Below are 72,089 nucleotides of genomic sequence, written 5' to 3' on the forward strand. Positions count from 1 at the left end.
TTAGTGATCAGAATCAAAGATCACAAAACTGAATTGAGGAGATTTTTTATGGTTTGTAATCCAATTGTTTTCCAGAAAGACCACAAAGAAGTTTTGTCATATTGCCATTTCACTTTATTTGATGAAAATGATATAAACTTTTCGAAATCTTCATTTACCTAATTATCAGGAAGATGAAATGCACCTTGCCTTCTGTAGAACTAGCATCCATAATAAAACTGTATATCATTGGATAAGCAAAATGTATCTGTAGACCAGCAAATTACAATCAGAGAAGAATTGCACACCAATTCAACAACATGCAAAACTAACATGCCATCCGGTTTCGTTCGTTTATATTCTATTATGCATATCCAGCCATTCCAACAGTTGAGCTGGCACGATTGGTTTTATGAGCCACCTCAGTGGTAGTTGCTTTGGTGAAGTACATGTAGTAATACACATTGAGAATCATTGTTGCAACCACAAACACTGCTCCAGTAATGAAAACACCCTTCCGCAACATTTCACATGAGAAGTTCTGAGCATAAAGCACTGACCGATACTTAGTGTGGTACGCATTCCTCGTTGCGCCCGCAATTAGACATGCTTCAGCAACCAGAAAAGTCAACCTGCAGATGCATAAAATGTAACTAGAACATCTTGGGTATCAATAAGTTTTCTTTTGAGAAAATTATCCTAAGGTCAGATACACAAGTTAAAGAGTCAAATTACTCCTCTAACAAATTATAATAAGAAAATATCCCAATTCTCTCAACACTTCACCAAACATAGCATTTCTTTGTACCAATCTTTGGAAAAAAAAAAAAAAAAAAGCAGGGGATGAGTACCGGGTGGGGAGCACCCAGTCAGAATGCCCTCACATAAAATACGCCTACAATGGACCCTGATGAGGCACGCTATAATTTGCATAGGTTGGCTTTCAGAGACTACAGATTTATCTGATCCAGATAGGAAATGAACGGGGAAAGCAAGTAAACACCACAGCAGCATGAATGAATAGCATAGAGAGAGAGAGAGAGAGAGAGAGAGAGAGAGAGAGAGAGAGAGAGAGAGAGAGAGAGAGAGAGTGAAAGTGTTAACAAGAAAAACCAGATACTCACCAGGACGAGACAAAATAAATAATAGACCACGCTCGGTTGCCACCTGGGGCTAAAGGTCTCCCAAAACACATGCACCTTGTAACACCCATGAGTAAAGATTCACCAGAAAGAAGGAACAAGAAAGCACCCACTCCATAACCAGTTGCAACATCTGAGTTGTAAACACAGTAACTTGAATTTGTTCGAGTATCTTCTACTATATGGCCCTGTTTTAGAAAAATAAGTTCCTCAGTCGACATTTTTGACAAATAATAAGCAATACAGACTGCACTCCGATACAAATTACACTTAAAGGTTTCAAGATGCATGGTTTCTGTTCAACACAAACTTCCATCAATCACCAGAGGATGGAAGGAAGGAAATATGTTCATTTGTGTACAAACTATAAAGACAGGGAAGGCTCGGCCACAACCAATGGAAGTACAAACCAAATAAAATCTTGGCTATTGGTGTAGTTGATGCTTCGCCTTACTTTGCCTAGCTGGACCATTACCCACCCACCTTTGATAAGTGCAAAGCAGATGATGAACGCCAGGCCCCAAACAAAGTAAAAAGCCAAGTATTTAAATACGATTTCATCTTATCACTCAAGAATTATAAGCTCTCGAACTATATACATTTCACGAGTAATTGGAAATATGTTTGCACAGCAACATATTTCTAACTCTCGTCCCCATAATGCAGGAAATCCAGACACTTAACAGCATGCTCAAGCAAGAAATCAATCAACTTCCACAGAGCTAATGTGAGGATGATCACAGAAATAAAATCTCAATCCAAAAGAAGTTTTAAATTTTATAGGACCTAAAAGCCTAAGGCTACAAGTAGGAAAAACCTCTAATCTGGAAAATCCAGAAAATAATCTATATCCCAATCAGTAATGTCAAATATACATAAATTTTCGGAGGAATATCCTTGTGAGGGCTTAATAAATAAACATGTTGGCACACCAACATAATAAAAGAGGTTAAAACCAATGGGTTTACATATCAGCAATATGATATCATCCCTACTAAAAACCAATGTGGGACATAACCAACCACACCAAAAAACACGGCAATCTTCATGTTTTGAGCTGACAGGTCACCCCAAGATCAGAGAACAATGATTAAAAAGAAGTCAGAGGGCAACCCGTCAAAAAGAAATGCTACTTTTTCCCAGTGAAGAATATAGGAATTCTTAAAGAAAAATGTGACACAAAACCCTTGAGCAGATACAACAATAAACCCACACCTAAACAAGCAGATCTCTGCTATCTAGTAAACAAATCTCGGAAACGAGAAACAAAGAATAAGAAAAAACAAACCATGAACGGAAAAAAAAAAAATTCTAATATGCTGAGAAAGAGATCATACAAGAAATGAGAATAAACCTACTGCAATTAGAGCACAGAAAGAGTAAAGCTTGATAAGTAAAAGGAGAGGAAGTGGCTTACTACGCTTCTTCGTCTCTCAGCAGCAATGGCGAACCCGAAGGCCACTAAGCATAGAACAACCACCAGAAGGTGCACCAGGGTCGAACCCTTTCCTTCTCCCATCTCTTCCCCAAAGAGAGAGAAAGCAGAATATCAGAGAGAGAGAGAGAGAGAGAGAGAGAGAGGGGGAGAGAGAGAGATCTAAGCAACTCAGCAGGTAAAAAGCCACTGAGTAGTGATAAAAAGCGTGAGACAGTGAGGGAACTTTACTAAACTTTGTGGGCAGGCGACAAGAAAAGCAGTGAATGTTGTTGTGTTGAAAAAGAAGCCGAATCTTAGACCCACGCGCATGGAGGAACTGATGAGACAAGCCATAAGAAAACCTCGTCTTGGTTGGGTGGGTGAGCGCGAGTTACACCACGACAGGACCATGTGAGTGGGTGTTTCAGCTTGAAGATTGCCTAGTGTGAAATGGCTTCCCATACAGTCGTCTTGACGATGATTATCGTCAAAACTTTTTTTTTTTTTTTCTTTTCCTATTATTTGATTCGACATTAATAATTTCTATCGGTCCAATCTTTAATATTTGATCAATTTAATTTTAAAATTACTGCATTAAATTTATCGTAGTTCAAAATCTGAAATTTTGAACTATAATACATTTCTTCAAGTTAGTTAATTGCTATCCTTATTATTTTATTAACAAAATCATCATTTTTAGCTCGTGAATTTGTTTCTTTCTCCCCTTTATTTTCTTCTGTCTTCCTTCCCTCCCAATAGTCCGAAATTTCCAATTCCCTTTCTTTCTCTCTATCTATTCACTCCATTTTCCTCTATCTTTTTTTTTCACCAAGCTATTTATTTCCTTTGCTGTGAGTCACCAGTTCATCTTCGTCTAACAAAATTAAATCTCCATTAATTGTTAAAAAATCAAACTTTTGGTATGTATGGTCCTGATTGATTTCAACTATCAAAGCCATCTCGATCGTCGTTGAAAATGACACCAATGGCGGCGAGATTGCGAACGCAACATTGTTATGCTCCCCATGAAACTTTGAAATTCGCGAGGAGAATCATTGCGTACACCATTAGAGTGGGAGTATGAGAAAAGACCTGTTAAAATAGCCACACAAATGAAGCATGCATCTCTCTCTGAACCCGAGCGAGAATCCCCTGCAGGTCTTCAATTTATGTATAACAACCATTAACCAATTAGAGCTACAAAGAGTAGTTATAACTGGCACTGAATTTCAAAAAGAGTTTTTATATTGTTTTATTAGTATGTGTCACTGTGTAACTGTGTTGTAGTGCAATATTTGTCTGCAATAAGATTTTTCTGTGGAGTCTAGCAAGTAGAATTTTTCCTTGTACTGATCTAAGCTTATCATTTCAGTTTTCAACATAGACTTCTGCTCAACCAAACTGTTTGCGACAGGCTAGGAAGAATGAGGAAGAGGAATTCATCACTGGGCCACTCTCTGTTCTGATGATGAGTGTTAAAAACAACACTATGGTAAAATTTAAAATTAACATCCTTTTATATAAGTTGCTCACACTTTATTATTAAGTTTAGCTTTAAAAAATAAATTGATTTTTTGATTGTAAAGGAAGGCTTGTGTAATGGGTTAAGTACGTTGTTATTGGTAAGGGGGCTTGTGGGAAGGGTTGAGTTAGAGATAGTTCATTGAGAGAAAAATGTTAGCTGCTAGAGCAAGTCGAAAAAAGAGGTAATTTGTTGATTTTTTAGAAGCCCTTGTTGGAAGTTCTCTTGCTGAAAATGGAATTTGTTTTGTTTCCTGTACAAGACCTTTGATTTTTGAACTTATATGACTAACGAGACTTGTTTCTCAATTGAATTTTCATGCTTGCTTTGGTTGCCATGATTACAAAGGTTTGGCACTTTGCATCCTTTCATCATCCGTGGTGCTACAAAACTAAGACCCTTGTTCAATAAAACGTTCTATAAATGTTCAGAGTAGTTGGTCTAAACGAGAGAATACCTTTAGAATCTGTTTGTCAATTAGAACATGTTCCATGTAACCCAAGCTAGTTTTCTTGTCTAAATATGAAAGAGAACCAATTCCTCGACTGCACAAAAGAAGTCAATTGTGGCAATGGTAGTAGTTGGATTCTTGAATATCTAATGTCTTTTTCTTTATTTGTTAATGTCTAATAGAAAAAAGTGATTCACAAGCTTTGCCTTTAGCATAAACACATTCATTATTAGTTCGATTGTTCTACATAAAAAAGATTCCTAATAGTTACAACAATATTTTCCATTTGCTTTTTCTTATTCAATTGGTCTTTCATGGTGGTGTTGAAATAGGATGTTACAAGATCATAACTATGAGGAATTAAAAGAGTAAGAGGATGATGACCCGATTTTTGTTCTGACTAATGAATGGAGGGAGTTCTTTGTTTCATTTGTTATCTATGTTGGAAGCAATTGATGCTCATGAATGAATGAAAATACTACAAATTTGTATTGATTTACTAATTTACTACTCCAACATGAGTAACTAATATTTATATGTTCGAGCGTCTTCTGTGATTGATACACTCGAAAGTAGAATCCAGTTTGGTGTGATGAGACAATTCGGCTATTGCAATCCACTCATTTTTTAAGTAGGCAATTTGGAAGAGCTTTTACTTTAATTTCTATACAATATCATAACATTTTCTCCAAATTTTTGTGCATGACATTTTGCAAATATTTACCTGTTCTATTACTGCAATGACTATGGTTACTTTAATTAGTATATGGTTAGTGTAATTATAAAATATGAAAAAAATTAAAAATATTATTATTAAAAAATAATATTATATTATTATTTTGATGAATCTAATAGCTAATCTAATTTGGAGTTATGGATAGGGACGTTTTGGATTTATAGAAAACATATACTTTTTTATCAAATTTTGAATATGGATTACATGGAACTAATGTCAATGCTCTAATAATACAAGTGGTTTGGTGCACAAATTGTGTATCGACGTTGACATATTTTTTTTTTATTAAAAATAAATATAAGAATGAAAATCTTGAGAGAAGAAGAAGGTTCTCTATCTCACAAAAAATATTTTCATCTCAATTTGTACCGTTTCATTAAACGGATGCCTTACATGTCAGAATTGGTGCGCAAACTTGTTTATAAGAAGACTTTTCCCTAATATGTCATGTGACAAGATTTAAAAAAAAAAATATTATATGTATGTTTTAAAATTCTTAAATGTTAGACTGCATAAGATGACAATTGTTGTCTTTTGATTCATCATGACGATCATAACCATAACCATAAGTTAACAAAGTCTTGACAAAAGGATTTCTTGAAGAGAAGTGCTCCATACATAAATGGAGTATACAAAAATAAACCTATAAATTTATATAATTTTATGTGATCTGTTAAATTTATTTTACAATAAAAGTAAATTTATAATTTGACGTACTACATCAGTTTATGAGTTTACTTTTGTGTAATCTCTTTGTGACGAAAGTATTTTTTTTTTTTTTAAAAAACTTGAAAATATTCACACACTCACGTGTGGATAGTCTACTGGACTATCTTGTGAGTGGCAAAATCGTGCTAATTAAGTTAAGCCATTATTGTCAAGAGCTTAATAGCCTAATGGCATATGATCCGATTTTTCAAAAGAAAAATTTGAGTTCGAAACTTTCTACCATTTTATATATATATATATATATATAAAATTTAATCACAATTAAGACTGTTAATCTAGGCTAGATTGTTTCTCGAGTTCAGAAAAGATTTTTTTCCAATTCGTTTCCGAACTCGAGAAACAATCCAAATAACCGAGTTCACATGGATGGTTACTTGGACCGACAATCGGATTCCCATCCGTCCAATACCCAAAACCCAAAGACGAATACTGGTAAAGAATGAGGGTACTAGATAAAAACCCCATACTCGAAACCTGATTTCTATTTTTAAAATGAGTTGGGCTACTCTGCCACCCAGGGTAGCCTGCTCTCTTTGACTGCTAGTGTTTTTTTTTTTTTTTTTATTTTTCTAATCACATTTTTTTAATATATCTAAATATTTTAAAAAAATAAAAAATAAACCAATATATTTTAAATCACTTCATTAATCACTAAGTAAAAAAAAAATTGTCTAGCAGTCAACTTGAGCAGTCAAATTAAGAGGCAAAGTAGTTTTTTACTTTTAAAATAACTCCACCTTAAACATGAAACAAAGCCTTCAATATGCAGGGCTGCAAGTCTTGTGTGGGGTTGGGTGGTAGTATAATCTTCCCCTAGTTGTATTTGAGATATGTTCATCTTTCCCCTGTTTGTGCCTTTCCATCTTCACCCATTTTTTCTTTTTCATTAATGATTCCTTCTGTCTGATCCAGTTTTTGCCAATGTTGAGCATATTTACACTCGAATTTGGACAACCATGTAAGGTCCTAATTAGCTTTCCTGTCTTCATCACAAGAGAATAGTTATCCGATCTTTAGCGAGTGAAAAATGACGTTTTTTGCTTTTAAAGAAATACTTTAAATACAAATAAATCACATGACAATAAACTCACAAGGTAACATGGCTTGATGTGATACGCCATACTATAAAGTTAATTTTTTCTATACTCGTTACTATCTCAACCTAACATCTATACTGGTCTCGGTCACCATTAAACATAGAGGCAACTATTTCCTTGTTAATGGATATGAATGCTTCTTGCTGAAGTGTTAAAAATACTGACTTCTCTTGCTTATATATTAAACAGACTCCTAGTTCCTTTTACTTCTGGGATGCTCACTTATATAAATGCCCTTTAAAAGTTGTGTGTGTATGTATATGTATATATTATATATATATATATACATATCTATATATATATGTATATGTATATCCGGGTATACAAAATTGCATCTGGGTGAACAACCTGAGCCATAATACGGTAGTCATGATCGGACTATCCATGGAATATCCAAATGGTATTTACGATTTGACCATCTGTACTCCTCAAGAGTCGTCAGTGCATTATTGTCCAAGTCTCAACTTCTAGTTTAAGTCTAATAAAGTGAATAGTGTTTGTTCCTGCTACCAAGCTGCCAAAATTCATCAATTTTAGTGTTCCCTAATTCAGTGTCAGGTTCTCAATTTTCTTTCGATCTTGAGTATGCCAATGTTTGGGGTCCATCTGCTACTATTTTTTTAATTGTTTTCGATATTTTATTTCTTTTTATAGAGTATTTCAGTTGTTATACGTGACTTTATCCCATTGCTAATAAACTTGATGTCTTGTTCATTCTCTCAAATTTTGTTAAAATTGAAAAATATTCGAACTTTCATTCACATAACTTGATTTTTACAATGAGAAACGTTACATATATATAGCCATAGAAGGCTAACTTTGTATGGAAACTTTGTATGTAAGGGAATGATTTTCTAATTACAAAAATTATGGAACTAATTACAAGGATTAGACTAAGTATGGAAACATGTATCAAAGGTAAGTAGACTAATTATACAAATTAGACAGATTCCTAGAATTAAGGTGATTGATTTTCTAGAGATGAAAAATCTGAAAAATATGGCAATTGACAATATATAGCAATTGTCAATACTCTCCCTCAAGTTGGCGTATGAAGATCTGTAATACCTAACTTGCGTGCAAAATGATGAAAAAGTTTCCGTCCTAAGGCTTTGGTGAAGATATCGACAAATTGTTCAGTGGAAGAAGTGTGAAAGGCTGTAAGAAGGCCCGGGCGAATTTTATCACGAACAATGTGATAATCGATCTCAATGTATTTGGTACACTCATGGAACATGGGGTTGTGTGCAATGTAGAGAGTGGATTGGTTGTCACTATGTAAGGTGAAGGACTCGAGATGAGAAATTCCAAGATCAGTGAGAAGTTGCTTTAACCAGGTGAGTTCACAGGTAGTGACGACCATAGCTTGACATTCAGCTTCAGCGGAAGACCTTGCTACTGTAGTCTATTTCTTTGTACTCTATGAGATTGGACTGGTCCCTAACTGAATGAAATATCCGGTGGTGGAACGGCGAGTGTTGGGACATCTAGCCTAATCAAAATCATGTGTTTCACTCTTCCCTTTCCAGGTGGGAATGGTCCAACCAAGTCGACTCCCAACTGGGCGAAGGGCCATGGGGAGGTGACGGATGATGATTTTCTGGTGGGCAGTGCGGAACTGGGGATTACGCCTAGCACTGGGTGCATCTCCTAGCAAACTGTTTGGCTTCCCTAAGGGCGTTGGGCTAGTAGTACCTTGTCCTTAGGGCTTTCCTTACTAACTCCTTCTCGCTGGAATGGTTACCACAGAAGCCCTCGTGTATCTCTGCGAGTACATACTGTGCTTCCTCGGGTGATGCACCTTAGTAAGGGTGTTGCGAAGCCCTTTTTGTATAGGACACCATTGATTTTGCAAACTGCACCGCTTTCCTCTTAATCTTCCTTGCTGCCTCCTTTCTTTCATGGAGCTTCCCTGTCTGCAGATAGTCTTCTATTTCAATGGCTCATTCTGGTGTCCCGGGTCCCATTTGTGCTACCAAGATCCCAACAATTGGTACTTCTATCAGCCTCCTCTGTACTTCCCATGGTAACTATGCATCGTCCCTGGTCGATGCCACCTTTGCTAGCCTATCCTCCACTGAGTTGTCCGCCCTTGAAATTTGCATTATAAAGAAGTATTCGAATTGGTCACGTAGTGCTAGTACTTGCTCGAGGTATTTCTTAAGCTTTTCCCTTTTAGTGGCGTAGGCCCCTGTGACCTGGTTCACCACTATTTGGGAATCTGTTTTAACCGCTACCTGATTGGTGCCTAGTGCCTTGGTGGCGGATAATCCTGCAATGAAGGCTTCATACTCCACCTCATTATTGGTGGTCTTGAAGGTGAGCATCGCCATACAATAATGCTTTTGTTTTGCTTCTATGATGATATGTACCCCTATGCCGCCCCCTGCTCGGCATACTGACCTATCGACAAACACTGTCCAGGGTCGGCCTGTAGGGGGAGCCATGATTTCTACGGGGAACCCGCTGAACTCAGCCACGAAATCTGCGAGGGCTTGGCCATTAACTACGTTTCAGGGTGCATAGCTGATTTCGAACTCGCTGAGTTTTATTGACCATGTGACCAGACACCCAAAGGAGTCTGGTTTTTGCAGTACCCTTCCGAGAGGATTTTCTTTCAGAACTTTTATGGGGTTGGCCTGGAAGTACGGTTGTAGTCTTCTAGCGGCTACTACTAGTGCGAATGCCAACATCTCCATTCGCGGGTATCTAACTTCGGCGCCTCATAGAGCACGGCTTGTGTAGTAAACGTACAAAATATCCCATTGATTGGGCTGTTTCAATAGGGGCAGGCTGGCCAAATACTTTTTCAGTCCTTTAAAGGCTTGGTCACACTCTTCATTCCAAGGGTGCTCCTGCTTTAGAACTCAAAAAAGGGGAGGCATTTATCCGTGGACCGCGATACGAACCTGTTTAAGGTTGTTATTTTTCCTGCTTGGCGCTGAGTATCGTTGATGATTCGGGGTGGCACCATTTCCAAAATTGCTTCTATCTTCTCAATGTTGGCTTCTATTTCTCTTTGCAAGACTATGAATACCAGGAACTTGCTCGAGTTTACTCCGAACACGCATTTGGCCGAGTTCAATTTCATCTTGTATTTTCACAACACCACGAAGGACTCCTTAAGATCTGTTAAGTGCTGGGTGGCTTCTTTACTTTTCACTAGTAGCTCATCTATGTACACCTCCATAGTTTTCCCAATCTGGTGCTTGAACATCCAGTTAACAACCTTTGGTATGTTTCCCCGACATTCTTCAGTCCAAAAGGCATTACCCGATAACAGTAGAGTCCTCTGTCGGTTATGAACGTCGTCTTCTCCTCATCCACCTTGTTCATCCTGATTTGATTGTACCCAAAGTAGGCATCCATAAAGCTCAAAAATTGGTGTCCAGTTATGGCTTCCACGATGATGTCAATTCGGGAGAGTGGAAAACTATCCTTGGGACAAGTTTTATTAAGGTCGGTGAAGTCCATGCACATCCTCCATTTGACATTGGTTTTTTTTTACTAGTACCATGTTGGAGAGCCATTCCGGGTAGTGTGCCTCCCGTATGAAGCCCGATGCTAAAAGTCTATCTATTTCCTCTGCTATGATCGTGCATTTCTCTGTGCTAAATGACCTCCTCTTCTACCACACTTTCTTAGCCTCTGGATTAACGCAAAGGTTGTGCTCTATGATTGAATTATCGATCCCAGGCATATATTCGTGGCTCCCGGCAAATAAATCACTATGTTCAATCAATAACTACTTCAAGGCCTCTTGATACTTTGGTGGGAGGTTCGTACCAACCTTTGTTGTGGCATTTGGGCAGTTTGAGTGCTGTTGCATTATCCCTAAAGGTTCGTTCGCTTCGGCTTGCAACAAATCCTTTTCATTCCTAGCTTCCATGTTCGGTTCTTCGTTTACGAGTGGTGGTGGCGGCGAGGGTGGCAGTGGCGGGCCTCCCCTCGAGCTACTTACCACACATACTGCTGGCACCCCTGTCTTCAATTCTTGGACGTAACACTCTCGAGCCAATATATGCTCAGCCCAGATTTCGTTGACTCTTGCCTCTATTGGGAACTTCACTTTAAGGTGGTATGTGGAGGTAACTGCCTTTAGGTTATTGAAGGTCGGGCGTCGTACTACGTCGTTGTAAGATGATGGGGCCTTGACTACTAAGAAATCTGTCATGGTAGTTGTAGATGTTAAAGTTTGGCTAGGACTAGGTGACTAAGTTGATAAGTTTATATAGGATTAGGTAACTTAAATGATAGAGTTTATCCTATCATTAAGTTGGTAATTTTGGATGAATGTAAATTATTTATTGACTTATCTATAACAATATTAAGTTTATCTAGGAGGTATTAGAGGTTGTTTAGATAAGTCATAAGTGGGAAAATCGAGTCCTAAGGAATCTGCACTTATCCAGAAAAGAGGTTAATCTGAAATCTGTTACTGCAGTGAAGAGTTATCGCGAAATGTCAGCATTCCGTCAGGATACGACTTCGCGACCGTCAGTAGAGTTCTACTGCAGATCAAATTCCTACCAGACTCATTCCGTCAGCAAAGTCCTATTGCAGATCAAAATCCTATCAGATTTGTTCCGTTAGTAGAATCCTACTGCAATTGAAATTGATTTTCAGATTGATTATTTAAGGGATCCTATTGGTTAGGATCTGAAGGGATTCAGATCTAGATATTTTCTAAAGCACTTTACAGTGTATATTTTGGTGAGAAAATTCCTTAGAGAATTTTCATACTGTTTCTCTCAGAGAGTGGTACTTGAGTGTGAGAAAATGAGAATTGTTTTGTATTTTATCTCTCTTTTTGAGTGCGTGCATACTCCGTGTCGGAGTTGAGGTGATCGAGTTCAGCCACTGGAGTTCCAGGAGAAAAGTCAATGTTTAAAAATCGTCAGAATTCTGGCTGCTACTGCGGTAGAAGACAAATGGGTCATTTGTCTGGTCAAGTAAGAGTGTCAATTAACGAAAGTTTTGTAATTGAGCTTTACTTGTAATTGATTTTCAAATAATAAAATTGACTTTTCTGGGTTTGGCTGTCTCGTAAGATTTTACCTTTAAAGAGTTCATTAAAAGATTTCCCTTCGATACCAATCTTAGTGTTATGCATTTTATTTATTTTATTTTATTGTTTAATTATTAAATTAATTGCATGTTTGACGACTAACTAATTTGTTAAGTGAATTGGTAGATATTTCCGCTGCGTTACAGGGGTACTTAGGTAATTTAAATTGACATCAGAGCATGGTTCTCTCATCCGAGTGTGATCTGTGTTCTTGTAGATCATATCGTCGTCATTATATATCCCGTCACACATTGATGAGGAAAACTATGATTATTGGAAGTTTTCCTAGAGTTTTTAGATGAAAATGTTTGCGACATTAAGCGATAGGACTACTTGCATGTTCTTGCATTCCTTGCATATCACTAGTCTAGGACATGCCTTTTTGTTTAGTTTTTGCTTTATGCTTTTGTTTTTCAGGGTAAAATACATTATTTTTTTGGTTTGTTTCTTTTTTTTGGGAAATGCATGCTTGATATGTCAAAATTTTGAGCACATGTGTTCCCACAAAATAAATTTTTGAACTTATGCATCTCTCTACTTTGTGCAGTTCATTTTGTGCATACTAACCCTTTGGGTCATCTTGACAAAGTTCATTTACAAAGCACTATGAGAAACTTATGTATATGTACCTTATAATTAAGTTCCATATTTATTATTGAGATAATCACCATAAAGAGTCTATGCCTTGAATTCACTAATACTAGTTGAATCTAGTACAATAATAAAGAGATCTTCCATTGCCAAACACAAATAGTTGATCCATATAGAAAAAAGTCTGTGTTATATCATTGCGGAAAAAGACAAACACCATGCATGGATCTATCCCTTGAGTCCTTACAAAAATAATCGTGGCTCAAATCATTGTAGAAAAAGATGAGCAACAAAAATGGACATGAAATGGGTTGTGCAAACTAGTGTTTGGAGGAGATGCTCATGTATCTAGGCCCTAGCATAAAGTTTGACTTTTGAAGTAAGTGACAAACATTTAGGAGCATCTATAAGAAGAAAATACTCATGAATAATATTATAAAAAATATATTGAAAAGAAAAAGAAATAAAGAGTTACTTTTCTATATAAGTTTGCTCACTTACACACTCATATGAACTTTGACATTGATGATCTTATGAGGTGTGAACATCCATAGTGATTGTTGCAAATAAGAGAGTGTACTCTATTAAATTTTTTTTGTGAGTGACACTATATTTTGAACTAAGATGCATCTAGGCATGTTACTTGCCTCATTGCTTATATATATAAAAATAAATTTTTTTATTAAAACTTATTCTTATTATTTATTTATTTTGGTTTATATAAAATAAATATGAAAATATAAAATATATTGAGGTATGAGTCAATGCTGGGATTATTCATGTCGGTTTTAAACTAATGTCCACCAAGTGTTTGTTTTTATGTCTCAACCAAGTTAATTAATTCATTTTGTCATGATTTTACTTGCATCATACTCATATATCATGTGCGTTTAATCCATGAAAAGTTAAGACACATGGGAGTTGTTCTTCATGTCTTCCTTAGTGTATTAATCTCGACTCATATAAGTGATATTTATTATCTTATGAGTCTTGTCATATTAGTAACAAAAAGGAGGAGATTTAATTGTATTGTTGATGGGGAGTTGAACGAGCTGAGGGGGAGTTGAATGAATAAGTAAAGAAAGTGTATTGCTGAAAAAAAAAGGGAGAGATTGAGGGGGAGCAACTATATACTTGAAGGGGAGCAGAAAAATATTGAGGGGGAGAACTAAGTATTGAACATGGTTATTGATGATAACTAGAATACTATTTTAGTAGGTTTATATTACGTCTAACCTTTGATTTTGTTGAGATTAATTTCAAAGAGTGTTCTATGTTATTTCTTCTCATTACTGTATTAAGATTTTCTTCACGAGATCTTGATCTGCTGGTTGTGTTTGTTTCAGGTACACTTTACATTCATCAAATTAGTTTTGTCACCAATCCGCCAAAGGGGAGATTGTAGATGCAAGATATTCCTCAAGTTGACTTTGTCACCAATCTGCCAAAAGGAAAGATTGTAGATGTTAAAGTTTGATTAGGATTAGGTGACTAAGTTGATAAGTTTATATAGAATTATGTGACTAAAATGATAGAGTTTATCTTATCATTAAGTTGGTAATTTTGGATAAATGTAAATTATTTATTGACTTCATCTATAACAATATTAAGTTTATCTAGAAGGTACTAGAGCTTGTTTAGATAAGTCATAAGTAGAAAAATTGAGTCCCAAGAAATCTGCACTTATCCAGAAAAGAGGTTGATCTAAAATCTGTTACTGCAGTGAAGAGTTATCATGAAATGTCAGAATTCCGTCAGAAGACGACCTCACGACCGTCATCAAAGTTCTACTGCAGATCAAATTCCTACTAGACTCATTCTGTCAGCAGAGTCCTATTGCAGATCAAACTCCTATCAGATTTGTTCCGTCATCAGAATTCTATTGCAATTGGAATTGATTTTTAGATCGTTTGTTTAAGGGATTCTATTGGTTAGGATCTGTAGGGATTCAGATCTACATATTTTCTAGAGCACTTTACAGTGTATATTTTGGTGAAAAAATTTCTTAGAGAATTTTCATATTGTTTCTCTCAGAGAGTGGTACTTGAGTGTGAGAGAATTTTCTCTTGTTTTATCTCTCTTTTTTAGTGCGTGCATACTCCGTGTCGAAGTTGAGGTGATCGAGTTCAGCCACTGGAGTTCTAGGAGAAAAGTCAATGTTTGAAGATCGTCAGAGGTTCTGGCTGCTACTGTAGTATAAGACAAATAGGTCATTTGTCTGGTCAAGTAAGAGTCTCAATTGACAAAGGTTTTGTAATTGAGTTTTACTTGTAATTGAGTTTCAAATAATAAAATTGATTTTTCTGGGTTTGGCTGCCTCGTAGGGTTTTACCTTTAAAGAGTTCATTAAATGATTTCCCTTCGATACCAATCTTGGTGTTACGCACTTCGTTTATTTTATGTATTTGATTGTTTATCAAATTAATTGCATGTTTGACGACTAACCAATTTGTTGAGTGAATTGGTAGATATTCCCGCTGCGTTACAGGGGTACTTAGGTAATTTCAGTAGTGACTGTGTGGGCGCCTTGCCCTGCTGTTACCAGGAGCGCGATGGCGCCGATAGGTTGGACAGCCTCTCCTGAGAATCCCTTTAGTGGAGACGGTGATGGTCATAACTTGTCGGCACTTATCCCCATTCTAGTGAATGCGTCCCAGAAAAAGATGTTGATAGAGCTCCCATTGTCGATTAGGACACGTCTGGTCGTGTAGTTGGCTATCTTCAGTGTAACAACCAAGGAATCGTCGTGGAGGTACATAACTCCCTTGTAGTCCTCATCCTCGAATGAGATGGTCAGGGTTGCTTTTGCCCTGGGGTACTTATGTGGCCTATCTGCCATGTATAGCTCGTGAATACTTGCCCGGCGGGCGTGGGCTTCCTGCCAGATGCCGTGGCGCCGCCCCATCAAATCCACTTGCTATTGTGCGGATTTCACCTTGGAGGCCTGTTCTTCGTCTCTCTTAGGTCACAGAGAATTATTTCTTCTCCACTCCTTTTGGTTCTGGCACTTGGGGCTTGTAACATACAAGTTTTGGATTTAGGGTATATAAGTAAATTTCCTAGTTAATTTTTTTTTTCTTTTATTATTATTATAGTTTTATCATATTGTATATTGGTTATTTTAATAATTTCTATTATAATTTTCCTTTGTTTGAAATCACTAGGGTTTTGTATTTTTTTTTATTCTAATAACTATTACTAGATTTTATCAGATTTTACGAATTTTTGTTTGAATTCAATTCTTAGTTCCCCTTATCTCCACCGAATCTCATCTCTTGAATATAGCCTCCGAATTAAACACTTTAAACCTCCCAAACCCGTAAGTTTAATCCCTATTTTTTTTCAAATTTGTAACCCTAACCTCATACTCATTCTCATCTCTTAATTGGTAAATCCGAGTCCTAATAGGAGACCAACTCACATCAGAAAAATCCTACCATATATCCTCTCTATTGTCTATAAAATCCCACAAAAAAATCTCTGTTTTAAACACACGAAAGTACGAGAAAACTCACTTGTGCATAAGCCTTTTACTCTGTCTAGCAGCCACCGTAACTTCCATCCTATCAACCAGCCGCCACCACAGCAGACCGCCCTCTCCTCAGCCACAGAAACTGCCGACCAGCACAGCCCCGTCGAGTCCACTCCCTTCCGATAAGCCCACCACCGTCAACCACTAGTTTCTCTCCTTAGCTTTTCGGTTTTACGGTTCTCTCTCTCACTCTCGGTTGCTTTTCAGCTCAACAGATCCTCACTCTCTCTGCGTCGCACCACCATACTTAGAGGAGTCTCCTATTGCGCCGCCGTGACCCCCGCTAGCCACCCAGACCACCATCGCAGTGACCTTCTCCCTTTCTCGGTGAATTCCTCTATTATCACACGGCCTGTTTCTTTTTGTTTTGTTTCCATGGGTTTTAAATCTCTGATTGTTTGTTTCATAATAGGCCTTTGGGGCCTAAGCCCATTCGGCCAGTGCTTTTCCTGAGACAAAGTATGCTGGGCTTATTTTCAAATGGATTTATGTTTTAAAAGTAATATGGGCCAGGTTACACTTTTACAGAAACTATTCTAGTTATTTTTAAATGGACTGTTTTCTCAGTTAAGACTAGGTTGATGATTTTAAACCCAAGTTTTTAATTAAATAAATATATTAGTCAAATGCTCATCTTATAAGAAAGTGTTGAAAGAATTTGAAATATGTTTTAAAGTATATTATCGAGTCTAATATTTTGTTAATATTCCTTTGTCTATTTAGTAGAATTTTAATAACTTATTATGTTAAGAATATTAAACAATATTAATATTTATTAGTTTTCTTATAAAATTTAATAATTTTGTTAAGAAAGGAAACCTATTTTAAGAATTGAGGTTTTTATTACTTATTTTAATAGAATTGATCATATCTCAAAGTATTATACTAAGTTATATTTTGAAAATGAGAATATGCTATTAGTATTGTAAATAATTTAAGATATCAGTATTCATTGATTTTTGTGATAAACAGAATATTTATTTGATTATGTTCTACGACGTGAATTTAATTTAATAGGATATTAGTACATATTGTTCCCAAACAGATTTAGTGATAGTTGCTATTGCGTATAGGTGTCGAGTTACAAAGTGATATTCAAGAAGAAGCGCAACGAGGTAAGTAATTTGATCACAAATTAGGATCATCACAGTTCAGCTTATAAATAAGTATTATGCAAGCCAGTTCATTTCCAGCTAATTATTTATGCACCACTCATGTCATATGCAAACATGTCATCCAGCATAGCATACAATTTTGTCATTCTACATCATGTTTAAATTCAGAAATTATGATTATGTATGCAATGTCATGCATCTCATGTGTATAAGACACGTAAGCCATCTTAAATTCAAGTGCAAAATAAGATCAGATCAGTTAATAATATAGCTATTCAGATTCATGGTACCGATGCAATTCAGGTTCAGGATGGATGTGCAAACCACGGGCTCAAGCGTGGTCCACCATAGTATGCCAGAATGTTATTAGCGGCTCCCCTTACGGCCGCGGGACGTGGGGCCAGTGCACAACCTCGCACACAGGGTTAAGTGTGTTTGGCCAGTCAGATAAATCAGTTAAATCAGATAAATCAGTCAGATTAGTTAATTAATTCAGTTAAATTAGTCTTGCATAGCATAAACATCAGTATGAATAGTCATGAATTTAAACTCTCAATATGAAAATTTTTATGAAAACCTTATCTTTATTATGTTTATGTTGTGATGGATTTCTTGCTGAGTTTTCGACTCATTTTAGTTTATTTTTATATTTTTAACCACCTATATGAGAATGATGAATACAAGCTGGTAGACCAGGATTATAAGGAGCAGTTAATTTTAGTTTTAGACTTTTTCTAAAATAAAATTTACTTTTATGACATGAATTTATTCAGTTTATTCATTTAATAGTTTTGGAAGATATTTTTATTAGACCCTTTTTCTACAAAATAAATTTCTAATTTCATTTATGAAATATGAGATTTCTTTGCCGGGTTTATTTTATGAAAAATACGTGACATTCCTAGCCTACGAGAAAGGGGTGTTACAGGGCTTCTGCCTTGTCTCGCGATTCTCCTCCCTTTGTGGCTTGATGTAGTTAGCCAGCATCCTTTCTAGTTCCCCACTTCTAGTCATTTCTTCAATTCGCTTCTTTAGGATGATGCAATCCTTGGTCCAATGGGAGTAGCTTTGGTGGTAGGTGTAATGGTGTTGGCCTTTGCCATGCGAGAATTCTTTCTTGAGTTTTTCCTATTTTCCTGTACATTGTGGTTGTTGTGCACCGGTCGATGCCCATGGTCTTGGTGCCTGGTGTATCGGTCTCGCTTGTCATCTTGGTGGCTTCGTCCATTCGTTTTTCTGTCTTTGTGTTTACAACTGTTTTGGTTCCTGTTATTTGATCTTGTCTCCTGCTTTCGTGGTTCTAGCAGAGCATGCAAGGTATCCTCCAATTAATGACGTCATTTGCTTGTGCATGAATTCCCTTAATGTAGATGGAGTTCGTTTGGCCAGCTCAGCCATGAAAGGGCTTCGGGGCCAGATTCCTCCCAATATCACGGTTAAGGTAATTTTTTCATTCTAATCATCAGTGGTGAGCCTCTCTTTATAAAAGTGTGTTAGGTAAATCTTCAGCTTTTCCCCTTCCTTTTGTTTTATGGTTAGCAGGTAAGCTGCTGGCTTGCGGCGCCTCCTGCTTGCCATAAACTGCATGAGAAATTGCTTATCAAGCTCTTCAAAACTGCTAATTGATTCGGGGCGAAGGGTCCCGAACCAACCCCGTGCTATCCCTTTCAACGTCAATAGGAAGGCGCGGTAAGCCACCTCCCCGGGGAAGCTATGGAGGGTCATGTACGTTTTAAAGTTCTCGAGGTGATCAATAGGATCTTTAGATCCATCGTACAGATTGATCTGTGACACTTTGAATTTAGACGGTAGAGGGACTGCCATGACCTCCTCACTGTAAGGGAGATCCGTACGTGTGAGGAGTTGCTTCACAGAAGAGGAGCCACACATCCTCTTCGCCATCTCCTTGTACTTGTCTACCAAACTGCACAGCTCATCATGCATCTTTTTCTTCTCTATTTCTTCACTATTAACCCCCCGGCACTGTGTGCATCTCCTTTAGGCGTCGTTTTAATTTCTCATTCTCCTTCTACAATTGTTCAACAACCGCTACTACTGGTTTCAGTCTTTCCTTCGTTTCTACTAACTTTACTTCTGCCTCTGTCATACTCGGTCCTAGATCTCGGTCAACTTGTGATCGCGTGATGATTGGTATGTAAAAATCACGTTGAAGTCTGTAGGGATCTCACAGATGGCACCACTGTAAAGCACGTGTTTCACACCACTAACCGTACGGATACCCCTGTAGTAATGAAAAGACGACTCTAGTCGCTCTGTGTAAACTCTGATGCTTAAGTCATTAACAATATAAGGATAAGTGTAAATAAAAATGAATATGAAAATGTTTGTTACCTCTAGCAAGTTATTTATAGAAGGATGATGCATGATGACGACTAACTCTGATCACCAGTCTCATGTACCTATCCTTCGTGATCCCTTATCAATTGGAGAAGATACCTCCTGTTTCATAGGAGTTATCTTCCTCATAGATAATTGTGTCTAACTGTGGGTCTTATCTCTAGCTCTTCGGAGTTATCTTGTCTCATGATTGTGGTTACGAGCCCCTTGTCCGTGGACCTTAGCATCCAGTTAGCCTTCTTAGCATTAGTGATGGATGGGCTTAGCCTCGGAGATGGGCTCGAAGCCTAGGGGTCCAAATGTCCCCTCCAATAGGTTTACCTTTTATTTACGTATATCTTCATTCTGTTTAAGTTTGTCTTCTAATAATAAAGGAAAATACTAGTCTTCCCGCAGGGGCTTCAGTTGGGATTTTTTTATTTTATTTTTATTTTTTTAATTCGTGATTAAGTAAGTATTTTTTTAATGATATTGTAAATTTTTTTATTTTTAAAAGTATTTAAATGTGTTAAAAAAATGAATGTAAGAAAATAAAAATAAACATATACAATACATTAGCAGAAGCTCCCGCCGGTAACTGTAAAGCCACCCAATAATGAGTTCGTATCTCCTCAATTTAGCAATATTTTGGTTCCCTAATTTGTAACCACTCACGAGTCATTGGGCCGAATCAAGAATTTTTTCTTAGAGTACCAACCAACGTAAATATAAGAGCACGCATATTTATGTATTTTTTTTTATATGAGTATGCGCGCATTGTTAAAGATATATTCAAAAGCTTTGAGGAAAAAAAGTATTATTGAACTCATTCAAAGTTGATCAAATTAATAAAAAAATCCAACAATGTTCTACAGATCCATCACAATGCACAAGTGAGACAAAAATTAAGAGAACAAAAATTAAAATTCTATAAAAAAATGTTGAGATTGAATGTTATAAAGCTTATATAATATAGACTAGGAATAGCCATATTAGCGACTAGAGATTTGTTGTATTCACTCTGAGAGCATCTCCATTGGATTCTCCATAATTTTTCCTATAATTTAACTAAAAAGTACATTTCCTAAACTTTTTTCCTAAATTTTACTCATCTTTCAAAAACCTTCTACATCTCATTTCCCATCTCTATCTCTATTCTATTAAATAATATTTCTCTATTCTTTCTTTATTACTTTTTTCTCACTTCCATTTACAATCTTAACTACTAACTCTTTTGTCTTATTATCTTCTTTTCAAATATCATATTCTCCAAAATACTTATACGATTTTAACTACCGAATATAGTATTATTTTTCAAACCGAAATCCGTATTATAAAAATAGTAATTCTTTTTTAATATGTGCATTCTCTAACAGTAATATTTTGAACTCCTACCTCCAACGGTAACATCTTCAACTCCTGCTTTCAACGGTAATACTTTTTATCTTTTCTCTAACGGTAACTTTTTTTGTCTTCTCTCAAACGGTAACATTTTTTGTCATACATGCAACGGTAACTTTTTTCCTCTATAAATACGCATTCTGCTTGCATTTACATTCTCACAAACTCAAGTCTCATTTGATTTAAAGAACCGAAATTCAACAGTCTCCGCTGATATCTCACTCCCTTCATCAAATGGCTCGTACATTCTTTCGTAAATTGCTCATATACTTATCATCTGAAGATGAGTTAGATGTTGTTCTTAATGACGAGACCGATGGACAGTCATCGAGGCATCGTGCCAATCGCCAACGCCATAAGTTTATTCGGTGTGATCATATTCAAGGGCACGAGCGTCTATTTTGTAATTATTTTGCTAAAAACCCAGTATATCCCTCGAATCTATTTCTAAGGAGATTTCGAATGAGTCGTCCCCTATTTCTCCGTATTCTAAATGAGGTAGAGTCGTACGAGTTGTACTTTGTCCAAAGAAGAGATAGTGCCGGAAGACTCGGTTTATCTTCTAGGCAAAAGATAACCGCAGCACTTAGAATGTTGGCATTTGGGGGTTACTGGAGATTTTATGGATGAATACATACATATTGGTGAAAGCATCGCAATGGAGAGCCTTAAAAAATTCTTTGAGACAATAGTAAGTATTTTTTCAGATAAATATTTGCGGTCTCCAAATGCCAATGATATTGCTCGATTGCTTGCAGTTGGTGAACAACGGGGATTCCCAGGAATGCTGGGAAGCATTGATTGCATGCATTGGAAGTGGAAAAATTGTCTCGCAGCTTCGAAAGATATGTACTCCGGCCATATTTGTGAACCAACTATTATTTTAGAAGCAGTTGCTTCATATGATCTCTAGATATGACATGCATGTTTTGGTATGCCTGGTTCAAATAATGACGTTAATGTGCTAGAGAGATCTTCTATTTTCAAATGACTTGCCCAAGGGCGTGCTCCTCTAGTCAATTACACAATCAATGGCAACCACTACGAGATGGGGTATTACCTTGCGGATGGTATTTATCCCAAATGACGAACTTTTGTCAAGACAATTTCATCATCACAAGGGAATAAGAAAAATTTTTTTGTGAAAGCACAAGAATCCGCAAGAAAAGATGTCGAGCGTACATTCGGGGTACATCAACAATGATTTGCAATCATTCGTGGACCTTTCCGAATGTGGAAAGTTAAGGAACTAACAATATAATAAAGGCATGTGTTATTCTACATAATATGATCATTGAAGACGAGCGTGATGATAGTGAGAAATCGAACATTGAGTATGATCAACTTGATGATGACGTCCCCTAATTCTCGCGCAATCATACAACTGAGCTTACGAACTTCATCCAACGTCATCATAATATTAGAGACACCTCGGCACATTATCAGCTCCAAGCAGATCTAACTGAACATGAGTGACTATTATATTCCCAACAGTCGACATGTCGAATAATTGATTGGTATTTCCTTTATGTCAGTAGTGACTATATTTCAGTTAATTAAGTTTCAATTTGTATTTTCTTTATGTTAGTAGTGATTATATTTGAGGTAATCTGTAATAGTTTTTGAAATTGCAATAAACAATTTCCTTGTTTCAAAATATCAATTTACACAATCTAAATTAAAAATTAAATATAAAGAAATAAATTCTCTTAATATTGTCATCCATCATTGTCTGAAACAAAAAATAAATAAAGAAATAAACTTTTTTACATAAAAAAATCAATCCAAATGTCCTGCATCATTGCGTCTCGCCATGATGTCCCTCTGCAGTTGCTCGAAATATAACCGTTGCAGTCCTGGCATGGCACTCACGTCCATCATCATAATGCGCTGATCTGCTTCCTTCTTAGCGAGCTCTACTTTCTTCGCCTCCAACCTCAGTCTTTCGTCCTCTTGACGGATTTTATTTAACTCTTTTTCCTTCTCATTTTCCATCTTCTCGGCCTCCAACCTCAGTCTTTCATCCTCGAGACGGATGAAATTTAGCTCTTTTTCCTTGTCATACTTCATCTTTTCGGCCTTGAGACGAAAATACTCTTTTTCCTAAGCACGTGACTCCTCCAAAAGCGTATACTTCAGCTTGCTGAGCCCAACAATTTCCTGTGTTGACGAGGCTTGGGCTTTTCGTTTTCCTATCTCAGCTTTCCTTCCCATTGGTCGGTCCAATTCGACCACTTCATTATCTACCACATTATCCGTCTTTAGATCAAAAGCTGAATCCACCGTAGCGCCCGAAGATCGAGTCGAGGTTGGGGACGGAGACATCGTCTTCCTTCGCTTTGGATTTGGATTTGTGGAACGCCAAATCCATTTAAGTTGGTCCTTTAACAGGTGCCAACAATGCTCGAACTGGAAGGAGCATTTCTCTAGCGATGCGTACATAACTTTTGCCTTGTCAAACTTGCATGTAAACAAAAAAGTTTATGTAACCACAAACTCTACCAAATTTTTCTCAAAACCAAAAACCCCTAAAATCTGAGTGATTTTTTTCTTGAAATTCTCGGCATTTCAACAGTCAACACAACCAACAGTCAACACAGCAATGAGAGAAACAGAGTAATTAAAAAAAAAACAGAAATTAATTTTCCATAACTTTCTCGGCAGCCAAACAACTCGAGAGAGCCAAAATAATACAGAGAAATCAATGGCAATGCATGTCATAAAAATGAGAATCGGTTTCCTCAATAAAGCCCAAAACCTCAATCTAAACGAGAGTGACTACCGACAAAATTGCAAATCAAACAGTAGAAGATTCCATGGTATTTCTTGGCAGCCAAACAGCGAAGAGAGCCAAAATAATACAGAGAAATCAATGGCAATGCAAGAATAAAAATGAGAAGCGGTTTCCTCTAACAAAGCCCAAAATCATAAACTGAATCCGAGTGACAAAAATCAAAACAAAATACAAATCAGTGAAAGTGAGCTATAACTTTCTCGGCAGCTAAACAGCGAAGACATCGCCTTGCCAAAGACAGAGTTGCTCTCCATCGGTATGTTTACCTTGATCATGGCGTTGGGAGGAAGAAAAATGGGAAGAGAGAAACATAGAAGGAGAGAGATATTCCAAGAAAATGTTGGAAAATGAGGGAAGAGAGAAACGGTTTTGATTTTGAAGAAACCGAAGTAAAAAACTTACAAAAATTACCGATGGAGGTACGTACTGCGTTCGTTGGTGTTGCGAGGGAGGGGCCAACCGATAGAGAGGGTTTTCGGGGGACGAAGAAGAACCAAGTGCAGATGCGGATGTACAGTAGTTTCCCATATATGGAAAACGACTGTACAGACCATATAAACAAACCGCAAAATGGGGATTGAGATGGAGAGAGTTTTTCTCCAAAACTCTAAAATAATCCCTAAATTATGGGGATGTGGGAGAGATGCAGAACCGGATGGGAATGCTCTGATTGTTAACTTAATGGTAACCTAGATGTAACTAACAAAACCAGCCAAAATAAGTTAGTGTAAGACTTGAAAGGAAAAGTGTGAAACAAATTGGAGAAATGATATTGTAAATTTACCAATTGTGTTATTTTTTTTATTTTAAATCTTGAAAATGTATCTACTTGCATCGGTACCAAAGAAAAAGAATAAAAAATATTGTAAAAAGAGAGCAAAAAACAATTGTTGAGAAAAATATTTTATTAATGAAAAATATAGATGTAAATATGGAAAATTTTTTGAGAAAATTAAAGAAACGGATCTTAGAAATCTGAAAAAAACAAATGATACTAAAGACAAAGAAAGGGAGCAAAAAACTTGTAAACAAATAAAAATATTTCAAATTGAGATTAATGTGCTAAAAGCTATTATGTTTTGGGGAGCCAACTAATCTTATTTTGTGGGCACCAACATCCTTATTCATTGCCGCCAAATGTTTGTTCAACAATACAGGTTTTCTCAACATGCTTCTCCTTTATGCACCACATCTCAGCCCAAACCACATAATCTCCAACCTCTAATATTGCTGCTCCAGCTGATTCACCTGCATCACTCCATTATACATTTTGAAAAGGGAAAATACTCAACACACAAAAGAATTACACAAAAATAATCTCAGAAACTGATATAACTTGATATGATTCGTTAAATTTTAAAGTTATCTTTATTGTAAAATAGATCTAACAGATCAGATAAAGCTTATGCAAAGAATTATACTCATTGTTACTTTTTGGTCTAGAAAATGACATGTATAGTCTTAGAATGTGCAAACCCCATACACTTCCTTTGGAAAAAGTAATTTGAAACCTACATAAAAAAACCCACTTTTAATGGTGGGCTCCACTGTAGAAAGAATGCGTAGGAGTTGCATATACTAGAACTATATCTAACATTACTGTAATATCTAATGCAACATTATTAGCCCTGCACTTCAATAATCTAAACAAGCTAGAGAGCAAAATTAGCTAACTTTCACCAATTTCACAATGAATGAACAATATTATTACACTTAGAAGAAATATAAAATGTAACTACAGCATCAAAAAACTGAAGGAGGAAAAACCCAAAAGGAAAAAGGTCAAAAAAAAAAAAGGAAAAGATTTGAACACCCAGCATGATGCTGCCAATTCCTACTCTACAATTTTCTTGAGGAATGCTGATGCAGCTGCTGACAGGTGGTTCAAGCAGAAGCTTGTTCAGATGCATCAGCAGCAGCAGCAGCAGCTCTCTTCTTGGCAAAGTACTCTTCGGCACGTGCTAAGTTCTTGGCAACTGATGGCTTTACCCATTTCTTTCGGCCAGGAAGCACAGTGAGGGAACAGCCAGCAGCCTCAAGTTTCTCCTTAGCTGCCACTGAAAAGGCACGGGCCTTTATGTTCAGCTTCATTCTTACTTCCCCATCACCTAGAACCTGAAACCAAGAGGAAACAAATGCAGAATCCCCATTAATTCTCATCTATGATTAGAGTGAATCTCGCATCACAGTAAGCCACGATTTGTAGTTTCTTTGCCAGCACAAATGATGCAATAGTGATGTTGTTGTCTTTGAGTACAGGACAGTGATTCTTGAAATTGTGCAACTGAATTTGCCAACATACTTGATGCGAAACTAGGCAGGAGGCATGACAGAGACTGTAGATGTATAAATATTTAAACTGTATAAGCCCAGTGTACTTGGTTACGTGTATTGATATTAATATATTTTTACTTATAAAAGAAATATTAATAGTTCAGCTGATGAGAGTCGGGGCTCTTTGAGCACACAGCTAGTATCCAGCACATCTACTCTCACCACTCATTAACTACCAGCCCACTCAAATCTACCAGTTAATTATCAAAACAAACACCTCAAAGATGGCCACCAAAAGGGTTGCGGAAGAACTCAGACCTTTGGGTCAATGCATCATGAGGCATTCTGAACCAAAGTCCATGAACCACTCAGACCATTCCTGAGAGTACAGAATCACAGCTTAGAGCCTAACTCTTCATATACATAGTCAAGGAGCTTAAGTGAGTTCATTCAAGGGTCTAACTATCCCACAGTGATGCTATATGGTTAAAATTGAGGGTCGTTCAAGAATCTAACCACACCATATATGGGGTAACAACTACCTCAATTACTACCTAAATCTGGGAGCTAAAGTGCTATGGTACCATTTAACCCCCCCCCCCCCCCCCCCCCCCCCCCCAATTCCCCCCAAAAAAAAAAAAAAAACCCGAACTAATACATTCTCCGTAATACCAGCTTGATAAATCATAAATGTATACAGGTCCTCGTAACTACCAGGGCCTGACAGAGGGACTCTCACATGCTAGGAAAAAATAATCAAATCCAGTCATGCCAGCTGAAAAAGGTGTCAAATCAACTGATAAGGGTTAATCAAGAGAAAGAAAAGTTGTTTCCGTTTAAAATCCCAATCTCAGGGATAAACGATAGTTATACATTAACAGGTAAAATGTGGGGTACAAAGAACAGATAAATTACGGGGCTTCCCTAGAGAGAGTGAGACCTACCATAGGAGGCCTCATAATCTTTTTGTCTCTTGAAGTTAGTAAATTTCATTTTCCTATGAATGAAACATGAAAGGGTGGTTTAAGTAATGTCCTATATTATTGTTGATCAGTTGGATAGCCAAATGGCCTACACCTCATTTGTCAGATCCTAATGCTACAGATTGCAAATTATTGTCTATCAATCCAGAAGATTTTAAGTCTTGAGAACTCGTAGATACAAAGGAACGTTCTACATCTGGTAAAAAAGAAATTACATATGGTAGAGGACAACTTGAAGTGCACCAATACATGAAATGCTATCCTAGTCCCCTTTCTGAATCAACAGAGCCCTATCCCAACCAGTTGGTACTCTATGGATTGCAGTACAATCTATAAAGGTGCAGTAATATCATTTTAAAAGTTCCTCTCAACATAGCATTGATACTTCATAAAAGTGAGTCTGTTTTTTGGAGGGCAGCAGCCTGGAGTATAGTATGATTGAGAATAGTTGTCACATAGGAAAATCTATTCTCTTGCTTGAGTTTTTCAAAATTATACAACAAAGGAAAAACCCACACAATTTTTCATAAATTTTGGGAAGGCCAGTCAGAACAAAAGAGGGTAGAAGTTTGGGGTGGGCTCTAACTCAAACGAAGTAGGAATCTATAATGCCAAACTTGGACTCTGAACAGGGTTGGTGTCAGTTTTGGTCTCCAACTCCAACTCCAAGTAGGATCTAACTCTGGCTTTGCTCCCCATGCTTGGCATCAGAGCAGAGTGGGAGTTGGCGAAAGGAGATCAATATAATACCAATCCCAGAATAATAAAAATGATAAATTCTATTAAAACAAAAAAAGTAAAAATATGGAAACCAAACATCAGAAGCCGGAATTTTTACTCATTTGCTTGTACATAGAGAAAAGGTACTCTCATGGGTTCCACCAACACAAGGTAAAGTTAAACTTAATTTTGATGGTGCTTTATTCCATTCTTCTGGTACTGTGGGTCATGGAGTGATAGTGTGCAATGAAAAGAGTGAGGTTTTGCTAGCATGTGTCGAAAGGAGGTTGGTATGTTTGAAGTTGATGACGTTGAACCTGCACTCCGAGGTCTACAGATGGTTTTACATCTGGGTTTTTCAGCTTTGATTCTGGAAGGGATTCTTTGGGGGTTTTTGATGCTATCCGCTCTCGGGGATCTGATTTATCTAGTCAGAATTCTTTGATTCTGCAAACACAACTTCTCCTTTGTTGGCTAATGGATCATGAAGTTTCTCATGTAGGCCGTGAAGGAAATGAGGTGGCTCACTTGTTGGCAAGACATGCAAGAATGATAGATGATACTGTACAATGGTATCAATGTCCAGATTTTATGCTTTCTAGAGTCTTGTTAGATGCTGCGTAAGCTGTGTCTTTTGTACACTTTCTTTGGTTATGAATGAAGTATTTTCCATTATATAAATATATATATATATATATATATATATATATCAGAAGCCAGAATCAGAGTGATACTTGATTACCAGAAAAAGGAAAATATAAACTGATTAAATTGAAATGAAAGAACTCCAAAGATTGGGCTTGAACAAATGGAAGAGAGATTTGCCACAGGAATGAGGCAAGGGAGAGAAGTCAACCATGGGAGCCATATAAGTAGCCATTAAACCGAGCCAAAACAGTGGTGTTGAGGATAGAGTGCAAGGAAGTGAGAGAGAGAGGGCATGAGTCTGCTGCATGAGAAATAAGTGTGGCTAACGAATAAGGGATTTAGGCAATGAATTAAAACAAGAGATTGTGAGAGAAAAAGAACAATGATTAAAAAGGTCAAATGGCACTGTTTTGACTTTTGAGGGTGAGTAAAAAGGCGTGTAGTAATGGGGTGAGGGGGTCTCGAAACCTCAAACTCAGTAATATAAGAACTTACAGATCGATCAGATGTGCTGAACATCATATATATTAAAAAAATGGTTCTTTTGATTAAAACATGGAATGAATTGATTTTTAAAAATAAAAATGGAGTCAACGTCACATTTTTTTTTTTAGCCTTGATTGGACGAATCGGATTCTAATATTTTTAAAATTCTCAACTGAAACTTGATCTCCAAAAATTATGGTTATGATCAAAGTGGAGTCAAAGGTGAAAGATTTAAAGTCAGAGTTCGGGATTTTTCGACAACCTTAGTAGAATTTCACTCAATGGGAAAGGCAAACTATATACAAAACTTTTTGAGTGTTGGAGAGGTCTTCGGGGTAACATCCATATTGCTGCTGTGCGCAAAATTATTCCTCTTTGTATTATGTGGTGTCTTTAGATGGATAGAAACAGTCGATGCTTTGAAGATCGGGAGCGTTCCTTGGATGAGCTTAGGAGATTTTTTTTCAACACACTTTTTTTCTTGGGCTTTTGTTATCGATTATAATGGGGTTAGTTTTCATGATTTGCTTGTATCTATTACTAGTTCCTAGTTGTTGTTAGGTGTATTCTTTGTATGTTTTCTGTGTACTTGGGCTATGCCTACTTTTCTTTCAATTAAATGTTTACCTTACGTATTAAAAGAAGAAACTATATACAAAAAATATGAGTATAATTTGTACCTTTAGAGGGAGTTTCCTTTCTCTTCCTGATGGATTAATTAAACCCTTCTTCTTCAATGTCTCCAAAGATACCTCTTCTCCTTCTTGAAACCCAGCGGCTTCTATGTCCTTTAAGTTAACCGGGACATACTTAGGTAAACCAGCATGCATACCTTGTAAAAAAAACGAGAAAAAAGAGAAATACATCAATGAGACGTTATACTTATGCAATCATGCTCACCCACACACATGGAATTGTATTTGTAAACCCAAAAAAAAAAAAAGTTATCACCCCACTCCTAAGGATAAGAAAAGAAAAGGGATGGTAGCTTCACAAAGATTTCAATGACAGTTGACCAAAGAACAAAGTCTCACTGCCTTCTTAGAGAAAGATGGCATCACACCAGATAGAAGCAAACTTATCTCGGTAAATTTTGTTCTCAATTCAGCATACCTCTCTTAGTGGCATTCCAGTGGTTTTATAGTATTCTAAAAAGAGAACTGGTAGAACTAAACATTCTGACCAGACCAGAGACCTGTAATCCTAATAAAATAAGAGACAAACAAATGAACTGAAAAAGACTCCTAATTCTAGAGATAACATGCTGTACTTATAAAACAATTAAAGATAAAACAACATAAACTGACAATGCATCTTAAAAGATTCCATTTTCAAGTAAAATCACTATCCATTTTGCATTATCAATGCTATTACTTATTTTTACGGCCAAAATTCATATTTTGTGGCTGGACCAAAGGAATCTCAGTATATGTAAAGTAATGTGAAGGCACATTACATGATTGTCACATTGCGTAGGAAGGTCTTTCTTCTATGGTTCTGCATATATTCTCAGTACAGTTACTAAGGGGTGAAGGCATATTGCATGTACAATGGGAAGTTAATTAAGAATAAAGCAGCATAATATGGTGGAAAACAACACCCTGTTTAATGAATCGTATTACTGCTTTGAACGTCACTAAGTTGAAATGAAAGCTTAAGGCACAAAGTTCCCTGGGAGAGGGTACTTGTGAACTGACATTTCAGAAACAACATGGTAGACTATTTTTTCAATCTCTATAGCCGGGTTAGAACTCAACTTATCACCAAACAAAGAAATTAAATGTATCCCTTTCGGCCATAGCATTAATCGGAACCCACCAACGAAAATAACCACCAGGCCTGTACCCATGTTAATGAGACTAGGCACAATGTGTAATACAGAAAGATAGCCCATGAATCTTTGTACTTGGCAATCTCTATTCTCCAACTATATCGGTTCCTCAAAGCAGCAAAGTTTTCTCTCAGTAAAACACAAATTACTCACCAAGACAACACGAGGAGAGACAAAATATGTAATCCACAAGACACTTCTAGTTCACCCGTACAAAGCTCTGATTGTAACTTCAAAGAAGGATCAGAAATAAAAGGATAACGAAATAAAAGGCTTCTCCCCTTACGGATTAGCCTAATCTTTCTCTTTCAAAGAACTAAATCAAGGGTAGAAGTTGAATTGTAAGCCTGCCATTCATGAGAAGTGCTCAATATTCCAATCGGTTTTACCAAAGCCCAATACAATACAACAATTCCCCCATCCACGCCAAGTTTGCCAACACAGCATGGAGTTTGCTGTAACTCCAAAATGCCGTAGTACTAGACACCGAAGGACCCATTTTTTATTTATTTTCAAAACTTACAATGTAACATAATTCTACCTAATTTTACGCACACAAATATACCACATTTAAAACACTAACACGATCCCAACGTTGATTTCAATCAAAACACGCAAATTCAACCATAAAAACCAGCAGAAGCAGCCATTATACCTCCCGCAATTCCCTTCAACTTGGGAATTCTCCGATAAAGCGGCATTTGGCCGCCCTCAAACCCCTTCCTTACTCCGGGCCCGGACCTCGATTTCTGACCCCTCATACCGAACCCGCAGCTGTTTCCTTGCCCTGCCGCTATACCTCTTCCCTTTCTCTTCGCTTTCTTCCTCGACCCCGGCTGCGGGCCCAGATTGTCAAGCCGGAACCGAACGCTGGACAGAGGAGCCTGTGCAACAAAAGCATCTGCCTGGTTGAGCACAATTAACGGTCGCCTTTCTCTGCTCCTGAGGTTTAGCTTGAGCGATTGGAACCGACATGGACTTGGCCTCAACTTCGTAAAACTTCCCTACAACAGACAGCAGAACGATTATAGCGGAGGAATAAACAATGGAAATAGCTTCAGAGACAGACAGAAAGAAAGAAAACCTTGAAAGAGGAGGGAGGCAGTGTTGTTGATAGAGAGAGGAGAGCTGCCATGGAATAAGGTGTGTGATGCTCAGTCCCAGTGCAAAGGCACGGTTTAAACGGATATGGGTAAGGGTAAGAGGAAGGGAAGGCTCCTCTACAGTCGATACGTATACCTTCTTCGTATCTTCCAATGAAATCAAGCCACGTTGTGAGGTAAACTTCTTCACATAAAAAGAAAAATAAAAAAGCAGAAATAAGCCAACGTCGTCGTTCTGCGCCCTAGCTACATCTTTGGTTTCCAACTTGGCTCCGTTTGATTTCATGGTTTACTCGTCTCATTTGATTAAATGGTTGGTTTGGACAGTGAGATGAAATGAGATGAAATGATTTTAGATGAGTTGAGTAAAATATTGTTATAATATTATTTTTTAATATTATTATTATTTTAAGATATGAAAAAGTTGAATTATTTATTATATTTTATATGAGAATTTGAGAAAGTTATAATGATGAGATAACATGAGATGGGTTGAGAATGTTTATGTATTCAAATAGGGCCAAATATTAACATCTAAACACCATTCAAATATCAACATTTTTCAATTTCAAATTTTTAATTTTTCAATTTTTTCATCTAATCATTACAACTTTATCAAATTTTAAAAAAAATGTAAAAAATAATTCAACTTTTTCAAGTCTCAAAATAAAAATAATATTAAAAAATAATATTATAATAATATTTTAATTTTATAATATTTTTATTTAACATTTTCTCTTTCGTTTCTCAAAACTCCATAAAGCATCTTAATTCAAATATTTCACTATTATTAAAAAATTATCTCACTATCATTTACATATTTTTCATCTCATCTCATATCATGTGTGTAATCAAATGAGATATTTTATGTTATAAGCATATTTAACCGTAGTCCAACATATATACAATAATACATTAATTTAGGCATTCTATTTTTAATATTATTCTTTTTATGCACGTTGAACGTATTTAAAAAATATAGGCAGAAAACATTTACAAATTATACCTGAGTTGTAAAAAAGTTTGGGTGGGTTGCTGAATCATGAAGATATTATTAAAGTTGATAGTTGTGTAAATTTGAAGTTTATACGATCATTTTGTTAAGAGATGAATACAACCATTTTATTGTAGTAAAGATTTGGGTTAAAATAAATTTGTTTACAGTCCATTGAACATGATTTGTAACAATTTTTTTTTTATAACCCAGTAAAAATGTAGATAAAAATATGAAAAAATAAAAATTGGCAATATATACCATTTCATCATAGTAGGATAAAAGTGTGACATAAATGTGGTATTTAGAGTTTTCCTCTCATATAGAGTATGATAAATTCATTGAGTTCACCGAACTTGACTCAAATGCATTGGTTTAGGTAAAGTTTGTGTCAACATTTTGAATATCGTACCTGATGCCGAACCGATCAAGGTATTGGAATGAAATATTTCAGTATCGGTACTGTTTTAGGATAGTCGATATATAAATAAATTATATATAAATATATATATATTATATTCTAAAATAATAGTCTATATATGAACAAATTATATATAAATACATATATATAAATTATAAATAGCCTATTCTGAATTGAGAGTAAAAAAATAAGTTTGTAATTTGAAAAAATGAAAAAAATAATTAAAGGCCAAAATATCGGCCGGTACAGGCCAAAATACATGCCGAAATATAAACCGGTACGGTCGGTATTTGGGTTGATATGAAATGTAAATGATACCTGTACCAGACCAGTGGCCGGTACAACAAATACCGACCATACCGACCGGTACGGTACGAGATTAAAAACAATGATTTGTGTAACAATCCGGCTCAATATTTTTAAGGTTGAGAAATAGATAATCTTATTGGGCCAAAATTAGATTTAGTTGGCCAGGTCGAATTAGTTGATGGACTATTATTTATTGACGTTTGTATAATGTGAAATTCAAATTAAACCATATAATAAATTTTATTTATTTAATTATATTTTAAATAGTATCAAAAATATTTTATTGTTAATATATTATTGTTATCTAATTTTATGCTTTTGACAAGTGATTCGTTTTTAATCCTATTATTATTATTATTATTATTATTATTATTATTAAAAGGATGAAGATGGTGGAATACTTTAAAATTCCTACATTCTCCATCTCTCTCGAACGAGCCTTCAAAGCATGGACATTATGCAGTGATTTGTAATCGTTAGCATTTTTACATATCTCTTTATGCAATTCTCTCGTCACAGCAAGCAGTCTTCTCCAAGATTTGTATTCTCGACCATCACCATAACCAAGCTACTAGCATCCTCACAATCCCCCCCCCCCCCCCCCCGCCCCGGCGGGCGTCACATGAAGCAACAACCTCCAAGCCACGCAGCTAGCAGCTGCCATGAATGTATGCCCAGCAAGCATGCATCAAGCCACTGCAAGGGATGCCCAGCGTATAATGAGTTCGCAGCAACCATGGAGAACCACCCCTAATCGTCTGTTAAGAACCTACTTGTTTAAAACGAAGGAGCGCTGGTGTAATGAGGAAGATGATGAAATATGGATGAAAGCTGCTACACAATGAATGTCAGAATGCACACAACATGTTTAAAGAAATGGCTAGAAGAATTTTGTATTGCCACGAGGCTCCCAAAACTCCCTACAGAAATCACTATTACAATATTGTCCATCATGCTGTCTCTTCCTCACTGATTCTCCTTTATTCTTTCATTTTCTTCTGACATGTAACTAACTCATACATTTGTTAAATTGACCATGAAAGACTAGAATAGAAACTGACAGACTCAATTCTTGAAACTGAAATAACATGACAGACTTTTTATGCAGGTGCAACCAAAACGCAACGTTTGGCCTTAAGGCCAAACGCAGTGTATTACATTATTAAAGCTTGTCCTAGACTTAAACTTAAACACACACACACACACACACACACACACACACAAAGCTTCAGATTGCAACGCACCATTTGACTTGACTTTCCTTTCTAAGCACAACGTTGTTCCCAGTTTAGCTTTTACACTTCACTGACTTCAAACACGAGCACTTCACTTCTTCACTTCAACCTTTTCTCTCACAGTCGCTTCTTCTCTTCTCTGTTAGGGTTTATCATTGCCAGCTTCATAACAAGATTCCGTCCATCAAAGCACCTTGCCCACAAGGTGTGGGTATAAGGCTTGAAGACTCCTTAGAATTTCCCAGCTATTTCCCTCCATAGGTACTCCAACCCATTTCTTGAAAACTTCTGTAATGGCTCGGTCTCCCTGTCGCTTCATATGCAGATCAAGGACCTGCTCTGGCTCCAGTTTCACTTCTCCCATGTGATCAGTGGGTGGTAAGGAAGGGAAGACTTCAACTTGAGGTCCCAACTTTCTCTTCAGACAAGAGACATGGAAGGTTGGGTGGATCCTTGAAGAATTTGGGACCTTCAACTGGTAAGCCACTGACCCTACTCTTTTCTCTACTTGGAAAGGCCCATAATACCGAGGGGCTAATTTTAGGTTGTGTCTCATTGTAATGCTTGTTTGTTTATAGGGCTGTAATTTAAGATAAACCCAATCATCTACTTCAAATGTTCTTTATGTTCTCTTTTTATCTGCAAATTGTTTCATGCGATTTTGTGCTTCACTAAGGCTTTTTTAATAACTGAATTATTTAATCTTGGCTTCTCAAAAGTTGGTCTGCTGTGACATTACTGATAGTTCCAAGAACATAGGACAGTAAAGTCAGGGGAAGGTGTCCATACACAGCTTCAAAAGGGGTAATTTTTGTTGATGTGTGATAGGTGGTGTTATATCACCACTCCGTCATAGGTAGCCAAACTGGCCAACACTTAGGCTTTACCCCTGCATAGCATCATAGGTAGCATTCTAGACCCTTGTTAAGTGCCTCGGTCTCACCATCGGTTTGGAGATGGTAGGCTGAGCTGTAGTCAAGAGAGGAACCTTGGGAGTGAAATAAAGCCTGCCAAAAAGAGCTCAAGAAAATAGGGGCCCTATCCGACACCACGGACCTAGGAGACCCGTGCAGTTTAAAGATATTCTTCATAAACTCTTTTGCTACTATTTGAACTGTGTAGGGATGGGCCAAAGCTGTAAAATAGCCATACTTAGAAAAACGGTCCACTACTACAAAAATAACACTGAATTCTTTAGAATTAGGCAAGTCATCCTGCTGGACAAGTTGTTTCATATTTAATCGCTTGACAGGTCTCACATTCTCTAACCAGCTGTTTGATGTCTCTTTTCTTCCCTTTCCAATAAAAATCATGTTTAGCACTGCGATATGTTTTTAACTACCTGGAGTGACTAGCCTAGGGTTTGTTGTGAATGTACTGCATAACTTTTAGCTTAAAAATCTGAATCCGGGGCCAAAACCAACCCTCATTTCTTAACAGTCAACCCTTGTTGTAAGGAAAACCCTTTAGGAATGTTTTGATTTTGGTGCAGATTTTTAAGTAACTCAGCCAACTCCGTAGACTCTAGGTAACTTTTCTTCAACTCCTCAATCCAAAGAGGCGTAGGAAATGAAATCATAGCTGAGCAAACAACCTCTTGTAATTCCCCTTCCCTTCTTGAAAGGGCATCCGCGACCTTGTTTTTCTTACCTTTCTTGTATTCAATAAAAAAGGCATAACCTATCAGCTTTGTAATCCCTTTTTGTTGTGTCTTAGTCCTCACACGTTGTTCTAACAAGAACTTAAGGGCTTGCTGGTCGATTTTTATGATAAAAGGCTGGCCAAGAAGTTATGGCCTCCACTTTTGCACTGCCGTTACAAGAGCTAATAATTCTTTCTCATACGTCAAGAGTAGCAAGACCTTGCCCTTAAGGGCCTAACTTAGGAAGTAAATAGGCTGCCTAAACTGCATTAACACTGCTTCTATCCCCTTTCTGCTTGCATCACACTCAATCACAAATGGCTTGCTGAAATCAGGAAGTTTTAGGACCGATGGGTGAGAAACAGTTTGCTTTAAGGCTATAAAAGCCTTGCTGGCCTCAAGGTTCCAAGAAAAATTGTTTTTCTTGAGTAGTGAGGTGAGTGGAGCAGCGATGAGACCATAATTCTGAATGAATTTCCGGTAATATCCTATGAGCCCTAGGAAACCTCATAAGGCCTTCACATTCTTAGGCTCGGGTTACTTTAACATAAAACAATCTTAGAAGGATTCGCCATTACCCCCCTTATCATTAATAATGTGGCCTAAATAGTCAACTTCATCAACCGCTAACTGACACTTGGACTTTTTTGCATACAGGCAGTGCTGTTTCAGCGTGTTTAAAACCTCTCTCAGGTGACCCACATGCTCCTCTAGAGACTTACTATATACTAGGATGTCGTCAAATAATACAAGTACAAATTTCCTCAAAAAAGGTTTAAAAACATCATTCATGAGCCATTGAAATGTGGTTGGAGTGTTGTGAGGCCAAAAGGCATCACAAAAAATTTGTAATGTCCCTCATGAGTACAGAATGCTATTTTAGGGACATCATTAGGCACTACTCTCACTTGGTGATAGCCCAATCGTAAATCGAGCTTAGAAAATATCACCGATCCAAAGAGCTCATCCAACAGCTCGTCTATAACTGGAATTGGAAACTTTGCCTTCACTATTTCCTTATTCAATTCCATTTGCATTGAATAAACCGGTTTAGTGCCCCCCATCGGATTTTTCCATTCGTTATAAGTCTCACCCAAGTATCAGCCATGGAAAGAATTTCCTCCTCCCACGACATTTGATCTTTCTCCTAAAGACTTGGTGAATTTTTTTGTACTACAAAGATACTCCTCTTGCATATTTGCTAACCCCATTTGCTACATTTAAATTTATAGGCCTTAACATACGGATTGGGATGTGAACCTTATCTTTCAAGTTGCTGAGAAAGCAACTCAGCTTGTGAGAGTCTGAGAGAGGTCTTAGGCGATTGGAAAATGTCTCGAACTGGCTCATGTAAACAGCCAGAGTACCAAACTTTTTCAACCTCGCCAATGCCTCCATTGGATCGTCATATGCCGTAGGACCAAAGCGAATGAGTAACGACCTGGAAAACATCTCCCAATCCCAGAATAATCAACCAGTTTCAGCTTTTTGGAACCATACAAGGGCCTCTCCCTCCATGTGGTAAGAAGCCATCAACAAACGATGAGGGAGTGGGGTTTGGTGGAAATCAAAATAGTGGTTAACTTTAAAAAGCCAAGCAGCTGGATTGGATCCTTGGAAATGAGTAAATTCCAATTTGACACCCCTAGAATTGAATCTTTTTGGGTCTTGTTTTTCAAATTCCAGTTGGAATTGGTTGTGTGGGGGTGGAGGAGGTGGAGGATTGTTTTGTTGGTTGAAGAAGCTACGTAGCATGTCCTTAATTTCCTGAACATCAGTCTTAACCTCATTGAGCTTTTGTTTAGTTTGGTCTGTTTGAGCTTTTAGGGCATCAATTTGTTGCTACTGTTGGTTTTTGATTGAGTGTTTTCAGCCATGGTGGTCTATGGTATGGTGGTCTTGAAATGAAGGATAGTGTGAGATGAAATCTGGTTGGGTAGGATTTATTTTCTGAGTAGAAGGCGTGGTTTGGTGACTGTTTGGCTGGGATTTTGTGGGTGTTTGGGTTTGATTTAGGTGGCTGTTTGGATGGAATTTTGTGGGTGTTTGGGTTGGATTTTGGTGGTTGTTTGAATGGAATTTTTGGTAGGATCGTTTGGCTACTGGTACCACTTGTTAAAAACCTACTTGTTTATAACAAAGGAGTGTTGGTGTAATGAGGAAGATGATGAAATGTGGATGAAAGTTGCTACATGATGAAGGTCAGAATGCACACAACAAGTTTGAAGAAATGGCTAGAAGAATTCTGTATTGCCACGGGAGTACTTCGAGGGCTTCCAAATCTCCGTATAGAAATCACTACTACAATATTCTCCATCATGCTTTCTCTTCCTCACCGATTCTCTTTATTCTTTCATTTTCTTCTGGCATGTAACTAACTCTTACATTTGCTAAACTGACCATGAAAGACTAGAATAAAAATTGACAGACTCAATTCTTGAAACAGAAATAACATGACAAACTTCTTATGCAGGTGCAACCAAAATGAAACGTTTGACTTTAAGGCCATACGCTGCGTATTACATTATTAAAGCCCGTCCCAAACTTAAACTTGAACACACGCACACACACACACACATTGCTTTAGATCGCAAAGCACTGTTTGACTTGACTTTCCTTTCTACAAGCAAAACGTCGTTCCCGGTTCAGCTTCTACACTTCACTTCAACCTTTTCTCTCACAGTCGCTTCTTCTCTTCTCTGTTAGGGTTTATCATCGCTGGCTTCATAATATCGTCTCCTTCCTCGGCCACAGATAATGCCGATCACCACCTTCACGATGGCAACACCACGTCCAAACCGAGAGCTTTTGTTTTTCAATATGAAAATCGAGCTCATGCTGCCTTTAAAAACACCACTGTGAGCCACTAGTTCACGCTGAAACCACTGTAGTTGCTTCAACTGTCTAGACCATGCACAACGGTGCATGACCATATGGCCTTCCATGCACGCCACTGTGAAGAGAGTTCCACCACCACCACCACCCATGAAAGCAACCACTGACGTTCATTAGAGGAACTCATCACGTCGAAGACAACCGAAAAGGGGCCATACATGTGAATCCGAGACATCCACCCCCATCTCGTTGGAAACCACCCAAGCAACCACAAAAAACCACCTTTGGGTTCACTCCGTTAGCCATGTGCCACCGCGGTAAGCTTTTGACCATCGTTCACTATTCCCCGCTCCTCTTTTGCTTCTCAGTTTGACAGCACCCAACGTCTCTCTCTCTCTCTCTCTCACTCTCTCAATGCTCTACTGCCTAGCTCGCCGCCGTTGCGCGTCTTCCTACCTTGGTAAGCCTCTGCCTTAGACTTCCCTTTTCTCCCTCATGTGCGTGTTACTCTTAAGAGAAAAGAAGCCTATATATTACGTAACCCTAGTGTTTTACATAAGGTTAGACCTTTTTATACTAACTACATTTATATCCTAGTGTAATATGCTATTCAGACGTGCTCTTTACATGCTATTCAAGAGATTCAAATATTTTACATTGAGCTTAGTTTTAATTGAATAAATGTGTTAGTCTATAACTTTATGTTTTACAAAAAATATTTATGAAATTAATCTATATTATGAAATATTAATTTTTATAATTTGATTTCAGTACTAAATAATAAAGAATTTAAATTTAGCTTGAACGCTTTAAATCTGATTTAAGTTTGAAATTAAACTTTGGTGTTTATTTTAATAGATTTTGATATACTAATACTATTAAATTTTTTAATTGAGAAAAAAGAAATATGTTAACAATATTTAAAATATATTAATATTTATTAGATATTTTGTGAAAGTGAATAATTATATCAGTCATAAGAAAATTTAGCCCGTTATATGAATTGAGATTTCAGGACTTGTTTTAATGGATTTGTATAAAATAGTTTAAATACTTTACTAAATTATAATTCGAAAGTAAAAATATATTATTAGTATTTAAATAATTTTAAGATATAAGCATTCATTGATTTTCGTATTAAACAAAATATTTATTTGATTATTTTCTATAGTATGAGTTTAATTAAGTGAGATATTAGGACATGTTTTCCTAGATAGATGTAGTGACATTTAATACTTCGTATAGGTGACGAGCTACTGAGTGAGATTTAGGAAGTAGTGTAGTTATGTAAGTAGCTTGATCATAAATTAGTATTAGCACATAGTTAGATTATTATTACTAATATCAATTTTTGATAGCCTCTTTTATATATCACGTATGTTATGATTTATGTAAGCATATCATTAATCATAGTCCACGATCATGTTAGATTCTGGATCACATTTAATTCAACATTTTATAGTTATGCACTTATTATGTATGTTATGTATCTCACGATGTATAAGACACGTAAAATTTTTATGATTCAGTTACATAAGCTTTCTTATGATCAAGTGTAAGATAAAATAAGTTTTATAAGATGACCATATAGATGCATGGTACTAATACGATTCTATGGGTGAACGTACAAGCCACGGACCTAAATGTGGTCCACCGTAGTATGATAGAATACTATTAGCGGTTCTCCTTGTGGCCATAAGATGTGGGGCCAGTGTACAACCTCGCATACATGGTTATGTGTGTTGGCTAGTAAGATAAGTATGATAAGTCAAATAATTTAAGATAAGTGATGCATGACATGAGCATATGTATAAATGATCACGAATTTAAATTATCAACATGAAATTTTTTATAAAAAATCATACGTTTTTTATGTTTATGTTGTGATTTGTTTCTTACTAAATCTATAACTCATTTTAGTTTTATTTTATATTTTTAACCACTTAGGTGAGGATGATTAACACGAGCAGGCAAACTAGGCTTAGATGGAGCAGTCGACTTTTGGTTTCAAGCATTAATTAATTATTTAGATTGATTTATTAAGTTATGAAATCTTTTGCCTGACTTTATTTATGTAAGCATGCGACATCCCTAACCCTAGGGAATGGGGTATTACAACTAAAATACCACTTTTTGGCTCCTGACTACTAATCAAAATTTAAACCTTACATTAGATTAATCATCTGTCTCTCTCTATAATTATAAATTATTATTATTATTATTATTTTATCTATTTTTTAATGCATAATGTTATTTTCATAATTTCCAACAACCTATACAAGAGTGACTATCTTAAATTTAAACCCTATATTAAGGCTTTTCATATGAAATTGGACATCGATAGTCTTGTAAATTGATGATATTTATTCTTCATAAATAATTGATCGTGTCCCCCGTATAAAATCATGGATATTTCTGCTAAACATATTTGACAACTCAACTACTTCACTAAGTCAATAAAATTTAATTTTTTACAAAAGTCTTAGTTTTTTAAGAGAAAAGTCAGTGAGAGGAGTCATTTTTATTTACGAAAATGAAGATTTTTGAAAAAAAATAAAAATTCATTGAAGTCGATTGAGTTGAAGGTATATTTCTTTAGTAAGAAAAGAAGTGTTACAACTACAAAAATATTTCATAAAAATAAACCCACAAACTAATATTGCTTCATATGATACGTTATATCTATTTTACAATAAAAATAGGTTTACAGTCTAACATACTATATCAAGCCACTTTAATTTGTATATTTATTTTTGTGATATCTCTTTGTGACTAAATGATTTCTCTATCATTTTCCTACAGAGTACTACTACAGTTATAAAATGATTACACAAAAGTAATCTCACAAACTGATATGGTTTCATATAGTTCATTAGATTTACTTTACAATAAAAGTAAATTTATAATCTGATGAACTACATCAATTTGTGATATTACTTTTGTATAATCTATTTGTAGCTAGAGTATTTCTTTTCCTTAAAATCGTATATATTATATAAAAGTAGGTGATATATAGGCCCTAGCTAGGCTCAACTCAACTCCGAGTTCAAAATAATAAAATGTGTTCTAAAGCTGAGGTTTGGCCTTGGCCTTAACCTGAAAAGGAGGCTTAAAGCTGAGTTGAGGGCCAAGGCAACATATTGATATTACCATATAGGTAGAACCTCATCAATTCTTTAGAACAATCAGCTATCAGGCAGGTGTGACTACCTCCAAATTTCTTTAAAAAAAAAAAAAAAAAAAACTAGCATCTTTACTGACCACTCAAACCATGACTAAATAGCTGTTTTAGGGAGTCTCGCATATTTTAAGTCGACACAAAAACTCAAATGTATCGTGGTGCCTATCCATATGTAGATGGAATCTGAATATCAACTTCAGTGGAAGAAATGGAAAAGATATGAGGTTTTAGATTTTCAATCCTGAGAAAGAGGGGAGGTTTAGATAGTGAGTTAAGATGACATTAGTTGAGATAAAAGTTGAAAATTAAATAAAAATATTGTTGTAATATTATTTTTTAACATTATTATTGTTTTGGGATTTAAAAAAGTTGAATTGTTTATTGTATTCTATGTGAAAATTTGTAAAAGTTATGAAAATTTGCAAAAGTTATAATGATTAGATGAGATGAAATAAAATAAAATGCTTTTTGTATCCAAACCTTATAGTCTCATTTGGTAATACGGATGAGATGAGATAAAAGTTGAAATTTGAATAAATATTATTATAATATAAATTTTTAATATTATTTTTATTTTAAGATTCGAAAAAATTGAATTGTTTATTATAGTTTATGTGAGAGTTTAGAAAAATTGTAATGATTATATGAGATGAGATGAGATGATTTTATTTATGTAATCAAACCAAGCTTAAACAAATGTCTGGACTCTACCCAAACCCTTGTGGACATTGGCCTAGTGCCGAACTGCGTAAATCTGTGTGTTCATCTCTTCTTATTTTTATCTGCATTTAAATATTGTTCATGCCATGGATGTAAGCATAGACACCATACAACCACACTGAAACACTGTCGAAGGCTCCAAAAAACATCGATTGAGGCCCAGCCCACCTTAATGCATCCAAGAATGAATCTTTCTTCCCTTTCGAGCTGCACCATTTTTCGGGCGTTAATAGTGGCGTCGTCAGTGGGATCGAGATTATTTTTTGCACTGGAAGCAGAAGAAGGACGATTTCTCGGCGTGCTAAATAATCTCCGAAAGAGCAGATGAAACTCTTCTAGATAGGTATCTTCAGCCTTTCCATTTTTATTTTTATGAAAAGCACTACTGCAGAAAAAGGGCGAGTGAATCTTTCCCCGTCCAGGCAATTAAGTGCACAGTGCAAGGTGGACAATGTCAATGCACGTTCAAACTTTGCATGGCACGTATAGGAGCTTCGTGCCACTCTGCTGCGAGGCCCGTTGACCCGCCAGCGACCACCACATAGATTCTGTCCGACGCTAGTGGCCCCCACCCGTGGGCTGTTCCACACGTCTAAGCCGTGCACGAAGGCGCATGGAAGCATGTGCCCAAATGAGCCACAGTCCCGCCGTTGCGTAGCCAGGGGGTTGCGCCGACAGTCACCAAACAAACCATCAGAGCCATTGAAACAATCTGCGGCAACCTGGCCATGGTAGGGACCTCGTCGCACGGCCACGTGCATGAGAATGCATTTTGTCGAAGTATCATCGGCCCTGTCACACCGTGGCACGGTGGGGGTGCTGGCGGCCACCCTTTGGTCTGCTGGCATGCTTTGCCCCGCCTGAATGCCACCTTCACGACCCACGACCGCACGGTGGGTAATGGTGGCTTGAAGCCACGCCCCAGTGCACGGACTCCACGACATCCTCTCTCTCTCAGCCAACGAACAGCTGAGGTCCACCACACATCAGCCATGCTTAGCATGCAGGACTACATCGCCACTACACGTCGGCCATGCTTAGTGGGTAGAACTACACGACCACTAAATATTGGCCATGCATCGTAAATAGGACTCCACGACCTCCCCTCCATGGTCTCGTTGCTCAGTCTTCTTGGCCTACCAATCTCCTCAGCTAGAGATTTAACCGCCTGCTCCTCATCTGCACAGGTTGCAAAGAAGAAAAGAAGAAGACGTAGAAGAAAAAAGAACTGAAAATAAAAATAAGGAGCGAGGAAGAGAAGAAATGGTAAACAACAGTGAGTAACTTCGGTCAAGCAAAGGACAAAAAAGGTCAAGAAAAAAAAGCAGTCATAGCGGCAAAATATTTCGCTTTGTCTCCTTCAAAACCTATGTGAATTTTGTTTTCACTAACATGATCCCTGCAGAGGCTAAATACTCAGCAACTTTCCTCCCCGCGAGGCGAAATGGATGAATATAGTGTGTAAGACTGCTCTATCCCTCTCGCGAAGGAGTGTGGGTCAGCTTTTGTCTACCTGAAGACAAAGTCTCTACCAACAGAATCTCTATCAACGAAATCTCCATCAACAGTTTACCGCCCTGCGAGGCAAAATGGATGAATGTAATGTCTAAGGCTGCTTTATCCCTTTCGCAGAGGAGTGCAGGTTAGCCTTTAGCTACCCAAAGACAGAGTCTCCACCAATGGAATCTCCATTAACGAAATCTCCATCAGAAACTTACCGCAAAGCGAGGCGAAATGGATGAGTGTAATGCCTAAGGCTGCTCTATCAATCTCGCGAAGGAGTGTGGGTTAGCCTTCAGCTACCTGAAGACAGAATCTCCACAACAAAATCTCCATTAACGAAATCTCCATCGGCAACTTACCTCCCCATGAGGCGAAAGGGATGAGTGTAATGCCTAAGGCTACTCTATCCCTCTCGTGGAGGAATGTGGGTCAGCCTTTAGCTACCCGAAGACGGAATCTCCACCAACTGAATCTCCACCAATGAAATATCCATCATCAAAATCTCCACCAACGGAATCTCTATCAATGAAATCTCTATCAACTAAATCTCCACTAACGAAATCTCCAGCAACAGAATGTCATCTCTAGCAGTAGATTGCCAAATGGATAGCGCCTTAGACCTTTACCACACCCTAGCAAGACAGTTCAAGTTTGTGAATTTTGGGCTTATGATTGAGAAATATTTGCATTAACAGGTTTGACTTTTACAGCATCTCCTACTTACCTTCCCGTGAGGGTCAACAGGTGGGTCCAGCCTTGAGGTGGCCCGGCCTGCCTCACGGTGAAGTGCGAATTTAGTCTTTCGACTGCCCGACTTTACTTTTGAGACAACATCTCCACCAGCGAACGCCGAGTGTTCACACTCGTGCCATAACTGCTGCCAACAAGTTATTTTTGGAAACGAGCCTTCGACATTAATATGCCTCTGAGCTCCACAACCGTCTGAAGTGGACCTTAAGGGTCGACGGGCTGCTTGACCACTTCGCACGGGTTACGACAAACATACTCTAACATTAATAGAAATTCGTATAAAAAAAGGAAAGTTCGCCAACATCATCGAAAACAAAGATGCCGAAAGAACAAACCCCTTTTGACAAGGCTTAGGTGAGTCCAGTCTTATAAACTGCTCGCCCCTTCCTACCATTTTTATAAAAGTCAACAAGTGAGAGAGGTCAAGGACCACCCGGCCTCCCAGGCGTCCAAATAGGCAGGCAAGTCGCTTGACTGCTCGGCTAAGTTTTGTATGCATCTTATGCGGTCGAGCCTACCTCCCGCTTACCTCGCCAAGATGGGCTTTGCACTCTCGTTGCATGCGGTCGAGCCTACCTCTCGCTTGCCGCGCCAGGATGGGCTTTGCGCTCGTTTGTGTGGTTGAGCCTACCTCCCTAATGGAAACCAAGGTGGGCCTACTCTTAAAGATCATTTGCAAATTCCAGATGGGCCAATTACAAGATCAAGGGTGAAGAAGATCAAGGAAGCAATGCACGGATTGGTGCAATCCACTTGGGATGAAGCTAGCAAGAGCCCAACACTCAAGATGGACTTGAAAGAAGGAGAACCGGTTTTGATCCACTTGATTCAAGCTGTGGAAGACATGACTTAGAGATATGGCCTATTGTTATTGGAGACTTCCAATTTGGTTAAATGATTTATTTTATTAGTTTAGAATAAGTGGGCTTGAAGATGTCTGGCCCACACGTCTTATTTTTAATGAACTATGATTTTCGAGAAGGCCTTGTATTTTGGCCAAGGACTTATTTGGAAAGTTACTTTTTAGGAATTAGGGTTTCAATAGGTACTGTAGCGTTACTGTAGCCGTACTGTAGCTGCGGGTACTATAGCACGACACTGTTCATCAGGGCATTTTGGGTAAAAATGGGCTTTATTTTGGCTAGGGTTTTAATTAGGTTTAGTTTAAATACTCATTGTAGCCTCATTTGAAAGTTAGACAATATTGAATTTTATTTGTGAGTTGAGTTTTCTCCTCTTGTTCTTGATTGAACTCTTGAACTTATCAAAGGTAAATCACAAGCTTTGTAGTGTTCCTCTTTTGTAATCTAGGTTCTTGATACGAGTTCTTCAATGGGTCTAGATTTTGATATAATCTAGGTTCTTGAAATGAGTGCTCATCGGGTCTAGGTTTTCTATCCATTGACTTGAATTTGGCTTTCTTGGAGAGTTTTCAAATTGATTGTAGGTTCAAGGGATTTCATTCCCGCAGGTTCATATCACTCCCATTTACCTCGCCAGGACAGGCTTGGTGCTTGCATTCTGTGTGGTTGAGCCTACCTCTCGCTTATCTCACTAGAATGGTGTGGTCGAGCCTACCTCTCGCTTACGTCGCCATAGTTGACAACCTTTCGTATGCACTCCAAGCAGTCGGGCCTACCTTCCACTTATTTCGCAAAGATGTGTACACACCTTAAGCATCTTACGCGGTTGAGCCCATCTCCCGCCTAATCTCGTGCTCGAAAATCTTTTCTGCTTAACGCCAGAGGAATAGATGAACAGGGTCAGCTCCTAGAATTTATTTCTCTACAGATAGAGACGGATCAGTTCGATTGCATATCTTACCTTTAAAACATTCTCAAGGTTGTCTTTGGAAAAAATTGCCCTTAAGAATCGTAGGCAATTGTGTGGGGATAAAATACACCAGGCCCAAAATGATTCTCAAGACCCAGCCCATCAAGGGCTAGCACTAAAAGACAGAGGAAGAGAGAGGGAAAGGGGACAAGAAGGGACAAGGGATGAGGGTGTCAGGATGCATGGAGGTGTCAGGAGAAAGGGAGAGGGGGTTAGACACGCAAAGCAGACATCCTTCACAACGATCGAGGTGCACGCATGAAGCGAGTTAGATAAAAAGGGTAGGGTGCCTCCGGTTTCAGGGACTTTTGGACTTCTTCTTCAACCTGAGAGCTTTAGAGAGAACCTCTTCTTCAGCAAGTAGATCTACAGCTCCTATAGTACAGTGAGAAATGAGAGGCTATGAGAGGTTGTAAACAAGTTTATTATAGTGGAATCTCTCCTCTCCAAACCCCCTAGGATGTAGACCTAGTGCCGAACCACGTAAATTTGTGTGTTCATCTACTTATTTTCTCTGCTTAAATACTGTTGATCGCCATGGATATGCGCACTGACACCGTACAGCTACACCAGACCACTGCTGGGGGCTTCAAACAATACTGATTGAGGCTCATCCCACCTCAACGTGTCTGGGAATGGATCTTTATTTTCTTCCAGGCTGCGCCGTTTTTGGGCGTTAACACATTACATATTAATTTTTTACCAAATGATAAACTAGACACACACTGACCGGGGTTGGCAATTCTGGCATAATACATGTCTTCTACGGCCAATTTTGGCGAAATCGTCACTGGTTTCAAAACATCTATTCCAATATCGTATTTTATGATTTTTGGCCACCTCTCGGAGTGGCAGCCACCATCCCAAGAGACGGTTGGAGAGGTGATCGGAAGCCATCTCGAAATTAATTAGCATTATTAATTTTCGAGTTAACGCTTTGTTTTTGGTGTCAATTTCTGATCAAAGGTGTTGTTCCAGTACTTTCAGTGCTTAAACATCTCACTTGCCAATAATGTTTTGTTCATAAACTTGCTCATTTCCTTCTTGGTCGGGAGGCTCCGATTAATCAAGTGATCAGCCATTTTTGTGAATGCCATGCTATCAAAATTACTCCCAGCATCAATTCATGTACACAAAAAGGAAAACGAAATGATCTATATATATACTAGCTAGTACCATTCATATATACTATTATAATATACATAATTAAACAATTAAAAATCTACTTCCGTTCAGTTCTATATTTCAGGAAGTTTAATTAAATAATATTTCATGTATTAGATCTACTTAATGAGAGAGATCTGACCACGCGCACACACCCATGAGTGTTGGTCTATGTATACAATTAAATAATTAATTTCCATTACAAAAAAAGAATATTTATGATGAATTATTTACGAAGAAAGTGACTATTTGTGATGAGAATAGATTTATTTTAGTAAAAAATAACTAGTAACAAATAAGCAGTTCACTTGTAAGCTACTCAATTTTTTGGGGTCCTCCTCGTGTTCAATTTTGGCTTCCGCTTTCCCCCATCAAGCATAAGTTTGCATTAGGAGGCTCCACAATTCTCCGCTCCAATGCATTATTTTGCAAATTCATTTATTAAAGTATTTTAACTTTTATGTGCCAAAAATCGGAGAGTAAACATTTATAGATATAACTTTTTCTTGCCTTTTCGTTTTGTACATTTGAAGTTCTACTAGTGCGTAAGCTAGCTCATGTGGAGTGCACTTATGGTATGGAATTATTAATGCAAATTGGGTAGTTTATGGCTCTAATATTAGGTTAATTCTAGTCCTCAAAGATTATGCACAACCATGGTAGCATTAATATACATATGAGTTCTTTTACTCAACAGATCTACAGCACACGACCTATTGAGAAACAAAATAAAAAGAGAAAAAATAAAAGTAAGTGCGTGGTATAAGATTGCTTAATAAAATGTCTCTTAATATATACATTCTTCAAAGACCATGAGAGTCCAAATTTACAAAGCAAAAAGGGATTACTTTACCATTATATCTCAAGGAAATTACAGACATTTGTACTGATCTCCAAATAACATGAATTTTGTAATTATATACGTCGTCCACCTAATTAAATTACTACTAATTTGAGCAGTTACACATCTATTTAAATATATAAAACCCAAGTTTTTTTAATTGATGACTTGGCATTCAGCCCGCACTATTTGGCTTAATTGCAAAGCCAAGTTTCATTTGTACACCTTCTAGCAAACCATTAATGCAAAGTGAAGCGGTGGTTTGCAAAGTTGCAAACCGTGCAATGATACAAATTAGAACATGACGTCAATGCCTCATCGTCACTACTGTTGTCCCTCAAAAGCTGCTTAAAGAACCCATCCTTCTTGGAATCATCATCATCATCATCTTTCTTTGTCGACTTCCTGAAAAGCAACATATCTAGAATCTTTGAACCCATCTCATTCTCGCCTCTAGTCTGCGAAAGGCTGGAGATTAGAGAGAAAGATTGTCGAGGCTATGGATTGTATCGGGGATGGAACTTGCCTGAACGATGCGCACATGAAGGCTGCTAAAGTACTCGAACATTGACAAGTGAGGAACCCCATAGCCAGCATTATGCTTCTATCCAATGGTCATGATGAACAGTCACGAAGACAGAGGTATGCATGGGCATATGAAGGCTTACTTGGGTGACGAAGGCAGCCTATGATAGCGACGATGCAAGATGGGGAGAAGGGGATTAAGTGATTTGCGAGAGAAAATTCTTAAGGGAGTCATAAAATCAATGTGGCACTGGGAGAGAATAACTTTGGAAGAAACTGAAAAGGAAACCGTTGGGGGTGGGGCGGAAACAGAAGAAAACTTATCTAAATGGAAAAAGAGATTCATACTGCCCCATAGTGGAAAAGGAAAAATGTTGCAGTTCTCGGCGTTCATGATGCAGTTCCCATGGTCAACGAGGAGATTCCAGCATCATTTCTGCTTCCCTCTCAATGGCCCCAACCCCACAGAGAGGAGCTCCTTCTCGCCATGGAGAAGTCCGATTTCGATGAAAAGGTACCTTTCAACTAACCCCTTTTTACATAGATTCCATCTAAAGCTTGATTTCCAACAAAAGTTTTAATTTTTCGATCTCTTTTTGAGGTTATAGTCAAACATTACCTTCTGGGTTTTGAAAGATTTAACAGAGATTGCATTCTCATGTAATAGTTCGAAATTTCTGACGTCATTCTCATTGTAAGGGATTAGAGGATTTGGTCTAATTACATTGGTATCATACGCTGGAGAAAATGCTAATTATGATTTGGATTTGAAATTAATTTTGTATGTTACCTAAACCACCATATGCACACAATCAAGTGTAAAAAGGCTTTAATTTGAAGACCTGATCATTAAGAGTTTTGCTTTGCGTGTGTGAGAGGCTTTGTAAACTTATAATTTGGTGAGTTTTGTTCACTGATCCTGTATTTAACACTTGATCTAGCTAGATATGTTTTTCTGAATTAAATACATGAGACTTTATTGGCTTATTTTTTACATGTGAGCCTCTATAATCCTCATGCCCGATTCAAAATATCATACTGTGTAGTTTAGCTAAAAGTTTAGAACTCTGGATGTTTCATCAGATTGCTATAGCTGATTTCATGGTCTTAAACTAATGTCGTATGCAAGTTATTTAATGTCGTAACTTAGTTGAACAAGGGGAAGATTGAAATTGGCAATGTCTATGAATTGTTTCCTCCAATTTCTTCTGTGTTCCTTAAACATTTTTATATTGATGGGTGAAATCTACCCCGACTCTTGCTCATTATGATTATTAATATCATACACAATGTAAAATTAATCTGCTAGATTAAAATGATGATCTGAACAAACATTATGAACTGTTGTGGTGAGGATGATTAGTTGGACTTGAGTAGTGTTAAAGGTTCATATACGGTTGTATCTGTAATTTTCTCCTACTGCATAATGTTAGAAACTGTTAAGAACAGAAAGTGAAGATGAGAGGAAACTGATTTGAGAAGAAACTGATTCTCATTGATTAACTTTGGATCATACAAAGGTCATATATATACATTGCAAAAAGTAGAAAAAGCTACTGTAAAACTAACTTTTAATTATCTACACAATTACAAGTATCAATTTAGAACTTTTATGGACAGCATGGTAGAGGCAGCTTTATGCATCGTGTCCCTCATGCTTCTTTGTCTGCAGCCATGCATTTCCTTAGCTGAGGTTCTTCTTTTCAGTGCACCATCTCTTGTCTCCTTTTTCTTGTTGCTGTTTTCTTTTTCTTTTCATGTACTGCAGCTGTTATCTTTTTCTTTCCAGCATGCTTTATCAGCTTTTTGTATCTCTTGAGTTCTGCAGTGTATTTCAGGTATGCTCTGGCTGCTGTCCTTGTGTAGAATTAGATTGCATTTCATTTTGTTAGATTGTATTCCGTAAGACTCCCCCTCAAGATGGGCATAGATATTAACAATTCCCATCTTGGACAATAAGAACTGAAATGTAGAAGTTGGTAAGGCCTTAGTGAAAATATCCGCCAACTAAAATTTTGAGGACACATGCATTGGTGTAATAATAATAGCCAATACTTTTTCTCGAACAAAATGGCAATATAGTTCTATATGCTTGGCCCTTTCATGAAAAATTGGATTCTTTGTAATATGGATGGCTGCCTGAATATCACATAAGAGGGAAGCAGATTGTGCTTGATCAACATAAAATTCCTTTAGCAAACCGAGAGGCCACATGATCTCACAACTTGTAGATGCTAGTGCCCTATATTCTGCCTCAGCTGAAGATCTAGAAATTGTTTCTTGCTTCTTAGATTTCCAGCTTATTAGTGAGTCTCCAATGAATATACAGAACCCTGTGACAGATCTTCTTGTCTCTAGGCAGGCAGCCCAATCATAATCACTATAGGCCCTTAGATGTAAAGCTAATTTGGATGACAAGAAAATGCCTTGACCTATGGATCCTTTGAGGTACTTGAGAATCCTATAGGCTGAGTGCAAATGAGATTGTGAGGGTCTGTCCATGAACTGACTTAGAACACTTACAGCATAGGTGATGTCGGGTCTGGTGATGGTTAAGTAAATTAACCTTCCAATGAGTCTTCTATAAGCTGTAGGATCTTGAAGGATTTCTTATGTGGTGTGGCTTAATTTATGGTTCAGTTCAATAGGTTAGGAAACTGTCTTTGTGCCAAGTAGACCTGAATCTTCTAATATCTCGAGGGTATACTTCCTTTGACAAAGGTTAATTCCAAGTGAGGACCTAGCAACTTCCAATCCTAGGAAATACTTGAGGGATCCTAGGTGCTTAATTTTGAACTTGTTGTGAAGGTAAGATTTGAGTGAATCAACTTCTTCTTGAGAGTTACTTCCAACTATGACGTCATCCACATAGACTAAGAGTGCTATAAATCCATTGGGACTGACCTTAGTGAACAAAGAGTAATCAGATTTTGATTGATGAAATCCAATGGCAGTGAGTGAATTTGAAAACTTTGAGAACCATTGCCTAGATGCTTGCTTAAGTCCATAGAGAGACTTTTTTAATTTGCATATCAAGTTCTCCCCCTGCTTACCCTTGATGTGATAGCCTGGAGGTAATTGCATGTAGAAAAGCATTGTGAACATCCATTTGAGTGAGGGACCAGTTTTTAATGTCTGCTATGGCAAGGAAAACTCGAACTGTGGTGAGCTTTGCAATTGGATTGAAGGTCTCTTGGAAGTCAAAGCCTTCTTTTTTAGTGTAGCCTTTGGCCACAAGTCTAGCTTTGTGCCTTTAAAAAGATCCACCTGATTTTAGCTTGGTTTTATAAACATATCTACAGCCAATTGCAGTCTTGTTGGGGGTAAGGTGGTGATAGTCCATATATTGTTTTCTTCTAGAGCATGGAGTTCAGCTTTCATGGCATCTTGCCAATGCTTAAACCTGACAGCTTCATTATAGGACTGAGGTTCATGGAGTAATGAAAGTGAAACAGAGAATGACTGGCGAGAGGGAGAGAGATTTTTGTAAGTTATGTAATCATGAAGGGGATGGATTGTGGAGGATGGAAGGAAGGGTTGAGATGCTGTAAGCTGGCAATGATATTGATGAAGATAAGCAGGTTGGTTCCTATTTCTGGTGGACCTTTGAAGAGGGAAAGGGTTAGGATGAGAGGGGAGTAGATGAAGGAAGTGTGAGAGCAGTAGGTGAGGGAAGGGCGGAGGGGTCAGCTAGTGAAGAAGGTTCATCATGAGCTGGTGAAGAAGGTTCTTCACCAATGTGTGATTGAGTGACAGTTTGAGAAGTTTGGAGAAAGGAGAAGATGTCATCTGGTGGTGCAGGAGGAAGGACCAGGTTATTTGGGAAGGAGGATAGGTCATTGTCTGAAGGAGAACCAGATTTGAATGGGAAAATGGATTCATGAAAAATCACATTTCGAGAGATGAAGGTAGAGTGAGATTCAATGTCATACAACTTATAACCTTTGATATTAGCAGGATATCATAAGAAAATGCAAGGTTTAGCTCTATGTTCAAATTTGGTTCTGTTGTGTTTGAGAGTACTAGTATAAGATAGACAACTAAAGACCCTAAGGTGAGAATATGAGGGTGGTGATGAGAAAAGCATCTCATATGGGGATTTATTGGAGAGGAGAGGTGTAGGGATTCTGTTAATGATATAGGATGTTGTTAAGATAGCATCTCCCCAAAATTGGATTGGCAATGATGCTTGAAAGAGAAGGGCTCGGGCAACATTCAAGAGATGTTGGTGTTTTCTCTCAACAGCACCATTTTGTTGAGGGGTATACACACATGATGTTTGATGAATGATGCCACATTTTTTGCAGAAATCAGTCATAGCAAATTCAAGTCCATTGTCAGTTCTGATTTGCTTAATGTTTTTGTTGAATTGGGTTTGTATGAGATGGAAGAAAGATTGTAGGAATGATCTTGTGTCTGATTTCAGTCTCATTAGGAAAACCCAAGTAACTCTAGAATAATCATCCACAATGGTTAAAAAATAATGACATCCTTGAAGGAAGCATGGGAGTATGGACCCCATATATCACAATGGATTAAATCAAAAGGAAATGAGCTACTGGAAACACTTGAAGGGAATGAAAGTTGTTTCTGTTTAGCCAAATGACAAACTGTACAATGAGATTTATCTTTGGACTTTACATTAGGTACATTAGAATGAATTAAATTCATTCTATGAGAGGATAAATGTCCTAATCTGCAGTGCCATAAGTCAAAATCTTGATGTACAGCAGCTTGGTTGACTCGAGTTAGACTAGATGGGCTTGAGGATGGAATATTGGTGTTGTCTGGAGGTGAAGACAGCAGGTAATAAAGACCAGCATGGACTTTAGCAAGTCCAATCGTCATCCATGAAGAGAGGATCTGAATGAAACAAAGATTGTTTAAGAAAAATAGACAAGTATCTGGCCTTTGAGTAAGCTTACTGACTGAGATGAGATTGAAAGAAAATGAGAGAACACACAAGACATCAGTGAGAAGGAGAGAGTCTGAAAGTTTAACAATGCCTATGTGTGTGACTTGAGCTTTTGCACCATTTGGAAGTTGCACAAAAGCTTGAATGCAGTAGAAAGATTTAAAAAATGAAGTGGAGCACACCATGTGATCAGTGGCTCCTATATCCATGATCTATGGTGTGTTATGAAAGGTATCATGCTGATCTTGTGAAAAAACAGTAAGTTTATCATGACTTGTGCCATTGAAAAGAGATAACCAAAGATGCTAGGACTGGAAGAATAGTGATGATTACCTGCTAGATTGGAGTGGGACGTTGCTGGAGGGGCAGGTTCTGAGATAATTGGTGAAGGATGCACAGGTGGTGGTAGGAGTGGTTTATTGTGTCCTGAGGTTAGCTGAGGGAATTGAGCATTAAAAAGATCCACGAGGTGTTGTGCTTGTGCTTGAGAAAGGTTTAGCTGAGAGGTACTTGGTGAAGGAGATGCATGGCTTGCAGCAACAGTTTGATCAAGAGCAACCTAGTTTGCAGAGTGAGTAGCAGGTTTTCCAAAACTATTTCCAAACTTAGATTTGGTAAATTTGAAAGTGGGTAGAAATCCTATTAGTTTGTATCATTTCTCCTTTGTGTGTCCCATTTTCCCACAATATCTACAAACCAAATCTGTTTTCTCCTTTTTCTTTGAGAAATTTTGACAAGCAAGCAAGGCAGAAGGTTCTGAGGTAGGAACAACTATGTTTCTTGCTTGCCTTTGCCTCTCTTCTTGTAAAATAAGTGAAAAGGTCTTATCTAGAGAAGGCAAGGGGCTCAACAAGATAATTTGCCCTCTAACAGCATCATAGCTATCATTTAAATCCATTAAAAATTTGAAAACATAGTCCCTTTGCTGAACTTCACCAACATTCTTTAAAGCATCACATGTACATAAACCACAAGTGCAACAGGGAAGTGGTCTATAGCTATGCAGCTCTTCCCAAATGGCATTAAGTTGGGTAAAGTAGTCACTTACAAAAATATGCCCTTGAATATGCCACTAAGTTTGTGTTGAAGGTGATATATCCTAGCTTCATTAGGTTGTGCAAAACGCTCTTTGAGTTTATCCTATACTTGTTTAGCTGAAGTGATGAAGAACACATTAGAGGCTATGTCCTTGGAAACTGAATTTAAAATCCAAGCAAGTAGGATATTGTTGCATCGTAACCAAGATACATAAGAAGCATCTACAAGGTCAGGAGTGGGGATGGTGCCATCCAAGAATCCTGACTTATTCTTGATTGAAATGGAAAGAAGAAAAGATCTGCTCCAAGAAATGTAGTTGGAGCCAGTCAAGGGTGGTGAAACAATGACAGTGTTTGCATTGTCACTGTGATGCAAGAAAAAGGGCTATTTGGATCTTCTGCAGGAGAAGAAGAAGAGGAAGATGAAGAGGCCATAGGTTCAATGAAAGATGATTAAAAATGAGAAGGTATTGCAGGAAATTACTCCTGCTCTGATACCATGTTAGAAATTGTTAAGAACAAAAAGTGAAGATGAGAGGAAACTGATTTGAGAAGAAACTGATTCTCATTGATTAACATTGGATCATACAAAGGTCATATATATACATTACAAAAAGCAGAAAAAGCTACTGTAAAACTAACTTTTAATTATCTACACAATTACAAGTATCAATTCAGAACTTTTATGGATAGCATGGTAGAGGCAGCTTTATGCATCGTGTCCCTCATGCTTCTTTGTCTGCAGCCATGCATTTCCTTAGCTGAGGTTCTTCTTTTCAATGCACCATCTCTTGTCTCCTTTTTCCTGCTGCTGTTTTATTTTTCTTTGCATGTACTGCAGCTGTTATCTTTTTCTTTCCAGCATGCTTTATCAGCTTTTTGTATCTCGAGTGCTGCAATGTATTTCATGTATGTTTTAGTTGCTGTCCTTGTGTAGAATTAGATTGCATTTCATTTTGGTAGATTGTATTCCGCAAGGCATAATGCAATAACTACGATATGTTTCGAAGAAAGCATATACCATTCCAGTTTTAGTCCATTTTTAGAAGATTGTAAAAGATGCCCTCCATTTAAATTGTTAGGAATGAGACTTCTCTATATGAAGTATTTTCCCAAAAAAAAATTTAAAGAAAGTTTCTGTAACGTTGAAATAGTCTTTAGATTCTATTTGACTTCATAGATGTTGATAAAGTGGTAAAGTCTTGCACTTACAGAGTGGTAAGTGACAAGCCATTTTTGCTAGATTTATGATTGCCTTCCCTTGAATTGTTTAGTTTCCATTAGGATGGCATTTATACCCATCATACTCAGCATTTATAGTTGTGAAATTTGTTATTTTCTATGTAAAAATCCATTTTTCATTCCCATAACAGTGCTAGCTATACAAACACAATTTCAGAAATGGTACAATGTGGTGCTTTTGCTCTGTTTCTTGTATGCAGTTTGTGAATGATAACCCTAACCATTGTAGTTGGATATGATCCTTTATATCTGGATATTAATTGGGTCATGATTAAACACATTCTGCACCTTTTAGTTTTAATCCATTTTTTCCCTTTTGATATTTACTACTTATTTGCTATTGATATGCATTAGCTTTTGTTGGTTAGGCAAGTGTGAGTTTGAGAGTCTGGTGAGCAAATTATACTCTATGACCTATAATATAATTTGTTTTTTTAGTAAAATTGATGTGGACTCATATTTAACATCATTTATCATTTGTTAAGGTGTTCAATCATTTCTCATTTGTTGAACTGTAGACTGTTATGTTATACTTTACTATAAATATAATTATTAGAATGTTTTATATATAGATATTTATTAACGATATTAACTAGGGTTGTTCATCCGGGTTGCAACCTGGGAACCTGGGTCTACCCGGACCGGGACCCAGGTTTCAAATCCGGGCCGGAACCCTGGCCGAATTGGTCCGGGTCAGACTTGGGTCGAAACCCGGGTAAATCCGGGTTTGTCAAAACCCGAATTCCGGGTTCCGGGTTCCAGGTTGAACCCGGTTTTTTTTTTTTTTTTTACACAAAAGCTTTTTTATTATTAATTGGACTTCAAATATTCTCTCCATTTAGAATTTCAAATCATATTCTCAATACAACATAAGCCTATAATATAACATGAGCCTATAAACAATTAATTAAACTTTTTAACTAAATGCATGTAAAAATAAAAAAAAAATCAATATTCATCATGTAAATGCATGCGACATACAAGATGCAATCAATTATATATTACATTGTTTGAACTAATTTGCTAAGATATTATAAAACACATACATTACTTTAATTAAACTCTAATACACAACAAGAAATTTTTCCAACATTACTTTTCAGTGCCACAACATAGGCAGTACCATTTTGGCAAACAGTTGCAGGTTTTGCTAGGGGCTTTTTGGCAGGTGCATCAAATCCATAAAGTGCTCGCCTTCTAAAAACACATCTAGTCCCAACATATATGGGTCCTTGTAAACTATCTAAGCCTTTCATGTTGATCTGCTTTCGGTGGAGAAGTTAGACTTTGCAATAACAAAGAAGTGCATAAAAATATATAGTTAAACAAATAAGTATTGGGCTTGCTATAATGATGAATTTATAAGCAGCAGCATCTATCCATTCGTCACTTCCACGTCGAAGGCTGTTTAAAAACGGCTAAATTAATCTTTATATCATATCATACTTGTACAGATTTTCAGCCTTTATAAACTGGTCTTTAGAGTTAAGAGGACCTAGACCAACCCAATTGTTGGAGTTTTCCCATATCACACCCGCTTTCGGCTTCGGAGTTGTGTCTTAGGCCCCATACTCTTGTCAGTTGTCAAGAGCTTCCATCTGAAACCAACAGCTAAAAAAATGGGTAGTAGCCCTTCTCATTTTGTTCTATGGTTTCAGAAAGTGCATGGGCTGGGCTTAAGCTTTGTGTGTAAGATGTAGAAACCAATCCATAACGGATCATGCTACAGATGGAATTATCTGTGCTTCCAAAAACATCTCGTCCCATGTTGGAATCTGACATGAATTCACTTACAGATTATACTAAGCAGTATTATAGATGCAGAGATGAGACGTTCAAAGAAAATAAAATAAAAAAAGGACAATCAGCATATATATGAACTTTTGCATGATTTTTCCAAGATTCAAAAATAGGATGATCAACAAACTCAAAACTGTGATTCTATAAAGAGTTTATTTTACCAGAAATTAAATGGCAAACGCACCCCAAACCAGCCTCTGAAATCTGCTTTTAAAGCATCCTTACCTCAATACAACCAGATTCATGGATTATTCTTTAGTTTTTACCTTAATATATCATGTAGTTTCTAAACCCCATTTCTCTGTTTACATGATTCCGTTGAAGTCTTGGTTCAATGCATATACAAAACATCTGCAAAGATCATGACCAAACAAAAGTAGGGATTCTTTCAGTCTTCTTGTCCATTAGAAGAAGGAAAACAACAAGAAGCAGCAGCAAATAAACAAAAGTAATCGCATATAAATATAATTCTTTGTTCCTTCCTTTCAGTGGAGAAGTCAGACGTTTTGCTGTTTGTTATTATTCCTAGCTATCATGCAAATGGTTGTTTACATTCACACATCAAGCCAGTTAGAACAAGCAAACCCAACAAATAAAATCAAGTTGGGTATTCCCCTAACAATTAAAACCATTATCAACACCCATTAACTCAGATTATCAACACCTATTAACTCTGATTAAGCAGAGGCTTAGAGCTCACAAGCCACGGAAATCAACATCCATTAACTCCGGTTATCAACAAATACAAAATCCATAAAAACCTAAACCATTATCAATCAAGTGATTACCCCATCCATTCTTCACGCACAGAATCATAGTTACAGGGAGAGAGAGAGAGAGTACCCAAATAAGTGAACAATGCCTTAGAGGGAAAGGTCGATGGAGACAAGGATGCAGCGACCGAGATGCGGAGAGGACGAACGGCGGACAGTTATGGGCTCACGGCTCACGTTGATGGAGGTAGGGGCTTTAGGGTTTCTGTGTTTTCGCAGCGTGAGAGAGAGTGAGAGAGACAGGGGGGGGGAGGGGGGAGAAATACCGGTTTATATTAAAAAAATAAAGACCTGGGTACCGGATTTCAAACCCGTACTCGGACTGGGTTGGTCCGGGTTTTCAAACTTGGGTTCCGGCCCAGGTTTCATCCGGGCCGTAACCCGGAACCCGAATCCAGTTTTCCGGGTTCCGGACCGGGCCAGGAAAAAATCTGGCCCGGATGAACAGTCCTAATATTAACTTTATTTTAGAAAACTACTGTAGACATTGATCTCAACATCAACTCAAATACATAGGAAGCTGATCATAAATCTCATGCTACATCATCCAAGAGGAGAAAAATCTAGAAAAAATATTAATTGAACAACCATATATATATATATATATTACATTTTTAATATTGTAAATTGACCATAAAATATTTATCGGTAAAGTGAACTCTTTTATAAATGCATGTTCCATTTCATATATTGATATACATTTTATTAGTAGTTGTTGAACTATTTAGTTATAAAATTCAGCATAAATAACGTTTTGTGTATTGCGCAGGTTATAGGCATGTGATGTATTAATTAATCTGACTGTTAAGATAATATATGATAATTATAGAGCATTAACGTGACTCAATCTCAATTGTCGTACCTTAACGGATCGTACATAGTGAAGGAAAATGATTTATATAATTATAAAGTGTAAGTTTTGTACACTTATTTTGAAAAGATTAAAAAAAAATATGGGGATTATAACATGAAAAAACCAACTTTTTTTAGTGGATCCTACTATTTTCTAATCACTGCATAAGACTTGCATATTCTAAAACTGTATCTAATATTACTCATTTAAGAATTAATGACATGAGTTAATGATCTCTACAAGTCTAATAGCTAGGTTGGTATATATTGATAATTTATGGTGAACATGAATATTGTTAATCACCTCGTGATATTTGTAGTCGTGGAGTGCGTAAGGGCGACACAATCTTTTTGAAAAAAATGAGTAAATATAGAAGAGTTAGTTTACATACACATTCCCTAAATGGGAACTGCTCATGCAAGTTTATACAATTATGTTTAAAAAATTAAAAATTATAATAAAATCTTTTTTAAAATGATATTTTTTCTTATTTTATCCTTATTCATCAATGAGAGTGGACCTGTAGTCCTCCACTCAGGATTGCAAATAGAATTTCTTAATATAAAATCCATATAAAAAAAACTAATTTTTTAATAGTAAAATTTATTTATTTTTTAAATAATTACACGATATTTACTCATTCTACGATTGTATTTAGTATTACTCCATTGACATTCATTAAAATGGTCCCAACCTTTTGTTTTTAGAGAAATAAATAAAAGAGAGAAAGTTTGTACGGAGAGATCAAGTCCAAAGTAGTACTCAAACCTACTGGCCTCCAATATACTCTTTTGCAATCAAAATGGTATTTAATTATGAACTTCTCATGATACAAATATTATTCTAACAAATAAAAAATTAGAAAAATGATATTTATAGTACTAGCTAAGATTTGCAAGTTTCGCACACTTTCTTTAAAAATATGGATTAATTTGGGATTCACATGAAAAAATTAATTTTTTAATATTAAACCTCACTTTTTTTTTTCAAAAAGAGTGCACGAAGCTTGTACATCTTAAAATTATATATAATATTATTAAAAAAACTAATAGCATGCTTACTTATTTAATAACATGATCAGAAAGTGCTCTTTTTATTTGATTGAATTGGAGGACCATTAATGTTTTTTAATAATGCTAAGTACAGTTTTAAGGTGTATAAATTCCGTACACCCATTTTGAAAAAAAAAGGATCCACATTAAAAAATTAATAAGTAATGCTAGATACAATCATGAGTTGTATAAGTACCACACACTTCTTTTGAAAAAGAGTAGAGTCTACCATTAAAAAATTATTTTTTTCAAATGAATCCCATATTGACATCTTTTTTTTCAAAAGAAATACGTAGCATTTTCGCACTCTATGACTACAAATATTATTTCTCTATTTCATATAGCAAAATATGCATAGTAAGTTATATCTAATTAGTCCGAGGTGCACATTGTGTGGGAATAATTAAAGTAGAATAATTAAGATGTGATGAGTCAATATATATCATTACAATAAGATGAATAGTCATTTTTCTTTATTAAAAAAACAATAATATGGCGGATGAGTAAACGGGCCACATTCAAAGAAGTTAATCGTAATGTATTATTACATTCGAAACCAACTTGGACATGTACAGAATCCTGGAAGGCAAGCCATGGACGTTTGATAATGCTTTGTTTTTGCTATTGCCTTACGATGGGACCAAGAGCCTAGCAAAGTTTAGTTTCAACAGTGAAGTTTTCTGAATGCAAATACACGACCTACCATTAGGGTGTATGATTGAGGATTAGGGATATCAAATAGGAGGTTCAGCGGGTCATGTCATAGAAGAGGATGTTGAGGATGATGGCATTGGATGGGGGAGTTGCCTTCGAGTTAAGGTGGAGTTGTTGATTTGTAAAGCCATAGCTAGAGGTCGTTTTATAAGTTACAAGGGAACAAAGCATTGGGTTCATTTCCGTTACGAGAAGCTCCCAAAGATTAGTTTCCAATGTGGATGGTTCCTTCACGATGATCAGGGTTGTCAGTCAAACTGGGAAGGTAAAGGGAATGAAGTAGCTTTGGGGATACAATTCGGGACTTGGTTGCATGCAGAAGGAAACAAGAAAAGGGGGTCATCTCCATCCAAATATGGTAGAGGTGAGAGGGGGAAAGAAGCGGGAAATGAGAGTGGCTTGATGGAGGTGGAAACCTCTGCTAGTAACTTAGCAGAAGGGCTCCCTGAGAATGAGGCAGAAATAGGCCATCAGGGCACCACCCCTACTAGGGTGCATAACCCTAGATTAGTACAAAGCAATGGCACCTCAGCTATGGGGGGAAGGATCTATTGCAGCAGAATTAGAGGGACTTGACGTGGTGAAGGGAACTTCTACTTTGCCTGAAATGGGGGAGACACAATAGAGTCATCGATATGTTTGGGACAGAACTTATTGAGAAACCTAACATAGCTGAGGGTTTTAAGAGATTTTTCTCATCTGTTTTCCAATCCTCCCAGCCAAAACTAGATTGTATTGAGCAGAGTCTGCAGGGGATTGAACCTAGACTGACAGTTGAATTGCAACAACATTTGGATAAGGTTTTTACAGAAAAAGAGGTGGAGGAGGCCCTTATGCAAATGTCCCCGTATAAGTCCCCTGGTCCTGATGGATTCAGTGCGGGTTTCTACCAGGATCATTGGAAGTCAATAGGGTCTGAAATAACTCTGGTTGTTCTAGAGTTTCTTAAAGTGGGAAAGATGCCAAAGGACCTCAACCACACCCACCTGGTTCTAATCCCTAAGGTTAATAATCCAATTTCAATGAATGATTATAGACCTATCTCCTTGTGCAATGTAGCTTACATACTGATGTCCAAGGTATTGGCCAATAAAATGAAAAGGGTGTTGGACATGGTGATATCTTGGAACCAGAGTGCATTCATTCCCAATAAGCTAATCACGAATAACATTGTGGTGGCTTATGAGCTACTCCATTCTATGAAATTAAAACAGAAGGGCAAGGAAGGCACTATGGCTATCAAGTTAGACATGTCAAAAGCTTATGATAGAGTGGAGTGGAGTTTCTTGGAAAATCTTATGCTTAAGATGGGTTTTGAAAAGAAATGGACTGACCTTGTGATGAAGTGTGGAAGGTCGGTATCTTATGCTGTCCTTACTAATGGTGAAGCTGGTGAGGTCTTTTTACGACCCAGAGGTTTGCGCCAAAGAGACCCTTTGTCTCCATACATGTTCCTTATTTGTGCTGAAGGCGTTAGTTCTCTGCTTCATAATGCTGAATCCAAGGGTTTGATCAAGGGTATTGCTGTCTCAAGGGGAAGTTTGAGGATAAACCACCTCCTTTTTGTTGATGACTGTGTAATTTTCTGTAGAGCCAAATTAGTTGAGTGGTATCAAATCCTAGATCTTCTTGCTTTATATGAGAGTGCTTCTAGACAAACTCTGAACAAAGAGAAAACCAGTCTTTTCTTTAGTTCCAATACAAAATGGAGGCAAATGAATTCATTTTGCAGCAGGTGAATGGGGCAAGGTGTAATGATTATAATCGAAATCTAGGCCTCCCAACTGTAGTTGGAAGGTCAAAGTATAACACTTTCAAGACTTTAAAGGAGAGGATATGGAAAAGAATCAATAGTTGGAAGACTAGGCTTCGTTTGGAAGCTAAACTCCTCTCAACTCCTCTCAACTCATCATTACAACTTTTTCAAATTTCAACACAAAATATAATAAACAATTCAACTTTTTCAAATCCCAAAATAATAATAATATTAAAAAATAATATTCTAATAATATTTTATCATCTCAACTCAACTCAACTCAACTCAGTTTAACATCCAAACACAACCTAAATTCTTATCCTCTGCAGGGAAAGAGATCCTCATCAAGAGTGTACTTCAGGCAATCCCAGTTTATACTATGAGTGTATTCAAACTGCCTAAGACTTCTCCTAAAAGAAATTGAAGCCCTTTTGTCTAGATTCTGGTGGTGCCGTAGTGGAGAAGGGAGAGGAATTCACTGGAAATTGTGGAGGGCAATGGGGGTAGTCAAGAACCAGGGAGGCCTGGGGTTTAGGGACCTCAGCAGTTTCAACAAGGCTCTTCTAGCAAAGCAATGCTGGAGGATGATCAAAGAACCAAACTCTCTGGTCTCCTTGGTGTTCAAACATAAATACTTATGCCCTGTACCTAAACACTTAAAACATTTAATATCTCTATTTCGTGAAGGTTGGGATTCTACCTTGGGTTTGTTGCTAGTTCTCTCATCTTTTCTCTTAGGTGGTTCAGTCTTTCTCTTTACTTCAACTGGATCATTCCTATCCCACTTTGATTTCCAAGTAGTGCTAGAAACCGAAGTGTACTTTGCTGTCCTTTTTCACTTTAACTGACTCTCCACCTTCATAGCCATGTGCACCATGTCCTCTATCTCCACATAATACTGCAATTCAATTACATTGGTTATGTCCCTATTCAAACCACTCAAAAATCTAGCCATGGTGGCCTCCCGGTCCTCCTCTACATTAGCCCGAATTATTGCCATCTCCATCTCTTTATGGTAATCCTCCACACTCCTAGACTCATGTGTAAGATTTTGTAATTTCTGGTAAAGGTCTCTATAGTAATGGCTAGGTACAAATCTCTGTCTCATGAGACCTTTTCTCCCCATGTCTCTATAGGCCTCTCATAATTCCTCCTCGTATTGGTCACTAATTGATCCCACCAAATAATAGCATAATCAGAGAACTCAATTACCGCTAACTTCACTTTCTTCTCCTCAGAGTAATTATGGCAATCAAACACCAACTCTATTTTTTTTCTCCCACTCTAGATAAACATCAGGGTCACTTCTACCTTGGAAAGATGGTATTTTCATTTTGATCCCCCCAAGGTCTCTATCTACACCATCCTGACCCCTTAGATTCCCCTCAAGTTCTCTTTCACGCCTAACTCTTTTATGTCTACCCGACCCAACTTCAAATGCTAAGTCTTCCTCATCCTCACCATCTCCTTCATTCTCATACTCATTTTCAACTCTATGCTCACATCGCCTCGTATCTCTCCCATCTTACAGATTTCTAATCGATGCTTCTTGATGATCCATCCTATCCCTCACTTCACCCAACACAAAGTTCAACCGCTCAAACTGTTGTTGCATGGCTTGCAACGCAAAGGATGAGTTATCTGTTCTCCCCCTTGGTGATGAGCTACTTCGGCGAGACATTGTAAGGTGCTGCACAAAAGAATGTTAGTAGTAAAAAAGAAAACCTCACACACTCTCAATTACGTGTTTACACTCAAATAATGGCACTCCACTCGTGTTTCACTCTTAATTGACTTTTTATCCGATAATAATCTCACATGCTCTTGCCTTTTACCTCAAGAGTTTTCCCACTCAAGTTCTTTAAGAACTCATTGAACTCAATCAAGACAATACAACCTTGTTTTATCCCAACTAGTAATTAGGTCCAAGAAACAAGAATAAGAGAAGAACGGAAGGAATAAAAAATGACACGTAAATCAAGGAAATTATACGAATGAAACAGTAACTGTAAGACAAGATACCAACTAGAATAATGTATGCAGCCCCTTTGATGATAAGGCTCAAGAAAAAAAATTCGGATTTTTCTTTTTGGACGATTTTTCTTTTCTTTTCTTTTTTTTATAGTCTTTTCACCAATTGATTTGATCACAATCAAGAATAAGCAATTGAAAAAACCCTAACAATAACTCAAAAACCCAAGGATAAGTGTGATATATAGCAGGCCTTAGAACAATGAAATTTGGTAGCCCTAAGAACAGTGAAGAAATTTAGCAGCCACCTCTATTTTTTTTTTTTGGCAACCTTAGAACAACGAAGCCCTAGAATTAAATTTAAGGATGTAAGAATTAAAAAATAGAATCAAACCTGATTAGAAACCTTGCTTTGAATACCAAATTATATGAACCCGTAGGAATGAAATCCCTTGAACCTACAATCAATTTGAAAACTTCCTAAGAAAGCTAAAATCAAGTCAATAGATGGAGAATCTACACCCGATGAGAACTCGTTTCAAGAATTTAGATTATATTAAAATCTAGACCCGTTGAAGAACTTGTCTCAAGAATCCAGATTACAAGGAGGAACGCCACAAAGGTTGCGATTTACGTTTGATAAGTTCAAAAGTTCAATGAAGAACAAGAGGAGTAAACTCAACTCACAAATAAAATTTAATATTGTCTAAAACTTCAAATGAGGCTACAAAGAGTATTTAAACCAAACCTAATTAAAACTCTCACCAAAATAAAGCCCCTTTTACCCAAAATGCCCCTGGATGAACAGTGCCACGGCTACATTAACGCTACATTAATCTCTTGAAACCCTAATTCCTAAAAAGTAACTTTCCAAATAAGCCATTGGCCAAAATACAAGGCCTTCCCGAAAACCCTAGCTCCTAAGAAATAAGACATGTGGGCCAAGCATCTTCAAGCCCAGTTATTCTAAACTAATTAAGTAAATCCTTTAACCAAATTGGAAGCCTTCAATAATAATAGGCCCTATATCTAAGTCATGTCTTCCACAGCTTGAATCAAGTGTATCAAAACTGGTTCTCATTCTTTCAGTCTCATCTTGAGTGTTGGGCTCTTGCTAGCTTCATCCCAAGTGGATTGCTCCAATCATTGCATTGCTTCCTTGATCTTCTTGGCCCTTGATTTTGCAATTGGCTCATCTGGAACTTGCAAATAATCTTTAAGAGTAGGCCTACCATGGTTCCCATCATATGTTTTGTGGGAATGCCCTGCTACAACAGATGTGTGGGGTGAAGAGAACAGCTTGCTTAGTAAATGGAAGGGGCAATTCTCTGATTTCCATTCCTTGTGGAATGGAATGAGACTAATGCTGAGTAAGGAGATCGTGGAGTTGGTATCAGTAATGTTCTACCAGATATGGGTAAGGAGAAACGCCTTCATTTTTCAAAATCAGTTTTCCAAACCTAAGTCCATTGGTATAAGGGCTCGAGCTGATTTATCTCTTTTTAAAGAAACAACAAGGAAAGGTCCAAGTGTGCTGTAGGGACTCGAGAGAGAACTTCACTTCCAAGATGGGAACCCCCTGCGTGGCCATATCTCAAAGCCAATTTTGATACCGCTTTCGACAAAGAGAAAGGGTGTATGAGTGGGGGTGTGGTGATCAAAGATTCAGATGGCAGTGTACAAGCAGTCTTGACATTGTATAAGGATCAAATCTCATAAGCTCTCCAAGTCAAAAGTACGACCCTCCTCAGAGCTTTGGAATTGTGTTCTGAACTTGGTTTTAACCAAGTCTGTTTTGAAGGGGATGCTAAGCTTGTTGTTGATGCAGTTAACTCCAAAAGAGTAGATAACTCATGGTTGGGCCAATTGACAGAGGGTATGCAACAAATGATGAAGTACAATCAAGCATTGCGTCTCAATTTTGCTTACAGATCAGCAAACAAAGCTGCCTACACAGAAGCAAAACTGGCTATTAGGAATGATAGGGAAACCATCTGGCTAGAGGAGGGTCCTCTAGAGGTTTTAAACATAGTCCAAGGGGACTCTTTCATGTATGATGTAATCGTTTCTTGATCAATGAAAATCATTTCTTTTTCAAAAAAAAAAAACTAATCGTAAGCGGTCAGTTTCCTTTCTATTGAGTTTATAATCATAGATGTTTGGAAACATGTCATCTTCAAACATATTTTTCAGTCGTAGTGCCAAAACAACCGAGTGGGTTTATTGTGGTAATAAAAACAACACAATTTAATGCTTTTTAGCATGTGAAGGGGGTATTGGAATACATTAATAAAATAAAATGAAAAGTAAGGACTCAATTTAATACAAAGACAATGCTTCAAAATTAATTATATAGGTAATAGATAGATTAATGTTTTAGACATGCTTGAGTGATGAGATGAGATAAGAATTATGGGAATAGTAGTAAAATGGTTTGTGAATAGTAGTGAAATAGTTTGAATTAAGATATTTTATTAGGTTTTGAAAAAGGAGAGAAAAAATTGAATAAAAATATTATAAAATTAATTATTGTTTGTGTTATGGACGTATTTCATCACCACTACCTCATGATTACCTGCAACCAAAGAGTAATACAGCTTGGGGGTTAGAGGGAACGCCTCTGATGCCTAAGTCAATGACTGAAGATAATTTAATACTACTAATGAGTGCGATCCCTTTTACGTACCTGGGTTCTCCTTTTATATAGGGCTTTTAAATCGTTCTGCTGTTAAATGATAATGGGGATATCTGTTATTCAAATTCAAATCTGGAGATGAGGATTCATCTCTTAGTGTTTTCGAATGATAATCGTTTTTATCCCTTGCCCCTATTGAATAGTTATCCAATCGGTATTGGTTGTGGGCTGGATCTTCTTGACATCGAGTTGGGTTTCAGGTGGTGAGATAGGCTTCAGACTTAAGCAAGGGCCCAGGCCCATGTGGGACTTAACCGTTTGGAATATCTTCTCCAGTTACCTCGCGAGGTCTCATCATGCGTGGCGTGATGGGACTTAAATCCTTACGTGCATCGTTTCACTTTTCGAGGTCCCTGTCAGTGGTCGTTTCACCTTTGCACTTTTCGTACCTCAAACGTCAACTCTATTTAAGGGTCTTAGGGTCTCATTTCCCCTCCCCTCTTGAATTCCTTGCTATTTAGCACTTCTTGCTGACTTTATGGGTTCTTGTTTTTTGTCTAGATAACCTCCCCTTTTCTCGTGATTTCTCACCTCCATTAATAGCTTCTTCTTCCAGTGGTAAAGCCTTGGCTTCTTCTCGCAGTCCTTCACCACTCCACGACTCCTCTCCTCTAGTCGTTGTTGCTCCTTCGGCATCTACATTCGTGGGCCATCGATGTTCCTTAAACGTCTCTTCTCGCAAACTCGAGAACGCTCGAAACAACTTCAACATCCCCGATTCCGTTCATCTGAGGGTGCCAAACTAGAGGGCTATCGATGCAAGAGGTATGGCCATTTCTGTTGTTCTTTATCTAGCGATGCTTACCATAGGGCTTCGATTGCCCTCATGCGGCCAGTCCGCGACGTGTTGGATGTTTTAGGGCTTGCTCCCACCCAATTGGTGCCCAACGCCTGGAGGATCTTGGTGGCCTGTTGCATTCTGTGGTGAAGGGTCTTAGAACCCATGCGTGATGAGTATCCCGACTTAACAGCTCGTGAGTTTTTGTCGCTACATGGGGTTAGGTGTTTGGAGGGTAACCTTTGTAGCTTCAGGTCCCTTAGTAAATTGGTTGAATTGAAACGCAAGTATTCTCATGCAAAAGATTGGGGAAACAAATTTTTCTTCCTTTCTGGTTCGGGTTGGGAATTTCCTGCAGATAAAGCTTATAGTCGGGAATTTCCCCTTAGGGCTTATTGGTCCCCCATTCTTGACGAGGATGATTTTGAAATCCTTCGTTCCCCTCGTGAAGAAGCCCGCATGCAATTAGTAAAGTCTTGGGCTCAGGCTCATCCCAACTCATGTTTTTCGTATGTGCTTTTAACTTCTAATAATATTGAGAGGTTTCTGATGGTTCCTAGTTGGGCTCATGTATTGGGTCATGAGTATTTGGGCGCCCCTCACCGATGGGTGATTTGAAGAGAAAAACCCATCCTGTGCTGGCGGGCAAAAGAAAAGAAAACTTAAGAGGGCTCACATTTCCCCTCATTCAGATGAATCCATCTCGTTGAGGCACGATTCCTCGCTCCCTCCCCTGTCGAGTGAAGGTATTAAGTTGGCAACTCCTCAGGAGCAGCAAAGCAAACTCGCACCATAGGCGAGTGGAGTACTAAGTTGTTCCTCAGGAGCAACCGAGCAAATGGATGCCTATGGCGAGTGAAAGTGCCAAATTGGTTGTTGCTTGGGAGAAACCGAGCAATCTGTCCACCTTCGTGGCCCCACCAATGCTTTCCTTGGATGATGTGATGGCTTTGGCGGAGGAAGACCTTGAAGCCATTATTGTGACGAAAGCTATTGCCGAAGCTGCTACTCAGGAAGGCGATGACATTCATTTGGGGGAGGATGATGATGTTGTCCTTTTGAACCCTGATTTGCTCACAGTTCCTTCCTCTGCACCTGCGGACTCCTAATCTTTCGAGGTTCCTCCTGATAAGTGTTATTTTTATGTGATTTTTATTACTCTTTTATTTATGAAAACTATCATTTTCCCTTCAATACTATTGATTTTCTGTTATTTCTACACATTTTTATTTATTTTCTTGGATTTGAAGGAATGAAAAGATTTAGTGCAAAACGAGAGCATTTTGGTACAAAAGAAGAGACAATGGATCCAGCGAGATCTGAAAAGAGTCGATGAGATTTGGGCGAGGAGCCTTATTCTGTGGGTAGCAACGAGATCTTTCTTGCCCAAAGGTCATTCCTCTCAGTAGGCAAGGAGACTCGCAACCAGAAGGCGTGAAGATTTGGCGACAAGGCTCTACGCAGTTTGATTGGGTGACTAGTCTAAACGACCAACTTAAAAAACCAACCTAAACCACATCGTGGGTAACAACTAGAAAAGGCGAGATGAGTCTTTCATTCCAGTCGAGAGTCTTTCAACTCGGTAGGCGAGGAGAGGCCCGTTCATTTGTGACCTCCACGCCCGTTCATTTGTGACCTCTACGCCAATTATATTCAGCGCACACGACATCTACTCACCTCTACCCTTCTGAGTTCCGGAATCAATCTATTGGCGACCAAATTCTCCCGAACTCTGCAAATCAAACCGCATATCACTTAATCATCCATTTTTTATAATTATGATATTCTTGAGATAATTTCCTTTTATGTTAACATCTATCTTTAGAAATTATTTTCCAGATTTTTAGGCTAGATTGTAGCCACATTTATTTTGTTTCCAAATTTGAGTTTTAACATCTATTTAATCTTGTCTTATGGGATGAATAGAAAAGTCTTTTGGTTGTTGAATCTTAGTTTTAGTTTTGAGTTTTAGAGAGTCTGAGTTTAGGTTTCGATAGTTTAGAGTTTATTTTTTGAGTTTCTTTCAAGGAGGCAGATATAGGGGAGTAGAGGCAAGAGCCGCATGTTTTATCAACGGACTCCAATGAAGAACACTAGTTTTATTCTTTTTCTTTTTAATTTCATTATAAACTAATTTTATTGTCTAGAGCTTTGATGAAGCCTAGCATTGAACACATTTTATATTCCAAGCTATTTTATTTTCAATATTTTCATGATTATGTATTTATTCCTTATTCTTAATACTTAGAATTTTCTAGCTAACTATTGTTCAATTTTTTGGATTGCAATGAGATCGAGAGATGATTTGTGATTAAAGCTCTAGGATTAAACACTATTAGTTGAGTGAAAGCAGTGATGCTTTACTGCGACTAGGGTGATTTTCTAGAAAAATCTAAAAAACTTAATGAGTCTCCAATTAGTTAAATTCACATAGAAATATGAAGTTATTAGTTAGAGATATTTCTGATATTGTTCGAGAGAAAATATTGAATAGTTAATGGATTTTTATCATCAACTTGGGATAATTGGGATCTGTAACAATGAAGAATAAATTGTGTGGGATTTGCTAGGTGAAGTCAATTGCTCTAGATCTA

The 72,089-nt window shown here is 37.4% G+C and overlaps 2 protein-coding genes and 1 long non-coding RNA gene across 3 annotated transcripts; all 3 read right to left on the bottom strand.

Moving 5' to 3' along the window:
• Nucleotides 1-210: 210 nt before the first annotated feature.
• Nucleotides 211-2,762, bottom strand: LOC121244840. Its single transcript, XM_041143056.1, has 3 exons — nt 2,539-2,762; nt 1,104-1,309; nt 211-611 (listed from the first exon to the last, which is right to left on the bottom strand). Exons 1-3 carry the CDS (start codon nt 2,638-2,640, stop codon nt 344-346), a joined length of 576 nt encoding a protein of 191 aa, XP_040998990.1. The 5' UTR covers nt 2,641-2,762; the 3' UTR covers nt 211-343.
• Nucleotides 2,763-3,956: 1,194 nt separating this feature from the next.
• Nucleotides 3,957-19,006, bottom strand: LOC121244019. Its single transcript, XR_005936363.1, has 3 exons — nt 18,996-19,006; nt 17,704-17,709; nt 3,957-4,025 (listed from the first exon to the last, which is right to left on the bottom strand). It is a non-coding gene; the product is annotated as an uncharacterized LOC121244019 (long non-coding RNA).
• Nucleotides 19,007-25,576: 6,570 nt separating this feature from the next.
• Nucleotides 25,577-32,096, bottom strand: LOC121244614 (50S ribosomal protein L15, chloroplastic). The gene is made up of 4 exons (XM_041142764.1): nt 31,938-32,096; nt 31,509-31,857; nt 29,703-29,854; nt 25,577-26,026 (listed from the first exon to the last, which is right to left on the bottom strand). The coding sequence occupies exons 1-4, from the start codon at nt 31,986-31,988 to the stop codon at nt 25,796-25,798; spliced, it is 783 nt and encodes a 260-aa protein (XP_040998698.1). The 5' UTR covers nt 31,989-32,096; the 3' UTR covers nt 25,577-25,795.
• Between the last annotated feature and the right edge of the window lie 39,993 nt (nt 32,097-72,089).

This window comes from Juglans microcarpa x Juglans regia, chromosome 8S, assembly GCF_004785595.1.
Source record: "Juglans microcarpa x Juglans regia isolate MS1-56 chromosome 8S, Jm3101_v1.0, whole genome shotgun sequence".
Lineage (NCBI taxonomy): Eukaryota > Viridiplantae > Streptophyta > Magnoliopsida > Fagales > Juglandaceae > Juglans > Juglans microcarpa x Juglans regia.

Excerpts from the sequence above, each read along its gene's own strand:
- LOC121244840 (XM_041143056.1), bottom strand. The coding sequence starts at position 2,640 with ATGGGAGAAGGAAAGGGTTCGACCCTGGTGCACCTTCTGGTGGTTGTT. Across the intron at positions 1,310-2,538 it reads CTGAGAGACGAAGAAGCGTA|GGCCATATAGTAGAAGATAC; the intron begins GTAAGCCACTTC and ends TTTCTAAAACAG. Across the intron at positions 612-1,103 it reads ATTTATTTTGTCTCGTCCTG|GTTGACTTTTCTGGTTGCTG; the intron begins GTGAGTATCTGG and ends ATGCATCTGCAG.
- LOC121244614 (XM_041142764.1), bottom strand. The coding sequence starts at position 31,988 with ATGGCAGCTCTCCTCTCTCTATCAACAACACTGCCTCCCTCCTCTTTC. Across the intron at positions 31,858-31,937 it reads TGCCTCCCTCCTCTTTCAAG|GGAAGTTTTACGAAGTTGAG; the intron begins GTTTTCTTTCTT and ends TGTCTGTTGTAG. Across the intron at positions 26,027-29,702 it reads AAAGGAAACTCCCTCTAAAG|GTTCTAGGTGATGGGGAAGT; the intron begins GTACAAATTATA and ends TCTTGGTTTCAG.